The sequence below is a fragment of the Sorex fumeus genome, unplaced genomic scaffold (genome assembly GCF_029834395.1).
Source record: "Sorex fumeus unplaced genomic scaffold, SorFum_2.1 ptg000021l, whole genome shotgun sequence".
Classification (NCBI taxonomy): domain Eukaryota; kingdom Metazoa; phylum Chordata; class Mammalia; order Eulipotyphla; family Soricidae; genus Sorex; species Sorex fumeus.
The window spans coordinates 14,187,462-14,259,550 of NW_026606078.1; the positions used below are offsets into that span (position 1 = coordinate 14,187,462).

General features: G+C 39.1%; 1 pseudogene; it reads right to left on the reverse strand.

Moving 5' to 3' along the window:
* Positions 1–21,248: 21,248 nt before the first annotated feature.
* Positions 21,249–21,347, reverse strand: LOC130023009 (uncharacterized; annotated as a pseudogene).
* Between the last annotated feature and the right edge of the window lie 50,742 nt (positions 21,348–72,089).

Genomic DNA, 72,089 nt, shown 5'->3' on the forward strand with positions numbered 1-72,089 from the left:
AAGATCAGTCGATGAACTCCACATTGGGACCCATGGCCTGGAATGGAACGAACAGGGTGACAGACTGTCTGAATTCATCATGTCAACCAAAACCTTCCATGGTAACTCACAGTTCCAAAAGGCTGAATCTAAACTTTGGACATGGGAGTCTCCCAATGGACGGTTCCACAATGAAATAGACCACATCATATTCAATCGGCGATTTTGCCTAACCGACGTTGCTGTTGTCCCAAAATTCCAAGCGGGATCAGACCACCGTCTTCTTCGTGTAAAATTCTACCTCACAGAACGAGGAGAAAAGAACGCAAGGTTTAAGAAGAGGACTCCCAGAACAACCACCAACTGGGAGCTCTTTGGCTCTGTTGCGGGAACATGGGAAGATGCCGTCATTGACAACATTGATGAGGAATATGATCGAATGATTCAACACTTCCATGATTGTGCAAGGAATGCCAAGAGAGAGATAACCACAAAAACCCGCCTTGCTTCGAACACTCTTGAACTTATTCGCCAACATGGCTTGACCCATGCCTCAGGCAACCACAAGCGAACATCCGAACTGGCAAAACAGTGCAGAGAAGCCAACAAAGATGACCTCAAAAAACAGGAGAGCAGCAGTACTGGTAGATGCGGCAGAAGCTGGGAAAAGCATTTGTAATGCCCGCCTGTCCTTCAACAACTAGAAAACCAAGATGACTGCCCTCCAACATCATGATGGATCTATCACATCTTCCAGAAGGGCAATGGAGAAGATTACTCATGACTTCTAATCAGATCTCTTTAATAGCCACGTCCACTTGCCCACATACCACATACCACATGATGGATATGTCGTTCCCAATGTTCTCCCTTCCGAAATCCAACATGCCATCTCGTCAGTAAAGAAACAAAGAGCACCTGGCCCAGACAAGATCAGACCTGAACACCTGAAGAACTTACCATCAGTACTCATCAATACATTGGCTCGGCTCTTCACACGCTACCTGTCTGAATGCAAGGTTCCATCCCAATCGAAAACCAGCAGGACTGTACTACTATACAAGAAAGGAGACATCCACGACATTGGCAACTATCGCCCAATCTTCCTATTGTCTGTCATCTACAAACTATTCACTTGAGTCATCCTGAATAGGATTAGCAGAACACTAGATGAAGGACAACCATGTGAACAAGCTGGATTCCGAGAAGGATTCAGTACCATCGACCATATCCACATGATTACTAAGCTCATTGAGGTTTCTCAGGAGTTCAAGATGCCGCTCTGTCTAACGTTCATTGATTTAAAGAAGGCCTTTGATTCTGTTGAAACGGAAGCGGTCATGGAAGCCCTAGCCAATCAGGGCATACAAACTTAATACATCAGGATCCTTCGTGAGCTCTCTTGCGGATTCACTACCAAGATCTCACCATTCTACAAAGAAGTAATCATCCATATCAAGAGAGGGGTTTGGCAGGGTGATACCATTTCACCAAAACTCTTCAGTGCCACCCAACGACTGCTATGGGAAAGCATGGGAGTGAAGATAGATGGTCGCCAACTACACCACCTCCGCTTTGCTGATGACATCATTCAAATAACACCAAACATCAGCCAAACAGCACAAATGCTGAACGACTTTGACCGTGAATGTGGAAAGGTCGGACTACAGCTGAATCTTACGAAGACAATGTTTATGAGAAACAACCTTGTTCCTGACACTCCATTCGCTCTCAACGGAACCACCATCTCTGAATGCAACAGTTATATATACCTAGGTCAAGAAATCAACATGATGAATGACCTGGCAACTGGGTTGCGCAGGAGGAAGAGAGCGGCTTGGAATGCCTTCAAGAGCATTGAAGAAATAACTAAAAGGACAAAGAACCAGCAGCTACAAGCACATCTCTTTGATTCCCCTGTTCTTCCTGCATTAACATATGCCTCAGACACCTGGACCCTACGAAAACGGGATGAGAACGCTATTCAGGTCTCTCAAAGAGGAATTGAAAGAACAATGCTTGGAATATCACGATTCACTCAAATGAGAGATAGAATCCGGAGTTCTGTTCTTCGTCAACGCTCAAGAATCAGGGACGTTGTCTCATTTCCCAAGACATCAAAAATCAGATGGGCTGGACATGTAATGAGGTTTACAGACAACTGCTGGACTAGAGCCATTACTGATTGGATTCCACGGGACATCAAAAGATCACGTGGACGCCCACCTACAAGATGGTCAGACTTCTTCGTCAAGACCCTAAATGATCGGTTTGAGGCTCTGCATGTTCCTAGAACGAACAGATACCATTGGGCTACGCTAGCACGCAACCAGGATGAATGGAGATGTTACTGGCACCTGCTCGAATAAATCAATGAATAACGGGAATTAAGTGATTAAGTGATTAAGTGATATACAAGTATAATTTTTAAAATAATCAATTTCAGTTACTATAAAATGCTTATTGATATTTTACAATTGTAATGTTTTCCTGCTAAGATTACATGGATGTGAACATTTATGTCTATTTTTCTACATACCTAATTGTTTACTTTAATAACAATTCTTAAAAGCTAACTTACTTATGACCGGATATGTAGCTCGGGACAAAAGAACTTGTCTTGCATGTATGAAACTTTGGTTTCTATTCTTTACACTATAGAAGCAAAAGCAAAATCATTAACTGTGGTTGGAAATATGCCTCGGTGGTAAAATATTTGCCTCACATTTCTGAGGTTATGGGTTTGATCCCTGAATTTCCATCTACACACACAAAAGCTAACTTACAACAAAGTATCTCACTGGAGACCTAACTGGGCCCGCTCAAGAAAATCGATGAACAACGTGAGGACAGTGACAGTGACAGTGACTTAAAGAACATTCAACTGCTTTAAACTATATATTGCGTAAGTATTATAGAGATTTAACTCTCAATAAAATAACTTGAAAAGGTCTATTTTCTAGCATCTTTGCTAGGAAGAGATATTACCTGATTTTTAAATATTTGTATTTTTGGGGGAAATTTTAATTTCTCATTTTAATTTGCGCTCTTTGTCTACTAGTGAGCTTGAAAATTGATCTTGTGTGGGACTACATGGAAAATATTATGCTAAGCGAAATGAGTCAGAAAGAGAGGGACAGACATAGAAAGATTGCATTCATCTAGGTAACATAAAGTAACAATATAAGAGACTAACACCCAAGAACAGCTGTGATAAATACCAGGTTGTTCACTCCATGGCTTAGAGGCCAGCTCCACTGTCTGGGGGTAAAGGCAGCACAGATAGAGAAGGGAGCACCCAATAAAGGGTGCTGCGAAGATCTGCCCAGGATGGGAGATGCCTACTGAAAGTAGTCTATGGACCGAACAGGATTGCCACCCGATGTCTCTTCTGCAGACCACAGCACCCAAAGGGAGAGATAGAACAAAAAGGACTGCCCTACCAAAGAGGCGGTGTGGGATGGGGGATGGGGGGTGGGAAGGATACTGGGATAGGTGGGGGTGGAGATTGGGCACTGGTCATGGGATGGGTAATCGATCATTGTATAACTGAAACCCAAGCACAACAACTTGTAAGTCTACAACTGTACCTCATGGTGTTTCACTAATAAAAACAAAACAAAAATTAAAAAAAGGAAATTGCTCTTGTGTTTACTAGTCATTTACACTTCTTTCAATAGAGATTATGTGATCATGGTTTATGCTTATTTTTTCTATTCAATTGTAATAGCTCAATACTGATTTATTTCACAGCACTAATTTTTTTAAAACCATTCATCCTTGGCCTTGGAATAGGAATGAGGATTGGCCTCCTGCAAGGCAAATGCCCTACCCGCTGTGCTGCAAACGTTATCTAAAATATACTAGTAATACCGAATGTTGTTTCTTTAACAGTACAATATAAAATATTATTTCGTAATTTTCTTGATTTGTTAATGAAATATGTAAGCTCTTGAGTATAATGGGAGTATTTTTCTAAAACAGGAGTCTGACGAAGGTGAAACTGTTATAACCGTCTTGTAGGATTCCATCTTCCTAGCCTGCTTCATTCTACCCCACTATCTATCCAATCCAGTCTTCTTCTTGGGAATCTGAACTCCTGATTGGCTAGCCTCTACCTTTCAACTGCCTACTTTATGACATCATTCTCCCACCAAACGAGCCACCAACTTGTAGAATATTGGAGGCCCCATGCAGTTGTTTGTAAAAAAAATTGAATCATCCTGGCAAGTGACGAGTGACCAATGACAAATCAAGAGTGACCAGTCGTCTGTACTGAACACTTGTGGTCTTAAGCCGCTTCAGTGTTCAGACGCACTCTCATACCATCTCCTCTTCTCGTCTACCTTTCATTGGTATTTCCTCTTCTCTGACCATGTCAGGTAAGGAATAACACTTTTCAAAGCTTTTCATTAGATTTATCATCCCTAAACTTAGCATTCAAGGAAAAACAGCACGTAGTAATGAAAGAAAGTATGCAAGTAGAATTTTATAAGCCTCATTTGAGCTTGACTTTGACATTTGCTGTGTGATTTTAGACATTGGCTTACTTTCTCTCACATACAAAGTGTTTTTCCTCATTGATTACATTATATTATACATATTTAGGAGCTCAAATACACACACACACACACACACATATATATATATATATATATATATATATATATGAGGGTTGATTCTCTGCGTTTCTTTTTCTGTTTAATAGTGAATTTTACATGATATACATTGAAAACAAGTAAATCAGAGACAGTATTTTTACAGAAACAGAAAATATAGATGCTGTGGAAAACTGTTAATATGTACTAGCATGTGTTCTCTGTAATGGTCTCTCCACTTGTATTTATAATTCAGTATTTTAAATATAGTGATATTACAAAGTAATAATCATTAATCTTTGAGTTTTCTATTTAAACCGGTAATAAGAAAATATGGGGCATGGGGAAGGTGTGGAGTGCTGAGCGGTAGGGAGACAAGCCCTCAAAGGTAAGAAAGTTTGGGATAACTTTCATGAAATATTGAACAATCGAAACCAAGACAATATGAGGGAGAAAAAAATAGGAAAGAAAGAAAGAAAGAAGGAAAGAAAGAAAGAAAGAAAAAAAGACAGACAGACAGAAAGAGAGAGAGAGAGAAAGAAAGAAAGAAAGAAAGAAAGAAAGAAAGAAAGAAAGAAAGAAAGAAAGAATAGGGATGGCGATTATCAAGGAAGGGGAAAACATTTGGACAGAACGTTGAAGAGAACCAAAGACTTAAAATCAAAAAAGAAAGAATATATATTAACTATGCTGAGAAATTTATTTCAATAAATGCCAGGACTAGAAAGTATACTATGCCTTGAATAGGGTACCATAAGAAAAGTAGTTTATCAGAAAGCCATCCTTGCTGGCTTTTTTCCTTATTATCTCTTAGAACACAGTAGTTGGTACTTGACAATTTGAGTATAAACATGCTTCAGAAATGATGTTCCACATAAATAGCTAATGCTCATCTAGGGTGGTGGAAGACACAGAATCTTCAATGTTTTTATTACGTTCTGGTTTTTAAGTACATGTACGCGCTGCCTGTTAAAATAAAAAAAATGGTATATTCTAACTTGAATCAGGAGATTTGATTCATTTGTGTGGTAAGTTGGTTCCAGGTTAAAGCTGCTTGTCATCTTTACAAATATTATTTCATGTGATTTTTTCTTCCTAACATGAGAGTACTTTGATAATAGTCAACTTTTGTTTTTAGATCCTAAGAGGAAATAGAAAAATCAAGTCTCACATGACTAATTACAAATTTTTGTCATATTTGTGAATTCTGAGTTTTCCTACATTAAAGATATTTTATTGGATTTTGGTGCTCATTTATTAAATATTGAGAAGGAAGTTTTCCTGGTTGATAAAGATAATTCTAATCTAGGGGTTGAAAGTAAATTTGCAATATTTTGTGATCACTTTATAAATGGTCTTTTCTGTTTCTTGTGTGATCAAGTGAAATCCTCTGCTATGTTTTACACGTGTTGTTTGCTGGTTAATATTCAAAGGTACAGATGAGAATAATTTTTTTGTATTTTCAAAGTTTCTTTCTGTATTTTAATCATTTAAAACATTTCTTGTCTATGAAATACAATCATGTTTATTCCTATTTTCTTTTTTTTTTTAGGTTTATTTTCCTATTTACCATATAGTTACTGGTAAATCCTTTCTCTTTAATGGACTGGTTACGTGTGCACTCAAAAATCACCTTCTATTCCATTTTTTGGCTAGCAGTTTTTTCTACAATAGAATACCGTCTTCATATGGTTTACGTGGAACAATTTATTAATAACTTTATTGGAATGTTTTATTTGCTTTTTTTGGGGGACCTCATCTACTGTTATTCAAGGCTTACTCTTGGGTCTGTTCTCCATAACATACTGTACTATGCTGCTTTCTACAGAGCCCAGATTTCATTAATATCTATATACTTCTTTTTCAGTTCTGTGATACTTATTTTTCATGATGTTTTCTTTACACTTCCTCCTATGTAAATCACATGAGATAGAAAAATTATATTCGTGTATGCATTATTATTCTTATTGTTATGTGTACCTACATTGTTGATAAACAACTTAAGACACAGAATTTAAATAAAGTTTTCCTTCCAAAAATATTTCTTGGGAAAAACTCAAGTAGTCACTTTTGAAGTGGATCAAAAATCAGGGTAACCTTCAATGCATCAATAAGATTAAGTCGTATGTGAACCGTAAGTAACAGGTACTCATGGCACAAGTCAAATGGACACCTGATGATTACAGTGATAATAGTTGTAAAGACCCCAAATGCCTATATTAATGTAAGGTATCTTCCTTCTGGTTTCTGGCCTTGTAGTGATCATGCAGGGTCCTAGCCAAAATTCCACATGCTTTAGGTTGCTTAACCTGGAAATTCATATTGGACAGAGAGAGATAGTACTGGAGGGGATAAGGCACTTGCCTTGTACACAGCCAATTCAGTTGAATCTCTGTCACAGCATACACTCTCCTGAATGTTTTAAGGGGTCACTCCCAAGTATAAAGCCAGGAAAAGACTAGATCACTGTCAGTTATTGGTCCAAACTCTATACCACCCCACGCCCAATAAGAATTATTGGAATATATGAAATCTCTTTGCCTTCTCTGGGCCTTAGGTTTCTTTTTGTTGAGAAAATGTTACCCATACTCTTAGACTTCCTAGTTTGAAAAAGCTTCCATTCTAAGAAATAGCATATGAGTTAATAGGATAGCAAGATACAGGCATTACTAGTGTAAGGAGAAAGTATCTGTAAGCAAGAAATCCAGGTACAGACACCATCACCTGGTTCTTCTATAGTTCTCTGTACACTTTGGGATCACGATACCAAATAAACAAAGTGCCAACAGTTTCCAGGCTTTGAATCACCCCAAATTGTTGGAATTTTGGAAACTCAGGTGACTGTTGGTACTAGAAGCATCTCGATGGCTTAAATTTTAAGTTCATATTGTTCCTCTCAGCGTTGAAGGAGATTATTAGTCTCACAGATTTTGTTCATCACCCTCTTGTTCCTTACAGAAAATTTTCAAAATACATCTGTATTGGGAACTGCACATGCTCTGCAGCTTTCCCTTCCCGTGGTGAACGATGCAGCTTCCCTAACAGGAAGTGTCTGCAACTACTCCAGAGAATCTGCTCCAGCTGGTAGTTCTGCTTGGCTCCTGCCGTCAGCCTCTGGCACCTCTTTCCATCCACTGATGGGTAGTGCCTATCTTTACCAACATTTCAGCACAACAATGCTATCTGGACTGTTTCACCAGAGTCATATATCCACCTCAGCTGCTTCATACCCGAGTGTTTTGGAATGGGATATTGCAGGAAGTGCTGAAGAGAAGTCTTCCATGGGAGACTTTTCTGTGACTGTCCTTGCCCAAGACACCGCTGTCTCTTCCATGTCTATGGCAGCTCGCTATGAGAAAATCTTAGATACCAACAACACGGTGTCTGTGTACCCATCACTTTCTGCCAGTCTTGTTGAGAGAACACCATCTCAGGTTCCACATCAGAGTCAAAGCCTGTCACTTCCCTACCAGGAAGGAAGCCAGGTGTATTCCTATCATCAAGGAATTCTGGGAACTTTCCTTTCTGGCCTGCAGTCCTATGACTCCATGTCATACACAGGGTAAAAGGGCTCTGCCCCACAAACTTACAGCAACTCATCACGAGAAATGGTTATGTTTCTCAAGGAGGTCCAGCCCCCAAATAACCAACCACCAGCCTTCTCCTCTGGAATCGACTTCTCTCTGTCTGCTCAACCCATCACAGAATCGAGTTATCAAGTTGAGTACACTAAGAGAAGGGAAAGAAATTTCAACAATTGGGGTCAAAAGAGAGGAAAACTGTCCATAGTTAGGTGGTATTTAAATACACTGAGATTTTTATATTAAAAAAAAACTCAGTTCATGTTTACTCCCCTCACTCATTTTACAGCATGTTATTTTCACACTCAACATAAGAGCTCCTAATGGAGATTGGAAGGTATGATAGTATAATGGACATCTAGCTTTCAGATCATGAAACTTTAGGAGCACACAAAAGGATGCCACATTTTTCCCTAGTTGTTTCATTTATATTTTAATTTTTATTAGTTAAACATCATGAGGCACAGTTGTAGACTTACAAAACATTGTGCTTGGATTTCATTTATACAATGATGGAGTACCTATCCCTCCACCAGTTCCCATTCTCCACCACCACGGATCCCAGTATTCCTCAGACCACCAATACCCCCCATCCCACCCAGACTCTGTGGCAGAGAATGCCACATTTTCACTGTTCTATGTCAGCATTTCTCCAGAATTACCACACTAAAAGTAAAATACATGTCTTAAACTAGTATTTTTTTTATTTTTTACGAAGTTTCAGAACTCTTATTGTAATGGTACCACTTTAACTTTCCCTTCGATTAATGAACAGCAAGGTTCTGAATAAACTTGTGGTTCAGAGATTCTGTCTCAAATCATCAAACCTAGCATCTGTACTTCAGAACAAATATCATGCTGAAGTAAAGCTTCATTCATACTCTTATTCTATGATATTAACATCCTTTTATTTTTCCATGATAGTGAATAAATTGAGAGTAAAATACATTACAAAGTTAAGCTCTGTATGGCACTCATTAGTTTAAAAATCTCTAATATATTTTTTAGAAAAGCTTTTGTTTGGAGGAGGTTGAATCTGTGTCATAGCCCAAAGTGCTCAGGGATTACTCCTGGGTCTTTGCTAGGGATTACTGCTGATGATGCTAAGGAGATCATACGTGATATGAAAGATCAAACAGAGGTCAGCTATGCGCAGGGCCAGTGCCTTACCAAATGGACTATCCTTCTGTCCCATGTCTCTTAGTTTTAAATGCAGTTTACACAGAAACTCTTTCAAATACAAATAAAACCAAAACAGCAGCAACACATGACAAACAGGAAGAACTACAACATTTACCTCCAATCCTCGAGCACAGGGCCTTGTCCATTATCCGTAGAATACCCAGTAACAATGCCTTGCCTATTGCTGGTAGGTGCACAGTTGTTGCAAATATATGTTAACAGGAACATATATTTAATTAACTCTGCTTGGTACCAGTAACTACTTTGTTCTAAATGGGGGGAAAAGAACGCAGTTTCTGACTGACCTGAGTCTAACCAGTTAATAGATTTTCCCAGGAAAGGGTACTTGCCTGACTGGGAACAGAAAAACGTGAAAAGTGTTTTGCTACCTTTAATGTATGGCTGGAGGAAATTGATCCCAGTAATCTCTTAAAAATAACAAGCTTCAACTCTCGAAGGAATGCTGTATTCACTGAGGAAAGAATGTTGGGAGAAAAGTCAGAAATGATGGGAAAAGAGACAATAAGTGCAAAAGGAAGGGCTTGAAATTTGGGTACCTCTGAAAACAAAGCTTGAAACAACAAGCTCTGGTGGGAACATGATCTACTGCGAATGGTATCTGAGGAGGAAAAGAGTGATATCAGCGATGTGAACAAGGGAAATCCAAGTTAAGGAAGACTTGGCTACCTGACTACCCCATGGGCAACATGGTTCCATGATGACCAGAAATTACCAATTAATTTACTTTAATTTTCTTTCTTTTATATGGTCAATTACAACATGTATTCTGTGTCTTCTTCAAACAGAATTTGGAGTATTCATTTCATTCTCAATATTCTGTTCATTGTTGAAAGCATCTTTAACAACTGCTGGATAACAGAATTATTTGATCAGACTTATTTTTTACTTTAATGTTTAGTTGAGATTACTGAATATTAGGTCTAAAGTGAAGTTTGTTTTGATTGGTAGAATTAAAGTAGCGAGGAGTAGGGATGGAATTAGAGTTTATGGGGTACCACATTTAGTTCCTAATAAAACAAGTAAAGGACAGTGTCCCAAATAGACTATTGAAAAAGATATTCATCTCCATTTAACCTGTAAATTCAGCATTTTCTATATTTAATTAAAATGAAAGAATTTTCCTATATTTGGTCTTTGAAAGACATTCCAGATTGGTTAAGGAAACAAACACTGCATATGAAATCATAACAACGTAACCATAAAAACCTGATTACTACTTAAATTTCCAAGAATGTCAGTGCTAAGAATTATTTCCCTGGATCTCCTTAGTGTACATGATACTCATATGAATACACCTGTGTGGATATATCACTGGTATCTAATTTAGAGAATAGATAGATAGTGATTAGATCACATAGCTGAGTGTGATCTCAAATTTTCTACACACTCCCATGCCCTACACACCCAAAGACTTGTACTAATCCTTATAGATCCATGACTTTTCCTCCTACCCTCTCCCAGAGTCTTTTAAAATTTCTTTTCAAGTACTAATGTAATGTGCTTTAGAAAATATTGAGTTAAACTTAACTGTTGTCGTTTAGCTTTTAGATAGAGAACCAAGAAAATCTTATTAAAAGTGTATTTTTGTATTCTTTGAAAATGGTAATAAGAACATTATCCTTGAGTCCCTCAATAGACATTATATAAAGAATTTTGTGAGGAATTCCCTGTAAAAATCAATACTCGAAGAAATAAATGACTACTCTGAATGAGAATGAACTGGGACATTTCAAAGTATCAATTAGTGAATCAAAGATGAATAATAGCATCATATAGCTAAAAATGATCTTGATGTAATCTAGTGAACACCATTACATTTTTTTCTTATACCAGATTGTAGCACTTTTAATTTTTTAAATTATTATCCATTTATTTTTATCAGTGAAACACCATGAGGTACAGTTGTAGACTTACATACGTTTGTGCTTGGGTTTCAGTTATACAAGTATCAAGTACCCATCCCTCCACCAGTGCCCATTCTCCACCACCAAGGAACTCAGTGACCCTCCCACCCCCCAACTCCCCCACTCGGCCCCAACTCAGGGCGTACCCTTTTGATTTTCCTTTACTTTAGGGTGCTGTGGTTTGCAATGGAAGTCAATATCATTACATTTTCAAAGAAGAAAATAGACCCCTAGATGTTCAAGACACTGCTAGTCTCCTGGGCTTCTTCCCAGCATGTACCCTGCTCCACGCCCGCCCTTTGGAAATAAGCTGGGAAGGAAAACTGGATGTTCCTTTCCTCACACTGACCTGAAAGACTCTTGCTGATTCTCAGCCACATCAAATATTTCATTTGTTTCCTGATATCACCTCCTGTCTTTTATTTTTTTTAAAAATATTTGATTTGTTTCTGAAATAGAAAGAAAAAATAAATGGACTAATAAAACAAAAGCAAAATCAAACCTTTACACTCTGACATCAGTATAGTCCTTACAGGAGGGGAAGTAAATGACTGAAATGGGTCGGGGAGTGTTGCTAGTTGGTTGTGGACAGTAGCTGGATATTTGACAGTGCATGGAGCATGAAGACACAGTTGTGAGATGAGGAAGTCTGTACTTGAAGCGAATACACTTTGTAAACTAGTCATCACAATTATATGTCCATATGAAATTTATCTACATATGCTTTGTGCCTCCTTTGCAATTATGTGTTATGCATGATTTATCCTGGGCTCAGAAATGCATCTGAGGGCATTCGGAAAATTAGTTGAGGCCCATGTAGGGGGAGAGAATTAGTAAATAATTGGAGGAGGAAGAAATATGAGTTGGAGCTTATGAGATGTGTAAGAGGAATATATAGATATGTATGTGTGTGTAAATACACATATATATGCATAAATATATATATGGGCGGGAGTGATAGCATAGTGGGAAAGTTTGCCTTGCACGCTCAACCTGGGTTTGATTCCTAGGCTCCTCTCAGAGAGCCCGGCAAGCTACTGAGAGTAACCCTCCCGCATGGCAAAGCCTGGCAAGCTACATGTGACGTATTTGATATGCTAAGAACAGTAACAACAAGTCTCACCATACAGACGTTTCTGGTGTCCCCTCAAGCAAATAGGTGAACAATGGGAGGACAGTGCTATAGTGCTATGGTTAAACGTTGTTTATGCAAAATATGAAAGAATTAAATAAATATTCTATAAAGCTGATTACACCTATTAAATTAATGTAACTTTAAATAGTGTTCAGAAATGAAGTTGAAGAATTTTAAGGCTATAGAAAGATATTGACAATATATTAAGAAACACATGGATGTTTGAGGAGCAAGAACACGAAGCTGTTGTCCTTCCTTTAGATAATTTTTTTTGCTTTTATAGAAGACGCTTTCCCTGAGTTTTTGTTAATAGCTTCCGTTTTTTAGAAAGCATCATAATAAATTATATTATTTAAAAATAAATAAGTTGGGTTTGTACGTGGATTCTGTATGTTTGGAACCTGGGATGTATTTTCCTATGTAAGCTACATTAAACATGATATTTATAACAGAAATACCATCTGCAGTACTATTCACAATAGCCAGAAGAAACTATGGTATGCCTACACAATTGAATACTATGCAGTTGGCAGGAAACTGACATCATGAAATTTGCTTATAAATGGATGTACAGGCAAGAATATCATGCCCAATGAAATCAGTCACAAGGAAAGGGGTATAGTGATAGGACTAACCCTTTTTGGATATAATAAACCAGAATATGAGACTAAAACCCAAGAATAGCAGAAACACAGGCCAGGAGACTTGGTCAATCTTTGGACACTTGCCACGAGTGCTGAAGGCGGGCATTTTGGAATAAAGAAGGGACCGTTATGACAATGATAGTTGGAAGTGATTACTCTGGGTGAGAACTGAGTGCTGAAAGTAGGTAAAGGAATAAACGTGAGAACCTCTCAATATATGTATTACAATCCATAATGCCCAAAGGATGAGAGAGAGAGAGAGATAAAGAGAGAGAAATAGGTGCCTGCCACAGTGTAGAGACAGCAGGCTGTCGGGGGGGAGGGGTTTGAGGTTGGGAGAGGGAGTGGTGGGAGAGAAACTGGGGACATTAATAATATAACTGTGTATAGTGGAGGTTGGGTGTTGAAATATCCTATGAATGAAACTGAATCATGAAAAGCTTTGTAATGTGTGTCTCCTGCAGATACAATACAAAAACATGATATTTAGTTTCTACCACCATGCCTAACCTATGAGTTTGCTGAAATTTATTTTTATCACCTTGGCTGGTCTCATTACATGGGTGCCTGTGTGGTAATTTTTTTTTTATTTTATATAGACTGAAGATACAAAACTAATAGGGTTGGGACTTATGGTGGAAGGGGAGAAGAGCACAAAAACCCTGTTGACCACAGCTCAGCAGGGTCAGCTAGCTTTCGTGATGACAGAACTCCTTCACGGATTTCCTCTTTTTAATGTGGAAAACTGAAAAGACTTTGCAGGCTGTCAGGGGGTTGTCCCGTCCAGTTCACACTATTTTCTTTTCGATCAGAATTGTTTAAAGATTATTTGAAAAATTTGGAGCTTAATGATTTGTTCTCATATATTTCCACTACATGGTGTCAGTGGGCATTGATCCAGGAAGGCCAGCATGAAAAAGTTGAGTTGTATGTCTTAACCACCAATGCCAACACTACTGCAAGTATGGAACCCAAAGTACAATAGTTAAACTTCAAAATGTGTTTGTCAAGGAAATAGGTGGGAATACAGGGTGAAATGGGTCATTTGATGGAGGAGGGTTGCAGACACTGGTGGTGTAATTAGAATTGGAATATTGTATGAGAAAACTCCATTATAAATGACTTTGAAAATCAAAATTGCCTAAATTTAAAAAAAGAGAAGTCAACTTATGTCTATATTTCAAGAAAGCTTGTCTTGGCAAATTTTGGCAGGAAGACCATAGTTGGTAGAGAGAGGGAGAAAGAAAGGGACAGTTGACAGTTGGGAAGGGAAGCCTGGATATCATGGAAGAGATGAAAGCTGATCTTAGAAGATTTGGAGCCATCAGAGTTTCGAGAGTTAAATGGTGAGAACATTGCAGTTTAGATAGTTAAATAGAGAGATTCCTTTAAGTCATCAGCAGTGTATACATAGAGAGAGTTCAAAGACCTCACAGATATTCAGGCTATATTAACTAACAGGGGAAGCATTTTTTCCTGAAGCACTACGTAAGGGTAATATTTTGCCAGGAAGAATGATAAGAAGTTGGTTCTCTTTCACAGATTAATACATTAGAGATGGAAACTTTTATACAAAGGAATCTATCATCTTGTCCTGTTGCTCTGTTTTCTTGTCATCATTCCATTCTCCCCCACAAACCTACCTAATCAGGGCTCTCGACATTTCTCAGGAGTGTCACCACATAGCCCCAGAACATGTGTTAACTGCTGGTAGCTCACAGCCCTCATGTTTGCCCCCCATCCAAGCCAGAGCCATCCTTCTGAAACCAAGGATATTTGCTGAAAGCCCGTTCTTCCTTGAAGTGGCATTCATGGTTTACCTCTTCTTAATCATTTTGTTTGCAAATTTAGATGAATGTCACTATAATAGTGACAGCGATTTTCCAAACTAAGAAAAGCATAAACATTTCCTTTCCCCGAAGAAATTTGGGCTAGTTATTTTCTATCCACTGCTAATAATATGTGATAATTAGGAAACACAACTGAAGTAAAAACAGGTACATTTGTCAATTTGGTGCCATGAGTAGTCAGTCTGAGTATAAGTATATATTTCTAGAAAAAAAAAAGCAGAAGAAAAGGAGTTGGTTGCTAGCAAAGATTGCCAAATCTCTGCCAAGAACTCCTTTGAAAATAAGAAATGTGACTATGGACGGAACATAATTGCCACTCAATGACTCTTTTATAGACCACAACACCCAAAAGGAGAGAGAGAACAAAAGGGAATGCCCTGCCACAGTGGCAGGGTGGGAATGGGGGGATCGGTGTGGGAGGAATACTGGAATCCATGGTGGTGGAAAATGGGCACTGGTGGAGGAATGGGCATTTGATCAATGTATAATCGAAACCCAAAAAACAAAAATTTGTAAATGTAGAACTGTACTTCATGGTGTTTCTCTAATAAAAATTTAAAAAAAATAAAATAAAATAAAAATTGTTTTGTCTGCCAGAGATCAGCAGATGGGAACCTGAGTGAAGGTAAAAGATTAAATTAAGATTAAATTGTTGACTTTTATTTTTTCTTGAGTACATTGATTTGATTTTGGAGTCAATTTATATGACAGTTCATCAAGACACAGAAATTTTAACACTTCTCTTGTTTAAAAGTATAGTGATACACCATATCTGTATCTCACATTATTTTTATTTCTGATAGTTTGACACAAAAGATACGTCAAAATCATAGATAAATGTAAATTATTTAAATACTTTTTGATTATTTAAAATTACTTTATAGAATTACATTATAGAATTTCATAAATTTTCCGATTATGCAGAGTCAACGTGCATGTATCATATTACACTCACTACTGAAAGGCCTACTCTGTCATTCACCATTGTTCACTTTTTCCACTTTGATTACACCTTTCCATCTGGAAACTAAATATCTCATAGTTCTAAAGTTTGTTTTTTTTGCTTTGAAAAAACAGAATTATGCAATTTTCAACATTGGATGCAACTAGAGGATATCATGCATGTAAAGTTAGCCTTAAGGAAAGGAACAGATACAGAGAGATTTTTCTCATACGTGGATTTTAAAGACACACAGCAAGGTAGCAACAAAGGTTCAAGAGCAATGTAAGGGGAGAACTGATCCACACAATTGAGTCAGGGGATTGGGAGTGAGGGATTCTGGGGTTTTGGGGGGAGAGGGAGGGTTTATTCTTTGAGAGAATGAGGAGTGTCATGTTGGAATTATGTGTATTAGAAACCATTATTAATTGAATTATACATCATAGAATATAAATAATGTTTTAGACTTTTGTCTGTCTCATTTTATTCTATTAATTAGATTTCTCAATATGCCACATATGCATGAACTTGTCGGATACCTATCTTTCTCTGCCTGGTTTATGTCACTAAGCATAATATCCTCATGATATCCATTTTTATACAAATAATAAGAAGATTTCACTTCATACAACTGAGTAGTATTCCATTGCTTTACCACCTTTCATTTTCAAAATTTGTGGTTTAAAATATACAAATATTGGTTTTAATAATGCTCTGGTGTTTTAAAATTTTTAGTTTAGGGAAGCAAAATAGATTTTACTGAACAACACTTAGAAACTTGTGAAACAGGTGTAGGGTGGAATGGAATATATGTTCAAGGAGAACACTTGTTTAACAAAGCAAGCAAAGAGAGACATAGAGAAAGGAAGCACGGTATTTCTTCAAAGGAGAACACAAGCTTGAGGAACAAGCCCACTCTGGTAGTTTAGAAATAAGAACTTGGAGTGGTATGAACTTAACTTGTGCACTTTAGGGGAGAACCTGAGTGAAACTATTAGAAGTACGTTCAGGAGCATGATAAACTGGAGTCTGCACTTGGAGGGAGGAGGGTAGAGATTTCTTTGGGGAGATCCGGACTATGGAGAACAGTAATATTATAACATTAATGATAGTATCGTACTGTGGGATTCCAATAAAATCTTTAACAGTGGCGTCAGATATGATAACATTCTTAGGTATTTGGATTTCCTGTGGAAACAACGGGAAAGCTGAGTTTATGCACTGGATGCCTCAACCTGAAACAAGGTCAACAAGTCATGAATGAAAAATTTCAAGTTAGATGGATCAAGGATTCTGATCCCAGTGGAAGGCTAGCTTTCGGGTGGACAATTTCTACTGATGGCCTGATGTAGATTCTGATCCTGGGACATGTAACAGAAAGGAGGTAGTGACAGGTATCGTCAGAAGTGAAGTCTCTGAGACAGAATTCATTCATGCCAACTTATGGGTTATCAATGTTTGCTCATGGCTGCTACCCTTATAACATGTCATTCAATGGTTTTGTGGTTTCAATTTACTGTGTAAATGTAAAGATGAAGTTTCTAAATGGAAGGTAAAAATCTGAGGCCCTCAAGATGATGAATTATGGGGATGCGGGGGGTGGGGGAGCTGGAGCTATACAGCATGTAAGGCATTTACCTTGCACACGGCCTACCCAGGTTAGATTGCCAGCATCCTGTATGGTCCCCCCAAGCACCGTGAGGTGTAATTCCTGAGTGCAGAACCAGGAGTAAACCCTATGCATCGCCAGGTGTGACCCAAAAACACACACAAAAAAAGATGATGACTTGCCTTTAGATATTTTGAAGTCAAGTAGAAACAGCCAGAAATCTTCCCAGAAAAGAGTTCTCCTGGGTCGAAAACATCATCACCTCTAGCGTGAGAAGATACAGAAAATAAGGTTTCCATTTTATGCCAAGTTAAAGCAAGCCAGACATGATCTTGGAAAGTTTGTCAAAGGAAAGCATGGCTATAGGAAGGATAAGGTGACAACCTAGGCATAGAGGTAAAATATACAAGAGAAGCAAAGGTCAAGAAGTAGGCGGTACAGTGGCGACCAGGTATACTAAGAAGAGCATTTTTTAAAAAATAAAATGCAATGACACATCAAATAAGACCTTTATAAATGTTTCAGAACAGGGATATAACTCAGTGATAGAGCATTTGCCTTCCATTGTATGATGATCTGGGATTGATACTTAGCATTGCAAACAGCATTATTTTATAATTTTTAATTTCTTTCTTGCTTGCTTCCTTGCTTGCTTGCTTTTTTTGTTTTTTGGGTCGCACCTGGCTATGTATAGGGGTTATTTATTATTTTTAAAAAAACTTATAATTTTTCCTTTTTACCTGTGGTTTAAAAGTAAATCTAAAATATTTTAGAGTAAATATATGTGAGGAAGAATAAAATTCACAGGAACTACTTAGTGTTATTAATGATACAGGAATCAGAATTTAGAGGTTAATTGTATGGGTATTGCATAAATAATTTTTCCCCATTACGTGGGCTCTCTTTTTATCATGGGCACCATTTATTCTAAGTTGCAGAAACTTCTTAGTTTAATGTAGTCTCATTTGTTTATCTTCACTTCCTCTTCCTTGGTCAGTGGTGTTTCATTCTAGAAGTTTCCATTAGCTTGAATGTCATGAAGGGATCTTCCCACATTTTTCTCCATATATCTTAAGAATTCAGGTATGATATTGAGGTCTTTAATACATTGGATCTGACTTTGTGCCTGGCACTATAAAGAGGTCTGAGTTCATTTTTTTTTTTTGCATGTTGCTGTCCAGTTTTCCCAGCACCAGTTGCTGAAGAGACTTCCTAGCTCAACTTCATATTTCTTGAGCCTTTAAGAAAGAGTAGGTAATAATAATCTGAGGGCCAACGTCAGGATATTTGACTATATTCCATTGTTCGGAGGCCTTTCTTTATCTATATGTCATGATATTTTGATTACTACAACTTTGTAGTAGGGTTTGAAGTTGGGGAAGGTGTTCCCTTCTTCTTTTTACCAAATATTGCTTTAGCTCTTCATGGGAGTATATGGTTGTGTATGAGTTTCAAGAGTGTTTAATCAAGTTCTTTGAAAATTATTATGGGTATCCTTATAGAATGTGCATTAAATCGTTATAGAGCTTTGGGGTGTATTGCCATTTTGACAATACTAAATCTCTCAATCCATGAGCATGGGATGTGATTCCATTTCCTCATATACTCTCTTATTTCGTGAAGTAGTGTTTTGTAGGTTTTTTTTTGGTATAGTTCCTTAGCCTTTATAGTTGATTCTAATATACTCTATTTTCTGAGGTATTATTGTGAATGGGATTGTTTTTCTCTATCTCTTTTTTCTCTTTCATTATTAATATATGGGAAAGCCAAGGAGTACCAGATATTGCTTTTGTAATATGCTACTTTACTAAACAAATCTATTGTTCCCAGGTGCTTTTTTGTAGATTCTTTGGGATTTTCTAAGTATAGTATCATGTCTTCTCCAAATAGTAAAAGCTTGAGTTCTTCCTTTTTTATCTGGATGCCCTTGATATCTTTTTTTTTTTAACAAAATCATATGGCAAGTACTTCAAGTACCATGTTGAATAGGAGTGGTGAGAGTGGGTAACTTGTTTTGTGCCTGATTGTATTCTGGGATTCTAGCTCATTGATTTCTGCTCCAAGCTTTTAGTTTTTCCCCCTTGAGAATAATGCTTGCTTTGGGTTTGTGGTAATTTGCTTTGTCTATATTGAGGAAAGTACTTTCAACTCCCATTTTGTTGAGAGTTTTTCATCATGAATAGGTGCTGGATGTCATCAAATGCTTTATCTACATATATTGATATGATCATATGACTATCTTTATTTTATTGAGATGGTGTATTCTGTTGATTGACTAGAGAATGTTAAGCCATCCTTGCATCCCCAAGATAAAACTACTTGGTCATAGTGTGTGATCTTTTGTTGAGTTTCTGGATTCTCTTTGCTGATATTTTCTTGAGAATCTGTGTATCTGAACTCATCAAGGAAATAGGTCTGTAATTTTCTTTTATTGTGGTGTCTCTGTCTGATTTGAGTATTACGGTGATCTTTGCCTCATAGAAACTATTTGAGAGTATTTATGATTCTTCAATTTCCTGGAAAATCTTGAAAAATGTTGGCAGCATTTCCTCTTTAAAGGTTTGAAATATTTCACTATTGAATCCATCTGGGCCAGGGATTCTGTTTGGGGGGATACTTTTGACCATCATTTCAATTTCCTTGGTAGAGATAGGTTCAAGTATTCCAAATCGTCTTGGTTCAGCCTTGGGAGGCAATTGGAATCCAAAAATTTATCAATTTATTCAATATTCTCTCATTTCCTGCTGCAAAGTTTCTCAATATAATCTCTGGTGATCCTATGGATTTCGGTAGTTTCTATTAGGATATGCCCATTTGCATTTCTGATTTGATTTATTAGAATTCTTTCTCTTTGTTAATTTGAGAGGCTTCTCGTGGTTTATTGATCTTATTTATTTTCTCAAAGAACCAGCTTTTGCTCTTATTGGTCTTTTGGATTGTATTTTGGGATTCTAGCTCATTGATGTCTGGTACAAGTTTTATTATTTCCTTCCTCCAGCCTAGTTTGGACTACTTTTGTTGGTCATTTTCCAAAATCTTGAGCTCTAATTTATTCATGTAGGCCCTCTCTTTCTTCCTGATGAATTCTGGCAGAGCTATACTCTTTCCTCTTAACACTGCTTTTGCTGTGTCCCACAAGTTATGGTAGCTAGTATACTCATTCTCATTTGTTTCTGGAAACTTTTTATTTCCTCTTTGATTTCTTCTCTAAGCCAACAGTTGTTCATTACTTCCCTTAAAGAAAATATTTCCTTGCTGAGCTTTAGTCTGTTTGATCTATTGAGAAGTGACAAAGTAGTGTTGAAATCTCCAACTAGTATTGTGTTGCTGTCAATGTATTTCTATAAGTCAATTAGAAGTTGTTTTTAAGTATTTTGCTGGTCTGTCATGAGGAGAATCTACATTGAGGAGGGTGAGTTTTTTCTGATGTACAGATCCCATGATCATGAAGAAATGACCTTCACTGTCTCTTATAACCTATAGCCTGAAGTCCATGTGGTCTGATACTAGTGTGTCCACTCCAGCTTTGGGGAGGTGTTCTTTTCTTTCTTGAAGAATTGTTTTCCAGCCTTTGACTTTGAGCCCATGGTTGCTTTGATTGTTCAGAAGTGTTTCTTCAGGCAGCAGAATGTTGGGTTCAGTTTTATAATTCATCCTCCAATTTTGTGCCTCTGAATTGGCACATTTAGTCCATTGACATTGAGAGAGATTGTTGTGATGGGGATTTGTGCTATCTTTATGTAGAATTTTTGTACTTGTGGGGATTGTCTTAGCTTAAAGTCGCCCTGTTAATTCTTCTTGCAACAACAATATGGAACACTTTACAAGTTTGCTTGTCATCTCTGCGCAAGGACTATGCTAATCTATGTATCATTTCAATTTTAGTATATATGTCATCAAATATAGTATGAGTTAATTTTTCCATATTTTTTTCTACTTATTAATTTGAGGGTTGTCCTTACTCACTCCTATGGCAGACAGTGATTCCAAATCAAGGAATGTATTTCAAAGCAGCTTGAATAGATAGATTTAGAACTTTAATGTGCCAGAAAGAAAAATATGGTTTTTACCATATTATGTTTTACCATAATCAAGGCATCAGTCTTACAAATTAATTCTTTTGGAAGATGGTATATGAGTCTTCTTTAATGCCCTTCCCTGAAACCTTCATTAAGACCATTAAACTAGAGCCTTTTGCTGTTCTCATCTCAGTCCCTTGTACATCTCCAGGAAAAGTTGGATGGTGTTGTCTGCAATTTGACCACCTTGAATGTAAGTAGGGTTTTTCTCCTGAAGGAAGAGGTGAGGAGCATATTGATGATTTCATTCCACCTTATTACAAGTTCAACTTGAACGGAAGGTGAGACTCATGAGGCTCCTGTAAAGGACAGAAAAAGGGTCTCAGTGAAGTTTAATGGCCAACACATATTAGCAACACAGATGACTCAAAGTAGCCTGTGTGCATCTTTGTGTATAGTGAGTTTCATATCTACTGATAGTGATTCTCAGTCATGACACACAGGCAAAACAGACCTGTAATTAAAAATCTAGTTCTCTGAGCAGAGTGGGGTCTCTGAGGTAATTGAATAAGTGTATAGTAATTTATTACTAAGCACATAATTAGTTTGAATGATGTATACTTTTCGATCTAAAATCAATTCCAAATATGTCTAAAATGACAGTCTCCTGACCCCGCACCTGGCTTTCCTCACCTGGGCACCTTGGAGGGGGCGGGGTGAGTTTCCCTCACCTCCTGATTAGAGCCCCGGTAGCTGATGAACTCTGCTACCAGTTATAGCTACGCTTAAGACCACTCTCCCCAAGCTTGAAGGAGCCTCATGCATGAAGGAACTGGAAGCAGAACCTGTGTAAACACAAAAAAAATAAAAGGCCGTTGGTCTGGCCATTTCCCCACTCCACGAAAGTCAATGGCGATGGTCAGGAGATAGAAAGAAACGGGGGGGGCAGGCTGGTTATTCTTAGCAGCAGGTTATTACATGGAAGAGATGTTTGTCATGGAGGCCTCAGGAATCCTCAAGCACGTGCGCGCACTGAGAGCCTGGAAGATCCCATTATATAGATCATAGAACCTCTAAAAGGCGCATTACAGTGAATTAATAAAAGGAGTTACAGAAAGAACATTGAGGCAGCAAACCATACATTGTTTTTTTAGATCCACATTGTTTCCTTACATCAGCAGGCCCATAATACTGGCCTCCAGAAAGAAGATACAAAGCCAGACTGAAACCTTTCACAAGCACTTTCACAAGCTGCAAGCACCTTGATTTGCATCCCAAAGACCAGCCTGGCTAGATATGGGAATCTATATCCCAAAGATCAGTCCTGACTAGCACCTGGGATCTGCAGATCTAAGACCAGCTAGGTTTCTGAGAGAAAAGGCAAACTGTCTCAATATACTGAAATCATTTACTGAAGGCAGTTTGAAGGGGAGAAACAGTCTCATCCAAGCTAGTCAGGACACACAGGAAAACAGCTTCTAGGAGGTGTTTCTCCTCTCCTTGTCCAACCAACATATAAGCATATATAATATTAATCATTTTGTATGAACACAGTAAGAAATGCAATGAGCTTATAGAATTGCTCTTCTAGGGCCATCTCAATCTCAGACTGCAGTGCTCAGGCCAGATATCTTTCCTATTCCTAGCAGCAGGGCCCTTAATGTCGTCGTTACTTTTGGATCATGACATCATTTGCCTATGATCCATCTCTTAACTTATAGTTAAGAATCGTGGCACCTTGGCCTGGCCCATCGCGATGCCAGGGTAGCACATAACTTACCGGCTTGCCCTTGTTCCATCCAGTCCCATGTCGGGACCCTGCCCTTGGGGTACTAGGAAGCGAGGGCAACTGAGGCTTAAGTTGAGAAGGCAGATGCAAAGGAGTGAATAATATTCAAAGCCAATCAATTCCTAAGTTACAAAGCATATTAAGTAATTGTCTTCCTGTATCCATACAAAAGGACATTGCATTAAGGTAAACTGCTCAAAAGACATAAGGAGAGGAGGAAGGCAATATTAACTTACAGTATAGCTTCAGTGTCTAAGACGGAGGAGACGTTACAAATTGGTTGGGGAATAGAGCATAGAAGTGGTTACAGACAGACAAAGTAATGGGAGTGTCTCGGGAGCACTGTGATGGGTGCAATTTGATAAACCTAAGCTCCGTATACTCCAACAGAACCCAGGTGTGTGGGAACGGGGGATGAGATCTCCAAAGCTGCTCAGATCAAGACTGGGCCCCCTCCATCAAGACCCACCATCTTCTAGTAGCTAAATGTTACAACCACGAACTGCCCCTGGAGCCATGTCATCCCATCAATGGCCAAGATCCAGAGACTGGATATTGTTGATAAGATAACATCTCATATTTTCCAGCTCTCACTCTCAGAGAACCTGGTAGGCTTCTGCGAGTATCTTGCCTGCATGGCAGAGTCTGTGTTTCTGGTCACTGTTTCTTTTGAGGTACAGAAGCTGCTTAATTTAAGATAGTCCCCTTTGTTTATCTCTCTTTCCAGTTTCTTGGCAAGTGGCATGTTATCTTTGAAGATACCTTTAACTTCAATTTCGTGGAGGGATATGCTGACCTTGTATTCAATGTACATGAGGGATTCTGGTCTGATTTTGAGGACTTTGACCCATTTTTATCTGACTTTTGTGCACGGTGTTAGGTAGAGGTCTGAGCCATTTTTTTTCCATGTAGCTGTCCAGTTTTTTCTGCACAGTTTGTTGAAGAGGACTCTCTTGCTCCACTTCATTTTTCTTGCTCCCTTATCAAAGATTAGATGATTATATATTTGTGGTTGTGTGTCAATATATTCAATCCATTTCCAATGGTCTGCGGCTCTGCCTTTGTTCCAGTACCATGCTGTTCTCATTATTATCACTTCATAGTAGAGTTTGAGTTTGGGGAAGGTGATGCATCCATCGTTTTTTCCCCAAGAATTGCTTTAGCTATTAGTGGGTGTTTGTTGTTCCATTTGAATTTCAGGAGTGCTTGATCAAGTTCTTTGAAGAATGTCATGGGTATCTTTATAGGGATCACATTGAATTTGTGCAATGCTTTGGGGAGTATTGCCATTTTGACAATGTTAATTCTCCCATTCCATAAGCAGGAGATATGTTTCCATTTCCTCGTGTCCTTTGTTATTTCCTGTTGAATAGGTGCTTTACCTCCTTAGGTTAGTACATACCAAGGTTCTTGATTTTTCGGAGGCACGATTGTGAATGGAATTGTTTTTTCATGTCACTTTCTTCTCTCTCATTATTTGCATATAAAAAAGCCATAGACTTTTGAGTATTGGTTTTATAGCCTGCAATTTTACTATGAAAGTCTATTGTTTCTAGGAACTTTTTTGGTAGAGGTTTTAGTATTCTTTAAATAGAGTATCATATCTGCTGTGAATAGTGAGAGCTTATTTCTACCTTTCGTACATGAAAAACCCTTAATATCTTTTTCTTACCTTATTTCTATTGCAAGTACTTACAGTACCACCTTGAACAGAAGTGCCACAACGAACTTTTACTTAGCACTTTTTGTCTGTAAATTTCTATGCTAAGAACAGTGGAATAAACAGTGATAACTTAGTAAATTTACAAGTAAATTATGAAGACAGATAATATAAAATAATTTCTTTGTACAAATTTCCAAAATGTGTAGCTTTTATGAAATACATTACGAATAAATCGTATATCTTGATTATACCCTGAAGATTATTTTCTTGTTAGAAGTTACCTTTCTAAAATGCAATACAGTGACACATTTTGAAAATGTTGATTATTCGCTCATTAATTCAATGAATCTTTGTTATTCTGGTGGTGCATTGCCTCCAGGAACTCAACCTGTACCCTCAGGTGAGTGCATCAACAGTCTGATGGTGTCTTCATGCTTCCTGATAACCTCAAATGGCCACGGTGCCTCTGGCTGGATCCCAACACCTCAGGACTAAGTTTCCCGAGAAATTAAACTCCCGAAAGATATGTGGGAGACATGTTCACAAACCACCCCTGACTCAGTTATACAAGCTAATGGATTGGTCTTGTTTCAGAGACCCATAAACAAATCTTGAAAGAGATCAAAAGCCACAGTTAACCTTGGACCTGCAAAAGGATGAACACACTAGGGTAAATTGGAGGGAGGCAGGTTCGTTTGGTGCCCACCCAACCAGAACCCAGTGCAGCCACTTGCTCCCACAATCCGAAATCGCCACTATGCCCTCCTCTGGTTTCCATCGTCTCAGGATGGCTCTCACTGAAATATAACAGCTGAAAATTTGGATATGCGGGTTTTGTGACGGAAATCTCCAGGCTTTCTCTGGGTCACAATGGGCATCCCATCCCCACTGCCCTGTACTTATGGAAGCCTCAGCAGTCATTTCCATACCTCAAAGCTACTCCAGCCTTAGCTTCCTGATAAAAACACTAAATTCCTTGAACAAACATGATGAACAAACACGAGACCCATGATGCACAAAATAAAAAGGAGACAGAGAGAAACACTTAAAGAGCCTGCCATAGAGACAAGGATAGGGTGTGGGTAGGGTGTTGGGGGATGGTTTTACGGAACCAGGAACATTGTTGGTGGGAAATGTACAATAGTGGAGGGATCGATGTTGGATCGTTGTATGACTGGAAGAAAATTATGAATAGATTTGTAATAGTCTATCTCACAGGTATTGAATAAAACATTAAAAATATATATCCTTCATTTGTACCTCAGACCACTGATAGAACATTAAAACCCAGCATATCTATTTTTGTGTTCTCTGTAGGAAAAAACATGTTACTCACCTGTGTGCCAATAGCTTGAAGAATGCTATACCCTAAGATACATCCATGACTGTCAATAACATGAATAAAGTAATTGCAGCTGTGTTATGTTTTAGAATCAGTTCATGTACAAGAAATCAAGATTAGGAAGTGGAAAAGAGCCTCAGTTTTGAATGGATAATGTTTACAATGTTTCAGGAGCATGCAAGGGAGACTAAAGATTTGGCATGAGAAGAGGGAAGAAACAGAAGAGTGAAGTACTAATAAGTATCATGAGAAAAATGCAAGGGAGGACATTTCCTGGGAAGTGTCACACTTTGTTGAGATTTTGGTGAGGATAACTATTAGAAAGTATCTTTCCCATTTAGTGGTAAAAAGGTAACTTTGATGGGTGCATTTAAAAATTACTTTAAAATTAGAATCACCAAGAGATACACAGTTACAAAGTTGCTCATAATTGAGTTTCAGTCATGTAATGTTCTAGCACCCTTCCAGTATAATGGGGGCATTTTTGAAGGAATATCCCTGGTGAGAAGACTAGGGCATCTGAATCTTAATATATTTCACCAAATATATGATCTCTTCTCACATGATATACCCTTTCTACCCTGCTTCTTTGATTTATGTTTTCATACAATATTTCCTTGTGAACCTCACCTCAAGTGAGGGTCCCTATTTAAGACAAGTACATGTTTCTGGGGCATTACATATTTTTCGGTTGCTGGAAGAGTCTCAATAGCAATTCTCAGGAGGTGTGGGGGCCCCACAGACAATTCTCAGAAAACGTGGTCATGGTGCTTGGGGTCCTCCTATGCTATACAGCCTTTGATACTCTGGCAATCAGGTGGTGCTGGGAGTCAAATTATGTGCATGTGCGGCAAGTTCCATAACCACTACACTATCTCCTGCGGCCCTGGGTATTAGATTGATGTCAGCATTCGAGGTCCTCCCTTTTGTCAGAAAGCAGAAACTGGTGTAGGAGAAAGTGGAAGAGACCTTAGGGTATAGCTAGGTTGACTGAGTACATGGTGGTACCATTAAGATTGGAACATAAAGTAAAAATAAAACAAGAGAAATATCTAACAATAGCAAAGAGGGCTATAGTACTCAAAAAAAATTAGAAACAGGCACATTGGCAATTAGTTTTAAAAAGCATCAAGGAGAGTATATAGTATTGTGAGTGAACAAATCTACTCTAAGGATTTATCTCATCCTTGAAATGGAAAAGGACAATGTGTTACAGTTACAAATTTACAAATAAGATATATACCATCTATTTCTGCTGTGTTCGTGTGCTTTACGAAGTTTTATTCTAATTTTATATTTAATTTAATGATTAAAACAGTATTTGCTAACTTTAAACTTTTAATGGAATGTTTTATTAAAAATGTTTTTTAAAATTTTTTTAAATGTTTTATTAAAATATTATTTAAAGGTATTTTCAAAGATGTCACGCCACTGGCCGAGCAAGTGAAAACAGAGATAGATAAATGGGACTATCTTAAACTAAGAAGTTTCTGCACCTCCAAAGAAAAAAAAATATAAAGACAGTCTACAGAATGGGAAAGGATATTCACCGAATACACATCTGACAAGGGGTTGATATCAAGGATATACAAAATACTGGTTGAACTCCACAAGAAGAAAACATCCAACCTCATCAAAAAATGGGGCAATGAAATGAACAGAAACTCTCTCAAAGAAGAAATCCGAATGGCAAAAAAGCACAAGAGAAAATGTTCTACATCATTAATCATCAGGGAGATGCAGATCAAAACCACAATGAGATACCATCTCACACCTCAGAGACTGGACCACATTCAAAAGAACAAAAGCAACCAATGCTGACGCAGATGTGGCAAGAAAGGGACACTCCTTCACTGTTGGTGGGAATGTCGACTGGTTCAGCCCTTTTGGAAAACAGTATGGACGTTTCTCAAAAAATTAGAAATTGAGCTCCCATTTGACCCAGCGACACCACTCCTGGGAATATATCCCAGAGAGGTATAAATGTGTAGTCGAAGTGACATCTGTACTTATTTGTTCATTGCAGCACTCTTTACAATAGCCAGAAACTGGAAGAAACCTGAGTGCCCAAGAACAGATGACTGGTTAAAGAAACTTTGGTACATCTCCACAATGGAGTACTATGTAGCTCTTAGAAAAGATGAAGTCATGAAATTTACATACAAGTGGTACAATATGGAATGTATCATTCTAAGCGAAATGAGTCAGAAAGAGAGGGATAGACATAGAAAGATTGCATTCATCTGGGGCATATAAAGTAACAAAATTTGATATTAATACCCAAGAATAGCTGAGATCAACACCAGGAGGATTACTCCATAGCTTAGAGGCCAGCCGGGTATTCTAGGGGAAAGGGCAGTTCAGGTAGAGAAAGGAGCACCAAATGAAGGGTGTTTGGAGGATCCTCCCAGGAGGGGAGATGCATGTTAAAAGTAGAGTATGGACTGAACATGTTTGCCACTCAATGACTCTTTTGCAGACCACAACATCCAAAAGAAGAGAGAGAAAAAAGGGAATGCCCTGCCAAAGAGGCAGTGTGGGGGGGGTGGGGGGGATATTATCCATGGTGGTGGAAAATGGGTACTGGTGGAGGGATGGGTATTTGATCATTGTATGACCAAAATCCAAGCACAAAGATTCGTAAATCTACAACTGTACATCATGGTGCTTCACTATTAAAAATTTTTTTAAAAAGTTATTAAAAAAGAAACATATGGGGCAAAGAGCTAGTGCAGTGTGTAGAGGGTGTTTACATTGTATGCAGCTAATCTGAGTTAAATCCCCAGAACCCTGAGCCTGCCAGAAGTAATTCTGGATAGAAAATCAAAAGTGAGCCCGGAGCACATCTAGGTGCACTCCCCTCCCCACAAAAAAGGAAGAAAAGAAAAGAAAACATATAACTGATTCTTGAGTAAAATAGAGATTAAGGGTGCTAACTACTATATAACGTTTGAAAACCCCCAAATTTAATAGCGAGTCTGCTATTGACCAACAAGTTGGTTTTTTAATAGTATTTACTTACATTGTCTGCTAGTGGTGCTATATGTGGTCTGTAAATCTGTAAATTTGATACATTTAAAAAATTTATAATGGATTTTATAATAGACTTTATAATACATTGGTATTTTGTGTTTAATAAGTGATAAATTATATCTCTACTTTGTGGGTTATTTGGGCCATAGTATGTGGTGCTTGGGATTTCTGACTCTGTGCTCAATGGTCATTTCTGGTGGAGCCAGCCATTAATTTGGGTTGACTGTGTGCATGGTACATGCTTTAACCCCTATACTAAGTCTGGGGTCCAATCAAATCAATTATCTGCATATATTTTATACATGCATGCCATACTTTTCTTAGATTTTTGATTATTCTAGGATATACTGATCATCTTTAATTATTCCACATCAATACCAATGTCCAAAAATGTTTCAAAATATAATTATTGAAAAAAAATCACATAGAAGTTCAAATTTGTGTTGTTCGTGAGATAACTATATTAAGAAGAAATAGAACTACAAGAAACATACAAGTAAAATGAAGGTACATTTCTTTGGAGTCTTTAAATTATGTATTTATATTAGTATATATACAAGTATAATTTTTAAAAAATAAATTTCAGTTACAATAAAATTTTTGAGTTTTTAATAATTGTAATGTTGTACTGCTAAGTCTATATTTATGTGAGCATTTATATATATATTTGTCTATTTTTCTGATTGTTTACTTAAGATCTGTAGTTAAAAGCTAACTTACTGATGACAGGGTATGTGGCTCAGGGCTAAAGCACTTGGCTTGCATGTATAAAACTTTGGGTTGGCCTCCTGCAAGGCAAATGCCCTACCCACTGTGCTGTAAACGTTATATAAAATATACTAATAATAAGACCTAATGATGTTGGTGAACAGTGCAATATAAATGATTACTTAGTAATTTTCTTGATTTATTAATGAAATATGTAAGCTCTTGAGTATAATGGGAGTATTTTTCTAACGTAAGAGTCTGAGGAAGGTGAAACTGTTATAACTGTACTGTAGGATTCCATCTCCCTAGCCTGCTTCATTCTACCTCTCTCTCTATCCAATCCGGTATTCTTCTTGGAAATCTGACCTCCAGATTGGCTAGCCTCTACCTTTCAACTGCCTATTTTATGACATCATTCTCTCATTAAACCAACCAACAACTGGTAGAATCTTGGGGTTCCCATGCAAGTGTTTGTAAACAAATTTGAATCATCATGTCAAGTGACCAGTTACCAATAGCTGGAATGGTGGGTTCCACTTTAGGTACCAGATGGTTACCTTAGACAAACACTGAAATGTCATACAAATTTTATTTATTCTAATATATTTTTAACAAATTGAAGAGATGCATCATAGTTAATTGGTTGTTAATAAAAGTTATGAAGTTTGAGATGCTGTGGTTGTTTGGGGAGAGGCCGGGGGTTGAAGGATGGCATGGGAAAGAATAGGAAGTTATAGAGAGGACAAAGGGGGAATACACAAGACTCTAAGAAAGATAAACTTGGTCCAGGGTTATAAAGCCCATAAGAAATTGCATGGGCCTGATGAAGAGTGGGGTAGAGTCAGAGGAATAGCATTGCTGACAGGGCATTTGCTCTGCAAGCAAGAAGGACCCAGTTCAATTCTTGCAATCCTTTAGGGTCCCCAGAGACCCACCAGATGTGAAACTTGAGCGCAGAGCCAGGAGTAAGACCAGAGCACAGTCAAGTATGCCCCATCCCTGGTGTCCTCCAAAAAAAAATGGGAGAAATGACACAGTCTTGGGATTAGGATTAAAAGAAAAAAATTGGAATAGGCTAAAGAAGGCAGATAAGTCAAAGGTGACCAGAAATAAAGTTAAAATTCTTTCATGGAGGCTGTGTTTATGCCTCAGGGCCACTTTTGGAAAATAATGAAATTTGAGACACATCTCTAAAAGGTTTGGGTGTTCTAATCATAAATGATGGCTGGGGGTTGTGAACACATATACTGGGGAATGAACCTTCCAGATGACTGGTAAACGCCCTCAGAGTCATTCAAGGATGACTCTTAACAGGGACCAAGCCAAGAGAACAGTTGCAGCATGAAGCCTGACGATGAGCTCCTGGGAGATGCAAAGATAAGTCACCATGTCCTCTGGCCCTCTGTTCAGGACCCCTACCTGCACCATTTCCCTTATTCCCAACAATATTCAGAGTCGCTATCACGGTGACACTTTACTAGCTAGTTTCAACAATGAGGTCAATTGCCTCTGTAAGTCTTTGGATTTGTAAACTCCCCACGGTGGCGGTGGCCAAGCCTGCTTTCAGGCAACGACATCTGGACATTTCTGGCGGTGGGAGCTCAAATTATATTACCTTGAGGGGCTGGTCTTTGGTCTTCCATGGTCCGTGGTGCCTGTAGCCTTCTCTAAACATCGCTGTTAACTGCAGCTCACACAAGAACCAACGTTATCAGTGTCGTTGGGGCTGCGTTGCGGGATGTACCGGACTAAGACATGTGCACTGGGTCACCACTCCCAAAGCAGTTGGTACCGCTTAACCTTGAACCTGGAAGGTGGTGGTGGAAAGAGATGGTCCTAGGAGAGTTAATGGGGTGATGGATGGATGGCAAGTAAACCGTGAAGGGTAGGGAACTGGACAGCTGGTGATCATCATAGGAGAGTTGGTAGATGTGTTTTAATTACGTTAATATGTTTTTCGAAAAAGATAAGCAAAACAAAAATATGAAAACATGATAGGTTCCAAAGAACAGGTTACATATAAGACCGAGAGAGCTGAAAGGGCTGTCATTCCTTTTGGAGCTTTCAATCATAACATTTACGAAAGTTTGTATTTTCACGTTACTTAGCTGTGGAGAGGAATAATGAGAAACAGAATGCCACCAGAAAAGCAAACTGAATGACCACCTTTCATAAAAGCCAGATGAAAGGTGTTCACATGGATCCCAAATGCAAGTGGGTTAACAGGAACATATATTTAATTAAGTCTGCTTGGTACCAGTAACTACTTTTGTGGAAATGGAGGAAAACGAATGCAGTTTCTGACACACTGAGAATAAACTGCAAACAAATTTTCCCAGGAAAGGGTAGTTGACTGGCTGGGAACAGAACAACTTGAATAGTGTTTTGCTACCTTTCATGTATGGCTAGAGGAAAATGATCCCAGTAAACTCTCGAAACTAACAAACTTCAACTCCCTTGAAGGAAAGTTTTATTCAGTGAGGAAAAAATGCTGAGAGAAAAGTCTGAAATGATGGAAAAAGAGACAATAAGTGCAAAAGGAAGGACTTGACATTTGGGTTCCTCTGAAAACAAAGCTTGAAACAAAAGATCTGGTGAGCACTTGATTTACTGAGAATGGGATCTGAGAGGAAAAGAGTGATATCAGGGATGTGAACAAGGAACATCCAAATTAAGGAAGACTTTGCTAGCTGATTACCCCATGGGCAACATGGTTCCAAGACTACCAGAACTTACCAAGGAATTTACTTTAATTTTCTTTCTTTCATATGGTCAATTACAACATGTATTTTTTGCATAATTCAATGACACTTTGGAGTGTCCATTTCTTTCTCAATATTCTTTTCACTTGTGTATGCATCTTAAACAGCTGCTGGATAACAGAATTATTTGATCAGACTTATTTTTTTACTATAAGTTTAGTTGAGATTCCGGAAAACTAGATCTAAAGTGAAGTTTGTTTTGATTAGTAGAAGTAGAATAGCGAGGACTAGGGATGGAATTAGAGATTATAGTATACCATATTCAGTTCCTAATAAAACAAGTCAAGGACAGTGTCCCAAATAGACTATTGAAAAAGATATCCATCTCTATTTAACATGGAAATTCAGCATATTTTATATTAAATTAAAAATGAATTAATATTCCTGTATTTGGACTTTTAAAAACCTTCAAGGTTGGTTAAGGAATCAAACACTGCCGATGAAATCATAACAACTTAATCATAAAATCCTGATTACTACTTAAGTGTCCAAGAATGTCAGTGCTAAGAATTATTTCCATTGATCTCACTAGTGCATGTGATAGGCATATGAATACATCTGTGTGAATAAATAATTGGTATCTAATTTAGAGTCTCACCATACATGGTTGTGGGTATTGTGAAATAGTTATATATATTTTCATAATTTTGCAATAAGATCTCTGGGTGTGAATCCTTGAATCATAAATACCTTTTCGTATGTTCCAGCACTACCTCCTCCCACGTTAATTACTATATATATGACCTCCTAAGGAGTCATTGCTTTTTTCACTTTGTTTTATTCTTTCTCTCTCTATTTTCAAATGTGAGTTATCTGCATCAAATCAAGGTGCATGTATTTGGTGTGGCAGTTTTAATCTTTATGAGTTATTATTATTTTATTCATTTATTTTTTAATTGAATAACCATAAGATGGGCCATTACAAAGCTATTTTATGCAATTTAATTTTTAATCCTTTCAGTGAAGCCAGGGAAAATCTCTTACTCGGGAAATTCAGAATTTCCATATTTCAAGTGAAGCAAAACTGATTGTTTTTGTATTTTTTTAATTTTTTTATTATTTTTTTGATAGAAACGAGACCACCAAATAATGGGTGTTGGGAGCATCCTCCCAGGATGGGAGATGCATGCTGAAATTAGAATCTAGACCGATCATGATTGCCACTCAATGCCTCTTTTGGTATTTTTTAGATAATTGTTCCCCTCTTCTGTTTGCTTAGGTCCGGGACTTGGCCTCTTCCCTTGCTGTTCTTTCAAGAAGCCAGAGAGATGTCTTTAGGCAGGAAGAGCAGCTCAGCGGCAGGGTCTCTTGGATGAGTTTGGTGCCATCTTCTTTCAGAAATTGATTTAGTGTTTCTTAGCAATCTGAAAATGGCTTGGGATTTAAAATGAAGGTCACATATGGAACTGAGTGTTGAAAGGAAGTAAAGGATAAGCATGATAACCTTTCAGTACCTGTATTGCAAACCATCATGTGCAAAAGGAAAGAATGGGGGAGGGCAGGAGAAAGAGACAGACAGCGAGATAGACAGACACAGAGACAGAGAGAGACAGACAGAAAGACAGACAGACAGAGTCAGAGAGAGAAGAAAAGTGTCTGCCATAGAGCACAGAGGCTGGCGGGGGGTGGGTGGCAAGAGGGAAAATGGGGACATTGGTGGTTGGAAATGTACACTGTCATGAAGGAATGGGTGTTGGAACACTATGATGGAAACTCAATCACAACTTTGTAGCTGTGTATCTGTGTAATTGTGCATTTAATTTAAAAATTTTAAAGAAAAAATAAGATTTCAAATGAAAAATTTGAGAGATTTCTGACGAAACAGGCATTCTGGCAAAAACCTCACTGCTTGAGCATCAATACTTTCAGACAGGGCAATTTCAAAATTTCAAATATTCCCATATTAAAGCAGTCAGAAGCAAAACCCCTGTTGTGTCCCCATCCATAAGAGTGAGCTGCACACACTCTTTACCATAGCCAGAATCTGGGAAAAACCTGAGTGCCCCAGAATAGAGGACTGGTTAAAGAAACATTGGTACCTTGCCACAATGGAGTACTATGTCGGGGTTAGAAAAGATGAAGTCATGAAATTTACATACAAGTGGTACTACATGGAGAGTATCATGTTAAGCGAAACGAGTCAGAAAGAGAGGAACAGACAGGGCAAGATTGCATTCACCAGGAGAACATAAAATAACAAAAATAGGAGACCAACTCCAAGAGTGGCCGAGGTTAATGTCAGGAATTTTTCTTCATAGCTTGGAGACCAACCACACTCGCTAGCAGAAAAGGCAGCTCAGATAGACAATGGAGCACCAAATTAGGGTGTTGGGAGAATCCTCCCAGGATGGGATAGCATGCTGAACATAGACTATAGACCAAACATGATTGTCACTCAATGCCTCTTTTGCAAACCAGAACAACTAAGAGGAGAGAGAGAACCAAGGGGAATGGCCTGCCACAGAATCAGGGTGGGATGAGGGAATGGGAGATGGGAGGGAGACTGTGGCCCATTGGTGGTTGGAAATGGGCACTGGTGATGGGATGAGTATTTGATCATTGTATCATTGAAACCCAAGCACAAAAATTTGTAAGTCTACAACTGTACCTCATGGTGTCTCAGTAATAAAAATTTAGAAATTAAAAATTAAAAAATTGGAACTTAATCACTTAATCACTTAATCACTTAACTTTCCTTTAGTCGTCGATTTGCATGAGCGGATGCCAGTAACGTCTCCATTTGTCCCTGTCGCGTTCTAGTGTAGCCCAATGGCCTCTGTTCGCTCCAGGAACATGAATCGTTCATGATCTTGACGAAGAAGTCTGACTATCTGGAAGGTGGGCTGCCACGTGGTCTTTTTACATCCCATGGAATCCAGTCGGTAACAGCTCTAGTCCAGCGGTCGTCTTTAAATCTCATTATGTGACCAGCCCATCTGATTTTCGACACCTTGGCAAATGAGACAGTGTCCCTGATTCTTGATCGTCGACAGATGTCAGAACTTCAGATTCTTTCTCTCATTTGAGTGAAACGTGATATTCCAAGCATAGCTCTTTCTATTCCTCTTTGGGAGACCTGAATAGCGTTCTCATCTTGTTTGCGTAGGGTCCAGGTCTCTGAGGCATATGTTAATGCAGGAAGAACAGTGGAATCAAAGAGATGTGCCCGGAGCCGGAAGTTCTTCTTCCTCTTAGCTATTTCTTCGACGTTCTTGAAGGCGTTCCAAGCCGCTCTCTTCCTCCTGCGCAACTCGTGTGCCAGGTCATTTGTCATGTTGACCTCTTGACCTAGGTACACATAGCTGTTGCATTCCGAGATGGTCGTTCCATTGAGAGCGAATGGGGCATCAGGAACAAGGCTGTTTCTCATAAACATTGTCTTCGTAAGATTCAGCTGTAGTCCTACCTTTCCACACTCACGGTCAAAGTCGGCCAGCATTTGTGCAGCTTGGCTGATGTTTGGTGTTATTAAAACAATGTCATCAGCAAAGCGGAGGTGGTGTAGTTGCCTACCATCTATCTTCACTCCCATTCCTTCCCATTCCAGTTGTCACATGATGTTCTCGAGGGTGTCACTGAAGAGTTTCGGTGAAATCTTATCACCCTGCCGCACCCCTCTCTTGACATCAAAGATCACTTCTTTGTAGAATGGTGAGATCCTGCTAGTGAATCCGCAATACAGCTCACGGAAGATCCTGATGTATTGGGCTTGAATGCCCTGATTGGCTAGGGCTTCAATGACCGCTTCCGTCTCAACAGAATCAAAGGCCTTCTTTAAATCAATGAACGTTAAACAGAGCGGCATCTTGAACTCCCGAGAAACCTCAATGAGCTTGGTTATTGTGTGGATATGGTCGATGGTGCTGAATCCTTTGCGGAACCCGGCTTGCTCGGATGGTTGTTCTTCATCTAGTGTTCTGCCAATCCTATTTAGGATGACTGGAGTGAACAACTTGTAGATGACACACAATAGGCAGATCAGGCGATAGTTGCCAATGTCATGGATGTCTCCCTTCTTGAACAGTAGTATGGCCCTGCTGGTTTTCCACTGGGATGGAACCTTGCATTCAGACAGGTAGCGAGTGAAGAGCCGAGCCAGTGTATTGAGGAGTACTGACGGCAGGTTCTTCAGGTGTTCAGGTCTGACCTTATCTGGGCCGGGTGCTGTTTGTTTCTTTACCAACGAAATGGCGTGTCGGATTTCGGAAGGGAGAACGTTGGGAAAGACATATCCATCCTGTGGAATTTGGTATGTCGGCAAGTGGACATGGTTATCGAAGAGATTTGAGTAGAAGTCATGGATAATCTTCTCCATTGCCGTTCTGGAGGATGTGATGGATCCATCAGGACGTCGGAGTGCAGTCATCTTGGTCTAATAGTTGGTGAAGGACAGGCAGGCATTACTAATACTTTTCCCAGCTTCTGCCGCATCTACCAGTACTTCTGCTCTTCTCTCTTTGAGGTCTTCCTTGATCGCATCTCTGCACTGCTTTGCGAGCTTGGACGTTAGCTTTTGGTTGCCTGAGGCATGCGCCAAACCACTCTGGCAAATTAGCTCAAGAGTTTTCGAAGATAGGCGATTTTTTGTGGCTATCTCTCTCTTGGCATTCCTCGCACATTCATGGAGGTGCTGAACCAGTCGATCGTATTCCTCGTCAATGTTGTCTACAATGGCATCTTCCCATGTTGTTGCAATAGTACCAAAGAGTTCCCAGTTGGTCGTCATTCTGGGAGTTCTCTTTTTGAACTTTGCAGCCCTTTCTCCCCGCTCTGTGAAGTAGAATTTTGCACGGAGGAGACGGTGGTCCGATCCCGTTCGAAATTTTGGGACAACAGCGACATCAGTCAGGCAAAACTGTCGATTGAATATGATGTGGTCTATTTCGTTGTGGAATCATCCACCGGGAGACTCCCATGTCCAACATTTTGATTCTGCCTTCTGGAAATGTGAGTTACCATGAATGGTCTTGGTCGACATGATGAACTCAGACAGTCTCTCACCCTGTTCGTTCCATTCTAGGCCATGGGTCCCGATGTGAAGTTCTTCAGCTGATCCTCTCGTTCCTATCTTGGCATTAAAATCACCCACAATGATCTTGTAGAAGGTGTGGTCTTCTTTATAGAACTTCTCTAGCTCCATGTAGAACTTCTCGATTTCTCTTTCATCATAATCAGATGTTGGTGCGTAGACAAAGAAGATAGAAACTGCAGGCAGTGAGTCACATCTATTTCAAATGTAAACGTCTGATACAGGTTGTTAGGCATTCAAATGAATCAATGCTCTTGGCCAAGTTTGTGTTGACAAGGACACCGACGCCTCCAACACCACTTTTTTCGCATGTTCCGAGCAACAATTCTTCCCAGAAACAATTCTTCTCCAGTGTCTAAAACGGCATGGTGAGATTCGTGCCTTCTTGTCTCGGTCAGACCAATGATGTCGTACTTGATCATTCACGCTTGTACCATCAGGTCCTCAATGGATGCATCTGATGCTAGCGTACGTGAATTGAAAGTGGTTGGAAATGGGCACTGGTGAAGGGATGGGTATTTGATCATTGTATCATTGTACATTGTATCATTGAAACCCAAGCACAAAAATTTGTAAGTCTACAACTGTACCTCATGGTGTCTCAGTAATAAAAATTTAGAAATTAAAAATAAAAAAATTGGAACATAATGTAAAAATAAAACAAAGAAAGATCTAATAGCAAAGAGGACTATAGTATTCAAAACTTTGAGAAACAGACACTTTGGCAAGTATTTTTAAATAAGCATCCAGGAGAGAATATAGCATTTTGAGTGAACAAATCTACTCTATGGATTCCTCTCATCCTTGAAATAGCAAAGGACAATGTGGTACAGTTACCAATTTGTAAATAAGATATATACCACCTACTGCTTGCTAGGTTTCTATGCTTTATCAAGTTTTATTCTAATTTTAAATTTACTTGAATAATTAAAACAGTATTTGCCTGCATGAAACTTTTTAATTACACTTTTTATTAGAAATGAGTTTTAATTATTAAAAATGCTTTATTCACATGTAATTTTCTAAAAGAAACATATAGGCCAAAGAGCTAGTGCAGCACGTAGAGGGTGTTTACCTTGTATGCAGCTAACCTGAGTTCAATTCCCGGAACCCTGAGCCAACCAGGGGTGAACTCTGGATACAGAGTCAGAAGTGAGCCCAGAGCTCATCTGGGTGCGCTCCCCTCCCCAAATAAAAGTAAGAATAGAAAAGAAATACATATAACTGATTCTTGAGTAACACAGATCTTAAGGGTGCTAACTCCTCTATAACGTTTGAAAACCTCCAAATTTAATAGATAGTCTGCTATTGACCAAGAAGATGGTTTTCTAATAGTATTTAATTCCATTGTCTGCAAGTAGTGATATGTGTGGCCTGTCAATCTGTGAATTTTGATAAATTTAAAAACTTATAATGAATTTTATAATAGACTTTATAATAAATTTGTATTTTATGGTAGTAAGTGATAATTTATAATTCTACTTTGGTGGGGTATGTGGGCCATAGTATGTGGTGCTTCGGACTTCAGACTCTGTGCTCAAGGGTCATTCCTGGTCGTGCCAGCCATGAACTTTGGTTGACTGTGTGCACGGTAAGTGCTTTAACCCCTATACTAAGTCTGGGGTGCAATCAAATAAACTATCTGCATATATTTTATACATGCATGGCATACTTTTTCTTAGATTTTTTTCATAATTTTAGGATATATTTATCATCTTTAATTATTTCTTTTTTTACTTTTGTAAGATAAATGATTTATTTATTTTCATTTTTAAAAATTTTTTCCCTTTATTTTATTTTTTTTTACAGTTGTAGATTTACAATTTTTTGTGCTTGGGTTTCGATTATACAATGATCAGATACCCATCCCTCCACCAGTGCCCATTTTCCACCACCATGGATAATATCCCCCCACCCCCAATCCCCCCATCCCCCCTGTCTCTGTGCAGGGCAATCCCCTGTGTTCTCTCTCTCCTTTTGGGTGTTGTGGTCTGCAAAAGAGGGATTGAGTGGCAAACATGTTCAGTCCATAGTCTACTTTCGACATGCATCTCCCCTCTTGGGAGGATCCTCCAAACATCCTTTATTCGGTGCTCCTTTCTCTATCTGAACTGCCCTTTCCTCTAGGATACCCGGCTAGCGTCTAAGTTATGGAGTAATCCTCCTGGTGCTGATATCAGCTATTCTTGGGTATTAATCTCATACTTTGTTACTTTATATCCCCCAGATGAATGCAATCTTTCTATGTCTATCCGTCTCTTTCTGACTCATTTCTCTTAGCATGATACTTTCCATATTGTACCACTTGTATGTAAATTTCATGACTTCATCTTTTCTAACAGCTGCATAGTACTCCATTGTGTAGATGTACCAAAGTTTCTTTAACCAGTCATCTGTTCGTGGGCATTCAGGTTTCTTCCAGTTTCTGGCTATTGTAAAGAGTGCTGCAATGAAAGAACAAGTGCAGATGTCACTTCGACTATACATTTTTGATCTCTGGGATATATTCCCAGGAGTGTTGTCGCTGGGTCAAATGGGAGCTCAATTTCTAATTTTTTGAGAATCGTCCATACTGTTTTCCAGAAGGGCTGAACCAGTCGACATTCCCACCAACAGTGAAGGAGTGTTCCTTTCTCGCCACATCCAGGCCAGCACCGGTTGCTTTTGTTCTTTTGAATGTGGGCCAGTCTCTGAGGTGTGAGATGGTATCTCATTGTGGTTTTGATCTGCATCTCCCCGATGATTAATGATGTAGTGCATTTTCTCATGTGCTTTTTTGCCATTTGGATTTCTTCTTTGAGAAAGTTTCTGTTCATTTCATTGCCCCATTTTTGGATGGGGTTGGATGTTTTCTTCTTGTGGAGTTTAACCAGTATTTTGTATATCCTGGATATCAACCCCTTGTCAGATGTGTATTCGGTGAATATCCTTTCCCATTCTGTAGACTGTCTTTGTATTTTGGTCACTGTTTCTTTGCAGGTGCAGAAGCTTCTTAGTTTAAGATATTCCCATTTATCTATCTCTGTTTTCACTTGCTCGGCCAGTGGCATGGCATCTTTGAAGATACCATTAGCTTCAATGTCATGGAGGGTTTTGCCAACTTTATCTTCAATGTACCTTATGGTTTCTGGTCTGATGTTGAGGTCTTTAATCCATTTTGATCTTACTTTTGTACATGGTTTTAGGCAGATTTCTAAACCTATTTTTTTGCATGTAGCCGTCCAGTGGTGCCAACACAATTTATTAAAGAGGCTTTCCTTACTCCACTTCACATTACTTGCACCTTTATCAAAGATTAGATGATCATATGATTGAGGGGAGATGTCAGTGTATTCAACCCTGTTCTATTGGTCTGCAGTTCTGCCTTTGTTTCAGTACCATGCTGTTTTAATTATTACTGCTTTGTAGTACAGTTTGAAGTTCGGGAGGTTGATTCCTCCCATTTTCTTTTTCATAAGAATTGTTTTAGCTATTCGTGGGGGCTTATTGTTCCATATAAATTTCAGGAGTGTTTGCTCCATTTCTTTGAAGAACGTCATGGGTATCCTTATAGGGATTGCATTGAATTTATGCAATGCTTTCAGTAATATTGCCATTTTGACAATGTTAATTCTCCCGACCCATGAGCAGGGGATATCTTTCCATTTCCTCATGTCCTCTTTTATTTCCTGAAGTAGCGTTTTGTAGTTTTCTTTGTACAGGTCCTTTACTTCCTTAGTTAAGCTGATTCCTAGGTACTTGATTTTCTGGGGCACAATTGTGAACGGGATTTTTTTTTCATGTTGCTTTCTTCTCTCTCACTGTTTGCGTATAGGAAAGTCGTAGATTTTGGGTATTGATTTTATAACCTGCAACTTTATTATACGAGTCTATTGTTTCTAGGAGTTTTTTGGGGGAGGTTATTGGGTTCTCTAAGTAGAGTATCATATCATCTGCGAATAGTGAGAGCTTGATTTCTTCCTTTCCTACCTGAATGCCCTTAATATCTTTTTCCTGCCTAATCGCTATTGCAAGTACTTCCAGTACTATATTGAACAGCAGTGGAGAGAGTGGGCATCCCTGTCTCGTCCCTGATCTTAGAGGGAAGGCTCTCAGTTTTTCCCCATTGAGGATGATGCTTGCTGTAGGCTTGTGGTAGATGGCTTTAAGTATGTTGAGGAAGGTCCCCTCTATACCCATTTTGGCTAGGGTTTTCATCATAAAGGGGTGCTGGATCTTATCAAATGCTTTCTCTGCATCTATTGATATGATCATATGATTTTTATCTTATTTTTGTCGATATGGTGGATTATGTTGATTGATTTCCGATTGTTAAACCATCCTTGCATCCCGGGGATGAATCCTACTTGGTCATGATGTATGATCCTTTTGATGAGTAGTTGGACTCTATTTGCTAGTAGTTTGTTGAGGATCTTTGCATCTGTGTTCTTCAGGGATATCGGCCTGTAATTTTCTTTCTTTGTGGTATCTCTCTCTGCTTTTGGTATCAGTGTGATATTTGCTTCGTAGAAACTGTTCGGAAGTGTTTTTGATATATCAATTTCGTGGAAAACTTTAAAGAGCATTGGGAGTAAGTCCTCTTTAAAGATTTGGAAGAATTCACTAGTGAATCCATCCGGGCCAGGACTTTTGTGCTTGGGGAGACTTTTTATTACCATTTCAATTTCCTTGATGGTGATAGGTCTGTTCAGGTATTCCAGGTCTTCTTGGTTCAGCCTTGGGAGTCTGTAGGAGTCTAGGAATTTATCCATTTCCTCGAGGTTTTGATGTTCCGTGGCATAAAGCTTTTCAAATTTCTCCCTGAGCATCCTCTGAATTTCTGTGGTTTCTGTTGTAATGACCCCCTTTTCATTTCTGATTCGGTTTATTAGGGTTTTCTCTCTCCCTTTCTTTGTGAGTTTTGCTAGAGGCTTATCGATCTTGTTAATTTTCTCAAAGAACCAGCTTTTGGTTTCATTGATCTTTCAGATTGTTTTTTGGGTTTCCATCTCGTTAATCTCTGCTCTGAGTTTTATTATTTCCTTTCTCCTGTTCGGGTTGTGCTCCTCTTTTTGGTCCTTCTCCAAGCTATTAAGCTGTGAGGTTAGGTTACTTATGAGTGCTCGCTTCTCCATCCTGAGGAATGCTTGTAGAGCTATAAACTTTCCTCTTAACACAGCCTTTGCTGTGCCCCATAAGTTTTGGTAACTCGTGTCCTCATTTTCATTCATTTCTAGGAATCTTTTGATTTCCTCTTTGATTTCCTGTCTAATCCACTCGTTGTTCAATAGTGCAATGTTTAATTTCCGGGTGTTTGATTTAGTTTTCTGTTTTTGTGTGTGATTTACTTCTAATTTCAGCGCATTATGGTCTGAGAAGATTGTTGATACAATCTCTACCTTCGTAATTTTATGGAGGCATGTTTTGTGGCTCAGCATGTGGTCTATCTTGGAGAAGGTTCCATGTACACTTGAGAAGAATGTGTGTTCAGCTTTTTGTGGATGAAGTGTCCTCTATATATCTACTAAGTCACTTTCTTCCATTGTTTCCCTCAAATGAAGTATGTCCTTGCTAAGCTTGAGTCTGGTTGATCTATCAAGAGGTGACAAAGCAGTGTTGAAGTCTCCCACTAGTATTGTGTTGCTATTGATGTCTTTTTCCAAATCTATGAGTAGTTGTTTTAAGTTCTTTGCTGGTCTTTCATTAGGTGCATATACATTTATTATTGTAAGTTCTTCCTGTTGTTCAGATCTTTGATCAATAAGAAATGGCCTTCACTGTCTCTAATGACCTTCCTCACTCTGAAATTGATGTGGTCTGATATAAGGATGGCTACCCCAGCTTTTTTATGGGAGCTGTTTGCTGTAGGATTGTTTTCTAGCCTTTGACTCTGAGTCTGTGTTTGCTTTGACTATTGAGATGCGTTTTTTGCAGGCAGCAGAATGTTGGATTCAATTTTCTAATCCATCCTGCCACTCTACGTCTTTTAATTGGTGCGTTTAGCCCATTGACATTGAGAGAGATTATTGTTATGGGATTGTGTCCCATTGTTCTGTTAAATTTTGGTGTATTTGAGGGGCCTTTCTTGCCTTAAAGTAGCCCATTTAGTTGTTCTTGTAACCATGGTTTTGAGTCTATGAAGTTCCTGAGCTGTTGTTTGTCTGTGAAACTGTGTGTTGTTCCTTATATTATGAATGAGAGTCTTGCTGGGAAAAGTATTTTTGGGAGGCATTTATTTCTTTGAGTTTTTTCACTATGTCCCACCACTGTTTTCGGGCCATAAGAGTTTCATCAGAAAAATCAGCTGTGAATTTTAAGGATGCTCCTTTGTAAGAGATTTCTTTCTTCGATCTTGCTGCTTTCAGAATTTTGTCTCTGTCTAAGTTTTTGGTCATTTTGATCAGAATGTGTCTTGGGGTAATTTTATTCGGATTTCTTCTAGCTGGTACCCTTCGGGCCTCCTGAATATGGTCACAAGTTTTCTTCAGCTCTGGAAACGTTGTAGCAATGATGTCTTTGACAGTTTCTTCTTCATCAAGGTTTTCTTCCTGTACCTCTGGGACTCCAATAATTCTTATGTTACCCCTCTTGGCTTCATCCCGATCTTCTCTTGCCATCTGTTCCCGAATTGTGAGTCTCTTTTCCATTTTCTGCTATTTTCTGGAGAGTCTCTGAACTTCATCTTCGAGCTCACTGATTCTGTTCTCAGCAGTTGTTACTCTGCTGCTGAAGCCTTCCCAGAGCTTTTGAATTCGCCTACGAGATTTTTCAGGTCTGACATTTCTGATTGCATTTTCCTCATTTCTGCCTTCAGAACCTCTTTTCTTCCATTGGCATTGCTTTCCATTGTTTCTTTTAATTCCCTAAGCATCCTAAGTAGCTCCCTTCTGAATTCCTTGTCAGAGAGGTTGTCAAACACTACAGTACTGTTGGTGTCATCTGGGCTAGACTCTTCAATATGAAAGTTTGGTGGGCTTTTGCGTTGCTTTACCATTGTGAGAGGTGTGGTTTAGTCCTTCACGTTCACTGTTACTATTCTGCTTGATATGCAGTGTGAGTTAAGATAGGCTTATGAGTTATTGGCTACTGTATTTCTAGTGGCTGAGCTAAAATAGAGAAGTTTCCACCTAAGAAGGTAGCTTATGGTTCCTATGGCATATGTAGTGGAAAAATATTTCGCGGCCGCTAATGTGGCCGCGGCTCCGGAAAGAGTCCCTGGCACTGAGCGAGGAATTGGGAACGTCTCCTGTTTGGAATTGGAGCCGTTCAGCTTTGTTGCTCAGAGCTGGGCCTCTGTGCCCGTCCCCCAGAGCTCAGGGGTTGAAAACCGGCTTTCTAGGGGCTGGATCTAGCTGCACATGCCCAGAGAGGGTCCCAGGTCCTTGGGGGTGGGCTGTACCTGTTTGGAATTGGAGCCGTTCAGCTTTGTTGCCCAGAGCTGGGCCTCTGTGCCCATCCCACGCAGATCAGGGGTTGAAAACCGGCTTTCTAGGTGCTGGTTCCAGCTGCGCATGCCCAGAGAGGGTCCCAGGCCCTTGGGGGCAGGCTGTACCTGTTGGAATTGGAGCCGTTCAGCTTTGTTGCCCAGAGCTGGGCCTCTGTGCCCGTCCCACGCAGCTCAGGGGTTGAAAACCGGCTTTCTAGGGGCTGGATCTATCTGCACATGCCTAGAGAGGGTCCCAGGCCCTTGGGGGCGGGCTGTACCTGTTTGGAATTGGAGCCATTCAGCTTTTTTGCCCAGAGCTGGGCCTCTGTGTCCATCCCACGCATCTCAGGGGTGGAAAACCGGCTTTCTAGGGGCTGGATCTTGCTGCGCATGCCCAGAGAGGGTCCCAGGCCCTTGGGGGCAGGCTGTACCTGTTTTGGAATTGGAGCCGTTCAGCTTTGTTGCCCAGAGCTGGGCTTCTGTGCCCGTCCCAGGCAGCTCAGGGGTTGAAACCCGGCTTTCTAGGGGCTGGTTCTAGCTGCGCATGCCCAGAGAGGGTCCCAGGCCCTTTGGGACGGTCTGTACCTGTTTGGAATTGGAGACATTCAGCTTTGTTGCCCAGAGCTGGGCCTCTTTGTCCGTCCCATGCAGCTCAGGGGTTGAAAACCGGCTTTCTATGGGCTGGATCTAGCTGCGCATGCCCAGAGAGGGTCCCAGGCCCTTGGGGGCGGGCTGTACCTGTTTGGAATTGGAGCCGTTCAGCTTTGTTGCCCAGAGCTGGGCCTCTGTGTCCGTCCCACGCAGCTCAGGGTTTGAAAACCGGCTTTCTAGGGGGATCTTTAATTATTTCACATCCATACCAATGTCTAAAAATTTTCAAAATATAAATATTGAAAAAAAATCTCGCATAAATCCAAATTTGTATTGTTCATGGGATAACTATATTAAGAAGAAAATAGAACCACAATAAACATATAAGGAAAGTGGAGGTATATTTTTTGGAGTCTTTCAATTATGTATTTATATTAGTCTATATATAAGTATGATTTTTAAATAATCAATTTCAGTTACTATAAAATGTTTATTGAGATTTTATAATTGTAATGTTTTACTGCGAAGATAACACTGATGTGAACTCTATATCTATTTGTCTACTTTTGTAATTGTTTGACTGTGTGCATGGTAAGTGCTTTAACCCCTTTATTAAGTCTGGGGTCCAATCAAATCAATTATCTGCATATATTTTATACATGCATGGCATACTTTTTCTTAGATTTTTTTATATTTCTAGGATATATTGATCATCTTTAATTATTTCACATCCATACCAATGTCCAAAAATTCTCAAAATATAATTATTGTAAAATATAATATAGAAGTCCAAATTTGTATTGCTAATGGGATAACTATATTAAGAGAAAATAGAACCACAATAAACATACAATTAAAATGGACATACATTTCTTTGGAGTCTTTCAATTATGCATTTATATTAGTCTATATACAAGTATGATTTTTAAATTAACAATTTCTGTTACTATAAAATGTTTATTGAGATTTTATAATTGTAATGTTTTCCAGCTAAGATGACTTTGATGTGAACATTTATATCTATTTGTCTAATTTTCTAGTTGTTTCTTTAATATCAATTCTTAAAAGCTAACTTACTTATGACCCGATATATAGCTCAGGACAAAAGAACTTGGCTTGCATGTATGAAATTTTGGTTTCTATTCTTCACACTATAGAAGCAAAAGCAAAATCATTAACTGTGGTTGGAAATATGCATCGGTGGTAAAATATTTGCCTCACATTTCTGAGGTTTGGGGTTTGATCCCTGAATTTCCATATACACACACAAAAGTTAACTTACAACAAAGTCTCACACTCGATACCTAATTGGACCCGCTCCAGAAATTCGATGAACAACGGGAGGACAGTGCCAGCGACAGTGACTTAATGAACATTCAACTGCTTTAAGCTATATATTGCCTAAATATTATATAGATTTAATTCTCAATAAAATAACTTGAAATGATCTATTTTCTAGCATCTTTGCTAGGGAAAATTAGCACCTGATTTTTCAATATTTGTAATTTGGGGGGAAATTTTAATTTCTCATTTTAATTTGTTCTCTTTGTCTACTAGTGAGCTTGAAAATTGCTCTTGTGTGGTACTACATGGAAAATATTATGCTATGGGACATGAGTCAGAAAGAGAGGGACAGACATATAAAGATTGCATTCATCTGGGTAACATAAAGGAACAAAATAAGAAACTAACACACAAGAACAGCTGTGATAAATACCAGGTTGTTCACTCCATGACTTAGAGGTCAGCTGCACTGTCTAGGGGTAAAGGCAGCGCAGATAGAGAAGGGAGCACCAAATAAAGGGTGCTGGGAAGATCTGCCCAGGATGGGAGATGCCTGCTGAAAGTAGTCTAAGGTCCGAACAGGATTGCCACCCAATGTCCCTTCTGCAGACCATAGCATCCAAAAGGAGAGATAGAACAAAAGCTAGTGCCCTACCAAAGAGGCAGGTGAGATGGGGGATGGGGAGTAGGAGGGATACTTAGATTGGTGGGAGTGGAGATTGGTCACTGGTGGTGGGATGGGTACTCGATCACTGTATAACTCAACCCAAGTGCAACAACTTGTAAGTCTACAACTGTACCTCATGGTGTTTCACTAATAAAACAAAAGAAAACAAAACAAAAATTCAAAAAAAAGAAAATTGCTCTTGTGTTTACTAGTCATTTACACTTCTTTCAATAGACATTATATGATCATGTTTTATGCTTATTTTTTCTATTCAAGTTTAATAGCAAAATACTGATTTATTTCACAGCACTAATTTTTTAAAACCTTTCATTCTTGGCCTATCATATTAATTGCCACTTTTTATTGGTGTTGCTTGTTTTTTGATCACTTAATTTGGTTTTTGTCCTTTTCTTTCAGATTGTAAAATTTTGGACAAATGAGCATATGTTTTTCTTTATCTTCTACAGTTTTAAAATGAGAACAACTGTTAGTTTTGTACAAATAAGATACCTGTGCATTTACTATTTCTTCTCATTTTATTTATTTTAACACATCTCGATTCATCTACAACTAATCCTAGTAAGTGTTGTCATATTGAAAGAAACCACAATTTTTTTCAATCACAGCACTGTAGCACTGTCCTCCCGCGGTTCATCCATTTGCTCGAGGGGGAAACAGTAACATCTTACACCAAATTGTGAGACTTGTTGTCACTGATTTTGGCCTATAGAATAGGTCATGGGGAGCTTGCCAGGATTTTGCTATGTGGATGAGATACACTGGGTAGTTTGCCGGGCAGAGGAATCGGAATCAGGGTTGGCCTCCTGCAAGGCAAATGCCCTACCTGCTGTGCTCTAAACGTTATCTAAAATATACTAGAAATACCAAATGTTGTTTCTTTAACAGTGCAATATAAACGATTATTTAGTAATGTTTTTGATTTGTTAATGAAATATGTAAGCTCTTGAGTATAATGAGAATACTTTTCTAACACAAGAGTTTGACAAAGGTGAAACTGTTATAACTGTCTTGTAGGATTCTATCTCCCTAGCCTGCTTCATTCTACCATGCTCTCTATCCAATCCGGTGGTCTTCTTGGGATTCTGACCTCCTGATTAGCTAGGCTCTACCTTTCAACTGCCTACTTTATGACATCATACTCCCACCAAACCAACCTCCAACTGGTAGAATCTTGGGGGTCCCATGTAGTAGTTTGTAAACAAATTTGAACCATCATCGCAAGTGACGAGTGACCAATGACCAATCACATGTGAGCACTCATTTGTACTGAACACTTGTGGTCTTAAGCCACTGCAGTGTTCAGACGTACTCTCGTACCATCTCCTCTTCTCGTCTACCTTTCATCGGTATTTCCTCTTCTCTGACCATTTCAGGTAAGGAATAACACTTTTCAAAGCTTTTCATTAGATTTATCATCCATAAACTTAGCAGTCAAGTAAAAACAGCACGGAGTAATGAAAGAAAGTATTCAAGTAGAATTTTATAAGCCTCATTTGAGCTTGACTTTGACATTTGCTGTGTGATTTTAGACATTGGCTTACTTTCTGTCACATACAAAGTGTTTTCCCTCATTGATTACATTATATTTTAGACATACTTAGGAGCTCAAATACACACACATACTTAAATACATATATATATATATATACATATATATATATGAGTGTTGATTCTCTGTGTTTCTTTTTCTGTTTAATAGTGAATTTTTCATGATTTCCATTGAAAATAAGTAAATCAGAGATAGTATTTTTACAGAAACCGAAAATATAGATGCTGTGGAAAACTGTTAATATATACTAGCATGTTTTATCTGTAATGGTCTCTCCACTTGTATTTATAATTCAGTATTTTAAATATAGTGATATTACAAAGTAATAATCATTGATCTTTGAGATTTGATTTTAGCCAGGTAATTAAAAAATATGGGGCATGAGTAAGGTGTGGAGTACTGAGGGTAGGGAGGCAAGCACTCAAAGTTAAGAAAGTTTGGGATCACTTTCATCAAACATTGACAAATCGAAACCTAGACGATATGAGGGAGAAATAAATAGGAAAGAAAGAACGAAAGAAAGAAAGAAAGACAGAAGAAAGAAAGAAAGAAAGAAAGAAAGAAAGAAAGAAAGAAAGAAAGAAAGAAAGCATAGGGATGTCGATTATCAAGGAAGGGAAAAACGTTTGTACAGAATGTTGAAGAGAACCAAAGATTTAAAATCAAAAAAGAAAGGTACCAGTAGGAAAAGCAGTTTATCAGAAAGCCATCCTAGCTGGCTTTTTTCCTTATTATCTCTTAGAACATAGTACTTGGTACTTGACAATTTGAGTATAAACACGCTTCAGAAATGATGCTCCCCATAAATAGCTAATAGTGCTGATCTAGAGGGTGGAAGACACAGAATCTTCAATGTTTTTATTACGTTCTGGTTTTTAAGTACATGTACGCACTGCCTGTTAAATAAAAAAATGGTATATTCTAACTTGAATCAGGAGATTTGATTCATTTGTGTGGTAAGTAGGTTCCTGGTTAAAGCTGCTTGTCATCCTTACAAATATTATTTCATGTGATTTTTTCTTCCTAACATGAGAGTATTTAGATAATAGTCAACTTCTGTTTTAAATCCTAAGAGGAAATAGAAAAATCAAGTCTCACAGGTCTAATTACACATTTTTGTCATATTTGTGAATTATGAGTTTTCCTACATAATAGATATTTTATTGGATTTCGGTGCTCATTTATGAAACATTGAGAAGAATGTTTTCCAGGTTGATAAACATAATTCTAATGTAGGGGTTGAAAGTAAGTTTGCAATATTTTATGATCACGTTTTAAATGGTCTTTTCTGTTTCTTGTGTGATCAAGTGAAATCCTCTGCTATGTTTAACACGTGTTGTTTGCTGGTTAATATTCAAATGTACTGATGAGAATAATTTTTTGTACTTTCGAAATTTCTTTCTGTATTTTACTCATTTAAAACATTTCTTGTCTATGAAATACAATCACATTTACTTCTATTTTCTTTTTGTTATGTAGTTACTGGTAAATCCTTTCTCTTTATTGGAGTGGTAAAGTGTGCACTCAAAAATCTCCTTCTATTCCATTTTTTGGCTAGCAGTTTTTTCTAAAATATAATACTGTCTTCATTTGTATATGTGGATCAATTTATTAATAAACTTATTGGATTGTTTTATTTGGTTTTGCTTGGGCTCACATCCACTATTATTCAAGGCCTACTCTTGCGTCTGCGCTCCATAATTTACTGTACTATGCTGCTTGCTACAGAGCCCAGATTTCATTAATATTTATATTCTCCTTTTTCAGTTCTGTGATACATGTTTTTCATGATGTTTTCTTTACACTTCCTCCTATGAAAATCACATGAAATAGAAAAATAATATTCATGTATGCATTATTTTTCTTAGAATTATTGGTAACTACATTGTAGATAAACAACTTAAGACACAGAGTTTAAATAAACTTTTCCTTCCAAAAACATTTCTTGGAAAAAACTCCAGTAGTCCTTTTTGAAGTGAATCAAAAATGAGGGTAAACTTCAATGCATCCACAAGATTAAGTCGTATGTGAACCGTAAGTAACAGGTACTCATCTCACAAGTCAAATGGAAACCTGATGATTACAATGGTAATAGTTGTAAAGAACCCAAATGCCTAATTAATGTAAGGTATCTTCCTTCTGGTTTCTGGCCTTGTAGTGATCATGCAGGATCCTGGCCAAAAAAACACATGCTTTAGTTTTTGTAACCTGGAAATTCTTAAGGGACAGAGAGAGATAGTACTGGAGGGGATAAGGCACTTGCCTTGTACACAGCCAATCCAGTTGAATCTCTGTCACCGCATACACTGTCCCGAATGTTCTAAGGGGTCACTCCAGAGTGTAGAGCCAGGAAGAACCCAAGATCCCTGTCAGTTGTTGGTCCAAACTCTACACCAACCCAAGCCCCGCCCAATAAAAATTATTGGAATATATGAAATCTCCTTGCCATCTCTGGGCCTCAGGTTTCTTCTTGTCCATTGAATGTTTCCCTTTCTCTTAGACTTTCTAGTTTGACAAAGCTTCCATTCTAGGAAACAGCATAGGACTCAATAGGAGGCAAGCTACAGGCATTTCTAGGGTAAGGAGAATTATCTGTAAGCATAAAATCCAGGTACAGACACCATCACCTCGCTCTTCGACAGTTCTGTGTTCACTTTGGGAGCACAATACCAAATGCACTAAGTGCCAAAAAGTTCCGGGCTTTGAATCACCCCAAATTGTTGGAATTTTGGAAACTCAATTGACTGTTGGTACTAGAAGCATCTCGATGGCTTAAATTTTAAGTTCATATTGTTCCTCTCAGCTTTGAAGGAGATTATTAGTCTCACTGATTTTGTTCATCACCCTCTTGTTCCTTACAGAAAATTTTCAAAATCCATCTGTATTGGGAACTGCACATACTCTGCAGCTTTCCCTTCCCGTGCTGAACGATGCAGCTTCCCTAACAGGAAGTCTGCAACTACTCCAGAGTATCTGCTCCAGCTGGTAGTTCTGCTTGATTCCTGCCCTCAGCCTCTGGCACATCTTCCCAACCACTGATGGGTAGTGCCTATATTTACAACATTTCAGCACAACAATGCTATCTGGAGTGTTTCACCAGAGTCATATATCTACCTCAGCTGCTTCCTACCCAAGTGTTTTGGAATGCGATATTGCAGGAAGTGCTGAAGTGATGTCTTCCATGGGAGACTTTTTTGTGACTATTCTTGACCAAGACACCGCTGTCTCTTCCATGTCTATGGCAGCTCGTTATGAGAAAACACTAGTTACCAACAAAACCGTGTCTGTGTACCCATCACTTTCTGCCAGTCTTGTTGAGAGAAGACCATCTCAGGTTCCACATCAGAGTCAAAGCCTGTCACTTCCCTACAAGGAAGGAAGCCAGGTGTATTACTATCATCAAGGCACTCTGGGAACTCTCCTTTCCGGCCTGCAGTCCTATGACTCCATGTCATACACAGGGCTAAATGGCTCTGCCCCCCAAGCTTACAGCAACTCATCGCGAGAAATGGTTAAGGTTCTCAAGGAGGTCCAGCCCCCAAATAACCAAATACCAGCCTCCTGGTCTGGATTCGACTTCTCTGTCTGCTCAACGCATCACAGAATCGAGTTATCAAGGTGTGTAAAACGGAGAGAAGGGAAAGAAAATTCAAAAATTGGGGTGAAAAAAGAGGAAAACTGTTCGTAGACAGGTAGTATTCAAATAGACTGAGATTTTTAAATAAAAAAAAACTCAGTTCATGTTTACTCCCCTCACTCATTTTACAACATGTTATTTTCACTCTCAATATATGAGCTCCTAATGGAGATTGGAAGTTATGATAGTAAAATGGACATCTAAGTTTCTTATAATGAAACGTCAGGAGCAGAGAAAAAATAGCGCATTTTTTACCTTATTATTTCATTTTTTTAATTTTTATTAGTTAAACGTCATGAGAGACAGTTGTAGACTAACAAATTGTTGTGATTCGATTTCATTTATACAATGATGGAGTACTTATCCCTCCACCAGTGCCCATTCTCCAGCACCACGGTTCCCAGTATTTCTCCCACCACCCATACCCCCATCCCACTCAGCCACTGTGGCAGGGAATGCCACATTTTTCACTGTTCTATTTCAGCAGTCCTCCAGAATTACCACACTAAAAGTAAAATACATGTCTTAAACTAGTATTTTGTTATTTTCTTAAGAAATTTCAGAACTCTAATTGTAATGGTACCACGTTTAGTTTCCCTTCTATAAATGAACAGCAAGGTTCTCAATACACTTGTGGTTCAGAGATTCTGACTCAAATCATGAAACCTAGAATCTGTACCTCAGCACAATATCATGATGAAGTAGTGCTTCATTCATACTCTTTTTCTATGATATTAACGCCCTTTTATTTTTCCATGAAAGTTAATAAATTGACAGTACAATACATTACAAAGCTAAACTCTGTATGGCACTTATTAGTTTGAAAATGTAAAATTATTTTTTAAAAAAATCTTTTGTTTGAATCTGTGTCATAGACCGAAGTGCTCAGGGATTGCTCCTGGTTCTGTGCTGGGGATCACTGCTGAAGATGCTTAGGAGATCATCCGTGATACGAAAGATCAAATTGAGGTCAGGTGTGCGCAGGGCCATTGCCTTAACAAATGTAATATTGCTCTTCCCAAGTCTCTTATTTTTCAAGTTAGTTTACAAAGAAATACTTTCAAATACAAAGAAAACCAAAAAACAAGAGCACCACATGACAAACAGTAAGAACTACAACATTTACCTCCAATCTTCGAGCACAGACTTGTCCCTTATCCGAAGAATACCCAGTAATAATCCATTGCCTATTGCTGGTAGGTGCACAGTTGTTGCACCACTAGATTTGTGGTCGAATATCTCATTTCGCAGGCACTGATTTCTTCCTTGGTTCCTTTTTAGTGATGAATTTCCTGGGGATGGAGACTTCCCTGGCATCACAACCTTCAGGTAAGACATTTGGTCTGACACAAATTTCCGAATTACCCACATCTTGCAGTAGCAGGATTCAAAGACCTGAGAGTAATTCACCACCTGAGCTTCGGGAAAGTTCCCATAATATCTCCAGCCAAAGTAACCTGGCGCTGACCCCAACTCCAACTCAGGAACAAAAAGTTAAGAATTTTGATCAGATGAAAACTGGGCTTTCAAAACGTCTGGAGACCTACCAGATCCCAGTAGACTTAGATCAATGCATAGATCTGCAGGTAATGAACACCACTGACACCATCACTCTGAAGCAGGTGCATGAAAATTCAAGTGGCACCAAGGGGACCTCCGATGCAAAATGGAAGAACAAAAAGGAGGCTTCTGAAATTCTGGAGGGAGAAGCCAAGGCCAAAATCCATCCAAAAGTCCGAGAATGCTTGCTAGGGTGAGGGGGGATTGTTCGTAATGCTGCAGTCAGTGATAGGTGTCCTGTGACCAAGGCCAAAACTAATAGCAAACCTCACAAAGCTGCCTCCAGCAGGATCAGCAAGAAAAAGAGGCATGGGAAGCAGAAGACAAAAAACACCCGAGTAAACTCTAAGAAAGCTAACGAGTGTAAGCAGCCAGGGAACAAGGTCAAGGCAGAAGAAAAGCCCACCATTGTAAAGATTAAATGCAAGAAAAGTCATTCTGAGTTTTTCCAAGAGACAGTTAAAAAGCCCCGCCGCTACCTAGGCATACACATGCTGGTTTCTTTCCAAGTGTTTCATGCTCTGGGGAAGAAGAGTGATCCAAAACCTGGAATCACTACCTCCCAGGTAGTGAGTAACTCAAAGAAGCCTAAAGATGTCAAGCCATCCTCAGCTGTCAAGCCATGGCTAGGTTCTACAGGGGATGGAAAAGGCCTTGAGAAAACTCAGGTCAAAGCACACAAACCAAGTAACAGTGCTGAAAAACGCTCATCTCCATCCCAGTCTGTGGAGCCACCTCCTGGGAAGGTCAAATTGGTACCTTTGCCTTTTCTTAACATGGAGAGTCCCCAAGCTCGACCTGTTCCTCAGAGACGACAATCTGTGGTCTCACATTGTCCTGCTGCAGCTTACCATGCCAAGCCTGGCTCTACCAATGCAGCTCAGCCAATTGTTGCCAATTCTTCCCGGTCAACCACTGCATTTTTGTTGGTTCTGACAAACTTGCTCAGTCCATTTCAACCAACCCATTTCGACCAGGTTTGCAGAACCCTAGTAGCCGGCCTATTCGTCACCCCACAGCTTCTAGACCTGCTCCCTACAACAGCAGCTGGCACTTCCCTCCAACTGGAACCTCCTCCTCTCTTTGTGGACAAGCGGCAGTCGCCAACCAAACGTCAGAGTCAGTTTCTCCTCCAAGACCTCCGTTTCCAACAGATTGCATGGAGAAAGTCCAGTGTTCCAGAGCCAGTCATGTCAAAGCCCATCACCAATGAGCAGAGACCAGAGCGTGAGACTATGAAAAGGAAGGCTCAGCAGGAGCTTGAGAACGCGGCCAAACACACCTCTTTGGGTGAAAGTGCAGAACTTTATTGAGAGGGAAAAAGAGATGGACATCTCTTTCTACTATGGCTACGTAATGGGAGTAGCTGGAATGGTAGGTTCCACTCGAGGTACCAGATGGTTTTCCTAGGCAAACACTGACATGCCATACACCTTTTATTTATTCTAATATACTTTTTCAAATTAAAGAGAAGCATCATAGTTAATTGGTTGTTAATAAAAGTTATGAATTTTGAGATGCTGTCAACTGTGGTTGTTTTTGGGAGTGGCTGGGTGTTGAAGGATGGGATGGGAAAGAATGGGAAGTTAGAGATAGTAAAAAGGGTGAATAGACAAGACTCTACAAAATACAAACTTGGTCCAGGGTTATAAAATCCATCAGATGAGAAATTGCATGGGCATGATGAAGAGTGTGGTAGTGTCAGAGGAAGAGTATAGCCTACAGGGCATTTGCTCTGCAAACAAGAAAGACTCAGTTCATTTCTTGCAGTCTTTTATGGTCCCCAGAGACCCACCAGATCTGATACTTGAGCACAGAGTCAGGAGTAAGACCAGAGCACAATCAAGTGTGCCCCATACCTGGTTTCCTCCACAAGAAATTGGGAGAAATGGCACGGTCTGCAGTTTTTGGTTAAACGAATAATTTTGGAATAGGCTGAGGAAGGCAGATGAGTGTAAGATGACCAGAAGAAAAGTAAAAATTCTTCCATGGAGGCTGTGTTTACGCCTCATGACCACTTTTCAAAAATAACCAAATTTGAGACACATCACTAAAAGGTTTTTGTGGTCTATCCATAAATGATGCCTGGGGGATCCGAACTCATACAATGGGGAATAAACCTACCAGATGAGTGATTAACGCCCTCAGAGTCATTCAAGGATGACTCTTAACAGGGACAAAACCAAGAGAACATTTGAAGCATGAAGCCTGAAAATCAGCTCGTGGGAGAAGCAAGGATAAGTCACCATGTCCTTGGGCCCTCTGTTCAGCACCCCTAGCTGCAACATTTCACATATTCCAAGCAATATTCAGAGTTGCTGTTACGGTGACACTTCACTAGCGTGTTTTCACAATGCGGTCCATTGCCTCTGTAAGTCTTTGGATTTGTAAACTCCCCAAGTAGCCAAGCCAGTTATCAGGAAATTTCTGGTTGGGGGAGCTCAAATTATATTAGCTTGAGGAGCTGGTCCTTGGTTTTCCATGGTCCCTGGTTCCTGTAGCCTGTTCTAAACATCGCTGTTAACTGCAGCTCACACAAGAAACAACGTTATAAATGGCTTTGGGGCTGCGTTGCCGGAGGTACCGGACTAAGACATGCGCACTAGGTCACCACTTCCAAAGCAGTAGGTACCGGTTCTCCTTCAGCCTGGAAGGTGGTGGTGGAAAGAGATGGCCCTAGGAGACTCAATGGAGTGATGGATGAATGGGAAGGAAACCGGGACCGGTAGAGAACTGGACAGCTGGTGATCATCATGGGATAGTTGGTGGATGTTTTTCAAATGAGTTAAAATATTATTTGTAAATAAGATTCAAAACAACAATACGGAAATAAGGTTCCAAAGAACGAGTTACATATAAGACCGAGAGAACTGAAAGGGCTGGCATTCGTTCTGGAGTTTTCAATCATTCCATTTACTAAATATGTTACTTTCACATCACTTAGCTGTGGAGAGGAATAGTGAGAAACAGAATGCCACCAGAAAAGCAAACTGGATGAACACCTTCAAAAAAAGTCAGGTGGAAGGTGTTCACATGGATCCGAAGTGCAAATATATGTTAAGAGGAACATATTTTTAACTAACTCTGTTTGGTACCAGTAACTACTTTGTTGAAAATGGGGGGAAATGAACTCAGTTTCCGACTGACCTGACACTAACCAGTCAATACATTTTCCCAGGAAAGGGTAGTTGACTGGCGGGGAACAGAAAAACGTGAAAAGTGTTTTGCTACCTTTAATGTATGGCCAGAGGGAAATGATCCCATTCAACTCTCAAAACTAACAAGCTTCAACTCCCTTGAAAGAAAGTTGTATTAACTGAGAAAAAATTCTGGGAGAAAAGTCTGAAATGATGAGAAAAGGGACAATAAGTGCAAAAGGAAGGACTTGAAATTTGGCGAAAACAAAGCTTGAAACAACAAGATCTGGTGGGAACATGATTTACTGGGAATGGGATCTGAGGAGGAGAAGAGTAATATCAGGGATGTGAACAAGGAAAATCCAAGTTAAGGAAGACTTAGCTAGGTGTCTACTCCATGGGCAACATGGTTCCAAGAATACCAGAACTTACCAAGGAATTTACTTTAATTTTCTTTCTTTTATATGGTCAATTACAACATGTATTCTTTGCCTTCTTAAAACACAATTTGGAGTGTTCATTTCTTTCTCAATATTCTGTTCATTTGTGTAAGCATCTTAAACAACTGCTGGATAACAGAAGTATTTAATCAGACTTATTTTATACTATAATGTTTAGTTGAGATTACTGAAAACTAGCCCTAAATTGAAGTTTGTCTTGATTGTTACAAGTAGAGAAGGGAGGATTAGGGATGGAATTAGAGATTATAGGGTACCACATTTAGTTCCTAATAAAACAAGTAAAGCACAGTGTCCCAAATAGACTATTGAAAAAGATATTCATGTCAATTTAACCTGTAAATTCAGCATTTTCTATATTAAATTAAAAATGAAAGAATGTTCCTATATTTGGTCTTTTAAAGACATTCCAGGTTGGTTAAGGAAAAAAACACTGCCTATGAAATCTTAGCAACATAACGATAAAAACCTAATTACTACTTAAATTTCCAAGAATGTCAGTGCTAAGAATTATTTCCCTGGATTTCCTTAGTGTAAATGATAGTCATATGAATACACCTGTGTGAATATATCGCTGGTATCTAATTTATAGCATAGATATATAGAGATTAGATCACATAGCTGAGTGTGATCTCAACTTTTCTACACACTCCCATACCCCACACACCCAAAGACATGTACTAATCCTTATAGATCCATGACTTTTCCTCCTCCCCTCTCCCAGAGTCTTTTAAAATTTCTTTTCTTTTTTTTTTTCACTTTATTTTATTTTATTTTTTTTAAAGTTGTAGATTTACAATTTTTTGTGCTTTGGTTTCAATTATACAATGATCAGATACCCATCCCTCCACCAGTGCCCATTTTCCACCACCATGGATAATATCCCTCCCACCCCCATCCGCCCATCCCCCCTGTCTCTGTGGCAGGGCAATCCCCTGTGTTCTCTCTCTCCTTTTGGGTGTTGTGGTCTGAAAAGAGGCATTGAGTGGCAAACATGGTCAGTCCATAGTCTACTTTCGACATGCATCTCCCCTCCTGGGAGGATCCTCCAAACATCCTTTATTTGGTGCTCCCTTCTCTATCTGAACTGCCCTTTCCTAAAGGATACCCGGCTGGCCTCTAAGTTATGGAGTAATCCTCCTGGTGCTGATCTCAGCTATTCTTGGGTATTAATCTCATACTTTGTTACTTTATATCCCCCAGATGAATGCAATCTTTCTATGTCTATCCCTCTCTTTCTGACTCATTTCGCTTAGCATGATACTTTCCATATTGTACCACTTGTATGTAAATTTCATGACTTCATCTTTTCTAAGAGCTACATAGTACTCCATTGTGTAGATGTACCAAAGTTTCTTTAACCAGTCACCTGTTCTTGGGCATTCAGGTTTCTTCCAGTTTCTGGCTATTGTAAAGAGTGCTGCAATGAACAAACAAGTGCAGATGTCACTTCGACTATACATTTTTGCCTCTCTGGGATATATTCCCAGGAGTGGTATTGCTGGGTCAAATGGGAGCTCAATTTCTAATTTTTTGAGAATCGTCCATACTGTTTTCCAGAAGGGCTGGACCAATGGACATTCCCACCAACAGTGAAGGAGTGTCCCTTTCTCGCCACATCCACGCCAGCATCGGTTGCTTTTGTTCTTTTGAATGTGGGCCAGTCTCTGAGGTGTGAGATGGTATCTCATTGTGGTTTTGATCTGCATCTCCCTGATGATTAATGATGTAGAGCATTTTCTCATGTGCTTTTTTGCCATTCGGATTTCTTCTTTGAGAAAGTTTCTGTTCATTTCATTGCCCCATTTTTGGATGGGGTTGGATGTTTTCTTCTTGTGGAGTTTAACCAGTATTTTGTATATCCTGGATATCAACTCCTTGTCAGATGTGTATTCGGTGAATATCCTTTCCCATTCTGTAGACTGTCTTTGTATTTTGGTCACTGTTTCTTTGGAGGTGCAGAAGCTTCTTAGTTTAAGATAGTCCCATTTATCTATCTCTGTTTTCACTTGCTCGGCCAGCGGCGTGGCATCTTTGAAGATACCATTAGCTTCAATGTCATGGAGGGTTTTGCCAACTTTATCTTCAATGTACCTTATGGTTTCTGGTCTGATGTTGAGGTCTTTAATCCATTTTGATCTTACTTTTGTACATGGTGTTAGGCAGAGTTCTGAGCCTATTTTTTTGCATGTAGCCGTCCAGTGATGCCAACACAATTTATTAAAGAGGCTTTCCTTACTCCACTTCACATTACTTGCACCTTTATCAAAGATTAGATGAGCATATGATTGAGGAGAGATGCCAGTGTATTCAACCCTGTTCCATTGGTCTGCAGTTCTGCCTTTGTTCCAGTACCATGCTGTTTTAATTATTACTGCTTTGTAGTACAGTTTGAAGTTCAGGAGGTTGATTCCTCCCATTTTATTTTTCCCAAGAATTGCTTTAGCTATTCGTGGGGGCTTATTGTTCCATATAAATTTCAAGAGTGTTTGCTCCATTTCTTTGAAGAATGTCATGGGTATCCTTATAGGGATTGCATTGAAATTATACAATGCTTTCGGTAGTATTGCCATTTTGACAATGTTAAGTCTCCCGATCCATGAGCAGGGGATATCTTTCCATTTCCTCATGTCCTCTTTTATTTCCTGAAGTAGCGTTTTGTAGTTTTCTTTGTACAGGTCCTTTACTTCCTTAGTTAAGCTGATTCCTAGGTACTTGATTTTCTGGGGCACAATTGTGAATGGGATTGTTTTTTTCATGTTGCTTTCTTCTCTCTCACTGTTTGCGTATAGGAAAGCCATGGACTTTTGGGTATTGATTTTATAACCTGCAACTTTACTATACGAGTCTATTGTTTCTAGGAGTTTTTTGGTGGAAGTTATTGGGTTCTCTAAGTAGAGTATAATATCATCTGCGAATAGTGAGAGCTTGATTTCTTCCTTTCCTACCTGAATGCCCTTAATATCTTTTTCCTGCCTAATCGCTATTGCAAGTACTTCCAGTACTATATTGAACAGCAGTGGAGAGAGTGGGCATCCCTGTCTCGTCCCTGATCTTAGAGGGAAGGCTCTCAGTTTTTCCCCGTTGAGGATGATGCTTGCTGTAGGCTTGTGGTAGATGGCTTTAATTATGTTGAGGAAGGTCCCCTCTATACCCATTTTGGCTAGGGTTTTCATCATAAAGGGGTGCTGGATCTTATCAAATGCTTTCTCTGCATCTATTGATATGATCATATGGTTTTTATCTTTTCTTTTGTTGATATGGTGGATTATGTTGATTGATTTCCGAATGTTAAACCATCCTTGCATCCCGGGGATGAATCCTACTTGGTCATGGTGTATGATCTTTTTGATGAGTAGTTGGATTCTATTTGCTAGTAGTTTGTTGAGGATCTTTGCATCTATGTTCATCAGGGATATCGGCATGTAATTCTCTTTCTTTGTGGTATCTCTGTCTGCTTTTGGTATCAGTGTGATATTTGCTTCGTAGAAACTGTTTGGAAGTGTTTTTGATATTTCAATTTCGTGGAAAAGCTTAAAGAGTATTGGGAGTAATTCCTCTTTAAAGATTTGGAAGAATTCACTAGTGAATCCATCCGGGCCAGGACTTTTGTGCTTGGGGAGACTTTTTATTACCATTTCAATTTCCTTGATGGTGATAGGTCTGTTCAGGTGTTCCAGGTCTTCTTGGTTCAGCCTTGGGAGTCTGTAGGAGTCTAGGAATTTATCCATTTCCTCGAGGTTTTGATGTTCCGTGGCATAAAGCTTCTCAAAGTACTCCCTGAGGATCCTCTGAATTTCTGTGGTTTCTGTTGTAATGACCCCCTTTTCATTTCTGATTCGGTTTATTAGGGTTTTCTCTCTCCCTTTCTTTGTGAGTTTTGCTAGAGGCTTATCGATCTTGTTAATTTTCTCGAAGAACCAGCTCTTGGTTTCATTGATCTTTCGGATTGTTTTTTGGGTTTCCATCTCGTTAATCTCTGCTCTGAGTTTTATTATTTCCTTTCTCCTGTTCGGGTTGTGCTCCTTTTTTTGTTCCTTCTCCAAGCTCTTAAGCTGTGAGGTTAGGTTACTTATGTGTGCTCGCTCCTCCTTCCTGAGGAATGCTTGTAGAGCTATAAACTTTCCTCTTAACACAGCCTTTGCTGTGTCCCATAAGTTTTGGTAACTCGTGTTCTCATTTTCATTCGTTTCTAGGAATCTTTTGATTTCCTCTTTGATTTCCTGTCTAATCCACTCGTTGTTCAATAGTGCACTGTTTAATTTCCAGGTGTTTGATTTAGTTTTCTGTTTTTGTGTGTGATTTACTTCTAATTTCAGCGCATTATGGTCTGAGAAGATTGTTGATACAATCTCTACCTTCGTAATTTTATGGAGGCATGTTTTGTGGCTCAGCATGTGGTCTATCTTGGAGAATGTTCCATGTACACTTGAGAAGAAGGTGTATTCAGCTTTTTGTGGATGAAGTGTCCTGTATATATCTACTAAGTCCCTTTCTTCCATTGTTTCCCTCAAATGAAGTATGTCCTTGCTAAGCTTGAGTCTGGTTGATCTATCAAGAGGTGACAAAGCAGTGTTGAAGTCTCCCACTAGTATTGTGTTGCTATTGATGTCTTTTTTTTTTCCCCCTTTATTTTATTTTATTTTTTTTAAAGTTGTAGATTTACAATTTTTTGTTCTTTGGTTTCAATTATACAATGATCAGATACCCATCCCTCCACCAGTGCCCATTTTCCACCACCATGGATAATATCCCTCCCACCCCCATCCCCCCATCCCCCCGTCTCTGTGGCAGGGCAATCCCCTGTGTTCTCTCTCTCCTTTTGGGTGTTGTGGTCTGCAAAAGAGGCATTGAGTGGCAAACATGTTCAGTCCATAGTCTACTTTCGACATGCATCTCCCCTCCTGGGAGGATCCTCCAAACATCCTTTATTTGGTGCTCCCTTCTCTATCTGAACTGCCCTTTCCTCTAGGATACCCGGCTGGCCTCTAAGTTATGGAGTAATCCTCCTGGTGCTGATCTCAGCTATTCTTGGGTATTAATCTCATACTTTGTTACTTTATATCCCCCAGATGAATGCAATCTTTCTATGTCTATCCCTCTCTTTCTGACTCATTTCTCTTAGCATGATACTTTCCATATTGTACCACTTGTATGTAAATTTCATGACTTCATCTTTTCTAAGAGCTACATAGTACTCCATTGTGTAGATGTACCAAAGTTTCTTTAACCAGTCATCTGTTCTTGGGCATTCAGGTTTCTTCCAGTTTCTGGCTATTGTAAAGAGGGCTGCAATGAACAAACAAGTGCAGATGTCACTTCGACTATACATTTTTGCCTCTCTGGGATATATTCCCAGGAGTGGTATTGCTGGGTCAAATGGGAGCTCAATTTCTAATTTTTTGAGAATCGTCCATACTGTTTTCCAGAAGGGCTGAACCAGTGGACATTCCCACCAACAGTGAAGGAGTGTCCCTTTCTCGCCACATCCACGCCAGCATCGGTTGCTTTTGTTCTTTTTGATGTGGGCCAGTCTCTGAGGTGTGAGATGGTATCTCATTGTGGTTTTGATCTGCATCTCCCTGATGATTAATGATGTAGAGCATTTTCTCATGTGCTTTTTTGCCATTCGGATTTCTTCTTTGAGAAAGTTTCTGTTCATTTCATTGCCCCATTTTTGGATGGGGTTGGATGTTTTCTTCTTGTGGAGTTTAACCAGTATTTTGTATATCCTGGATATCAACCCCTTGTCAGATGTGTATTCGGTGAATATCCTTTCCCATTCTGTAGACTGTCTTTGTATTTTGGTCACTGTTTCTTTGGAGGTGCAGAAGCTTCTTAGTTTAAGATAGTCCCGTTTATCTATCTCTGTTTTCACTTGCTCGGCCAGTGGCGTGGCATCTTTGAAGATACCATTAGCTTCAATGTCATGGAGGGTTTTGCCAACTTTATCTTCAATGTACCTTATGGTTTCTGGTCTGATGTTGAGGTCTTTAATCCATTTTGATCTTACTTTTGTACATGGTGTTAGGCAGAGTTCTGAGCCTATTTTTTTGCATGTAGCCGTCCAGTGATGCCAACACAATTTATTAAAGAGGCTTTCCTTACTCCACTTCACATTACTTGCACCTTTATCAAAGATTAGATGAGCATATGATTGAGGAGAGATGTCAGTGTATTCAACCCTGTTCCATTGGTCTGCAGTTCTGCCTTTTTTCCAGTACCATGCTGTTTTAATTATTACTGCTTTGTAGTACAGTTTGAAGTTCGGGAGGTTGATTCCTCCCATTTTCTTTTTCCCAAGAATTGCTTTAGCTATTCGTGGGGGCTTATTGTTCCATATAAATTTCAAGAGTGTTTGCTCCATTTCTTTGAAGAATGTCATGGGTATCCTTATAGGGATTGCATTGAATTTATACAATGCTTTCGGTAGTATTGCCATTTTGACAATGTTAAGTCTCCCGACCCATGAGCAGGGGATATCTTTCCATTTCCTCATGTCCAATTTTATTTCCTGAAGTAGCGTTTTGTAGTTTTCTTTGTACAGGTCCTTTACTTCCTTAGTTAAGCTGATTCCTAGGTACTTGATTTTCTGGGGCACAATTGTGAATGGGATTGTTTTTTTCATGTTGCTTTCTTCTCTCTCACTGTTTGCGTATAGGAAAGCCATGGATTTTTGGGTATTGATTTTATAACCTGCAACTTTACTATACGAGTCTATTGTTTCTAAGAGTTTTTTGGTGGAAGTTATTGGGTTCTCTAAGTAGAGTATCATATCATCTGCGAATAGTGAGAGCTTGATTTCTTCCTTTCCTACCTGAATGCCCTTAATATCTTTTTCCTGCCTAATCGCTATTGCAAGTACTTCCAGTACTATATTGAACAGCAGTGGAGAGAGTGGGCATCCCTGTCTCGTCCCTGATCTTAGAGGGAAGGCTCTCAGTTTTTCCCCATTGAGGATGATGCTTGCTGTAGGCTTGTGGTAGATGGCTTTAATTATGTTGAGGAAGGTCCCCTCTATACCCATTTTGGCTAGGGTTTTCATCATAAAGGGGTGCTGGATCTTATCAAATGATTTCTCTGCATCTATTGATATGATCATATGGTTTTTATCTTTTCTTTTGTTGATATGGTGGATTATGTTGATTGATTTCCGAATGTTGAACCATCCTTGCATCCCTGGGATGAATCCTACTTGGTCATGGTGTATGATCTTTTTGATGAGTAGTTGGATTCTATTTGCTAGTAGTTTGTTGAGGATCTTTGCATCTGTGTTCATCAGGGATATCGGCCTGTAATTCTCTTTCTTTGTGGTATCTCTGTCTGCTTTTGGTATCAGTGTGATATTTGCTTCGTAGAAACTGTTTGGAAGTGTTTTTGATATTTCAATTTCGTGGAAAAGCTTAAAGAGTATTGGGAGTAAGTCCTCTTTAAAGATTTGGAAGAATTCACTAGTGAATCCATCCGGGCCAGGACTTTTGTGCTTGGGGAGACTTTTTATTACCATTTCAATTTCCTTGATGGTGATAGGTCTGTTCAGGTATTCCAGGTCTTCTTGGTTCAGCCTTGGGAGTCTGTAGGAGTCTAGGAATTTATCCATTTCCTCGAGGTTTTGATGTTCCGTGGCATAAAGCTTCTCAAAGTACTCCCTGAGGATCCTCTGAATTTCTGTGGTTTCTGTTGTAATGACCCCCTTTTCATTTCTGATTCGGTTTATTAGGGTTTTCTCTCTCCCTTTCTTTGTGAGTTTTGCTAGAGGCTTATCGATCTTGTTAATTTTCTCAAAGAACCAGCTCTTGGTTTCATTGATCTTTCGGATTGTTTTTTGGGTTTCCATCTCGTTAATCTCTGCTCTGAGTTTTATTATTTCCTTTCTCCTGTTCGGGTTGTGCTCCTTTTTTTGGTCCTTCTCCAAGCTCTTAAGCTGTGAGGTTAGGTTACTTATGTGTGCTCGCTCCTCCTTCCTGAGGAATGCTTGTAGAGCTATAAACTTTCCTCTTAACACAGCCTTTGCTGTGTCCCATAAGTTTTGGTAACTCGTGTTCTCATTTTCATTTGTTTCTAGGAATCTTTTGATTTCCTCTTTGATTTCCTGTCTAATCCACTCGTTGTTCAATAGTGCACTGTTTAATTTCCAGGTGTTTGATTTAGTTTTCTGTTTTTGTGTGTGATTTACTTCTAATTTCAGCGCATTATGGTCTGAGAAGATTGTTGATACAATCTCTACCTTCTTAATTTTATGGAGGCATGTTTTGTGGCTCAGCATGTGGTCTATCTTGGAGAATGTTCCATGTACGCTTGAGAAGAATGTGTATTCAGCTTTTTGTGGATGAAGTGTCCTGTATATATCTACTAAGTCCCTTTCTTCCATTGTTTCCCTCAAATGAAGTATGTCCTTGCTAAGCTTGAGTCTGGTTGATCTATCAAGAGGTGACAAAGCAGTGTTGAAGTCTCCCACTAGTATTGTGTTGCTATTGATGTCTTTTTCCAAATCTATGAGTAGTTGTTTTAAGTACTTTGCTGGTCTCTCATTAGGTGCATATACATTTATTATTGTAAGTTCTTCCTGTTGTACAGATCCTCTGATCAATAAGAAATGGCCTTCACTGTCTCTTATGACCTTCCTCACTCTGAAATCAATGTGGTCTGATATAAGGATGGCTACCCCAGCTTTTTTATGGGAGCTGTTTGCCTGTAGGATTGTTTTCCAGCCTTTGACTCTGAGTCTGTGTTTGCTTTGACTATTGAGATGCGTTTCTTGCAGGCAGCAGAATGTTGGGTTCAATTTTCTAATCCATCCTGCCACTCTATGTCTTTTAATTGGTGCGTTTAGCCCATTGACATTGAGAGAGATTATTGTTATGGGATTTTTGTCCCATTGTTATGTTAAAATTGGGTGTATTTGAGGGGCCTTTCTTGCCTTAAAGTAGCCCATTTAGTTGTTCTTGTAACCATGGTTTTGAGTCTATGAAGTTCCTGAGCTGTTGTTTGTCTGTGAAACTGTGTGTTGTTCCTTCTATTATGAATGAGAGTCTTGCTGGGAAAAGTATTTTGGGGGAGGCATTTATTTCATTGAGTTTTTTTACTATGTCCCACCACTGTTTTCGGGCCATGAGGGTTTCATCAGAAAAATCAGCTGTGAATTTTAAGGATGCTCCTTTGTAAGAGATTAATTTCTTCGATCTTGCTCCTTTCAGAATTTTGTCTCTGTCTAAGGTTTTGGTCATTTTGATCAGAATGTGTCTTGGGGTATTTTTATTCGGATTTCTTCTAGCTGGTACCCTTCGGGCCTCCTGAATGTGGTCACAAGTTTTCTTCAGCTCTGGAAATGTTGTAGCAGTGATGTCTTTGACAGTTTCTTCTTCATCGAGGTTTTCTTCCTGTCCCTCTGGGACTCCAATAATTCTTATGTTACCCCTCTTGGCTTCATCCCGATCTTCTCTTGCCATCTGTTCCCGAATTGTGAGTCTCTTTTCCATTTTCTGCTATTTTCTGGAGAGTCTCTGAACTTCATCTTCGAGCTCACTGATTCTGTTCTCAGCAGTTGTTACTCTGCTGCTGAGGCCTTCCACTGAGCTTTTCAATTCGCCTACGAGATTTTTCAGGTCTGACATTTCTGATTGCATTTTCCTCATTTCTGCCTTCAGATCCTCTTGTCTTCTATTGGCATTGGTTTCCATTGTTTCTTTTAATTCCCTAAGCATCCTAAGTAGCTCCCTTCTGAATTCCTTGTCAGAGAGGTTGTCTAACACTACAGTACTGTTGGTGTCATCTGGGCTAGACTCTTCAATATGAATGTTTGGTGGGCTTTTGCGTTGCTTTACCATTGTGAGAGGTGTGGTTTAGTCCTTCACGTTCAGTGTTACTATTCTGCTTGATATGCAGTGTGAGTTAAGATAGGCTTATGAGTTATTGGCAACTGTGTTTCTAGTGGCTGAGCTAAAATAGAGAAGTTTCCATCTAAGAAGTTAGCTTATGGTTCCTATGGCATATGTAGTGGGAAAATATTTCGCGGCCGCTAATGTGGCCGCGGCTCCGGAAAGAGTCCCTGGCACTGGGCGAGGAGTTGGGAATGTCTCCTGTTTGGAATTGGAGCCGTTCAGCTTTGTTGCCCAGAGCTGGGCCTCTGTGCCCGTCCCACGCGGATCAGGGGTTGAAAACCGGCTGTCTAGGGGCTGTTTCTAGCTCTGGGCAACAAAGCTGAACGGCTCCAATTCCAACAGGTACAGCCCGCCCCCAAGGGCCTGGGTTCCTCTCTGGGCACACGCAGCTAGAAACAGCCCCTAGACAGCCGGTTTTCAACCCCTGATCCGCGTGAGATGGGCACAGAGGCCCAGCTCTGGGCAACAAAGCTGAACGGCTCCAATTCCAACAGGTACAGCCCGGCCCCAAGGGCCTGGGTTCCTCTCTGGGCACGCGCAGCTAGAAACAGCCCCTAGACAGCCGGTTTTCAACCCCTGATCCGCGTGGGACGGGCACAGAGGCCCAGCTCTGGGCAACAAAGCTGAACGGCTCCAATTCCAACAGGTACAGCCCGCCCCCAAGGGCCTGGGTTCCTCTCTGGGCACGCGCAGCTAAAATTTCTTTTCAAGTACTAATGTGATGCGCTTTAGAAAATGTTGAGTTAAACTTAATTGTTGTCATTTAGCTTTTAGATAGAGAACCAAGAAAATCTGATTAAAAGTGTATTTTTGTATTCTTTGAAAATGGTAATAAGAACATTATCCTTGAGTCCCTCAATAGACATTATATAAAGAATTTTGTGAGGAATTCCCTGTACAAGTCAGTACTCGAAGAAATAAATGACTTCTCTGAATGAGGATGAACTGGGACATTTCAAAGTATCAATCAGTAAATCAAAGCTGAATCATAGCATCCTATAGCTAAAAATGATCTTGATTTAATCTAGTCAACACCATTACATTTTTTTCTTATACCAGCTGATAGCACTTTTAATTTTTTAGTTTTTGTTTATTTATTTTTCTTAGTGAAACACCATGAGGTACAGCTGTAGACTTACATACATACATACTTACATACTTACATACATACTTACGTACTTGGGTTTCAGTTTGACAAGAATCAAGTACCCATCTCTCCACCAGTGCCCATTCTCCACCACCAAGGAATCCAGTGACCCTCACACCCCCCATCTCCCCCAATTTGCCCCAAGTCAGGGCATTCACTTTTGCTTTTTCTTTGTTTTAGGGTGTTGTGGTTTACAATGGAGGGCAATACCATTACATTTTCAAAGACGAACATAGGCCCCTAGATGTTCAAGACACTACTACTGTCCTGCGGTCCTACCCACCATGTACCCTGCTCCAAGAGATCCCTTTGGAAATATGCTGGGAAGGACAACTGGATGTTCCTTTCCTCAAACTGACCTGGAAGACTCTTGCTGATTCTCAACCACATCAACTATTTCATTTGTTGCCTGATATCACCTCCTGTCCTTAATTTTTTAAAAAAAATATTTGATTTGTTTCTGGAATATAAAGAAAAAATTAAATGGACTAATAAATAAAAGCAAAATCAAACCTTTACACTCTGACATCAAAATCATCCTTATAGGAGGGGAAGTAAATGAATGAAAAGGGTAGGAGAATGTTGTTAGTTGGTTGTGGATAGTAGCTGGATATTTGACAGTGCATGGAGTATGAATACACAGTTCCAGAGATCAGGAACTCTGTACTTGAAGCGAATACAGTTTGTAAACTAGGCATCACAATTATATGTCCATATGAAATTTATCTACATATGCTTTGTGCCTTCCTTGCATGTATGTGTTATGCATTACTTTATCATGGCCTCAGAAATGCATCTGAGGGGACTCGGAAAATTAGTTGAGCCCCAAGTATGGGGAGAGAAGTAGTAAAGAATTGGAGGAAGAAGAAATATGAGTTGGAGCTTAAGAGCCATGTAAGAGGAATATATAGATATGTATGTGTGTGTAAATACATATATATATGTATAAATATATATATGGGCTGGAGCCATAGCACAGTGGGTAAGACGTTTGCCTTGCACGTGGCCAACCTGGGTTCTATTGCTCTCCTCCTCTCAGAGAGCCTGGCAAGCTACTGAGAGTAATCCTCCCTCATGGCAAAGCCTGGCAAGCTACCTGTGAAGTATTCGACATGCCAAGAACAGTAACAACAAGTCTCACCATAGGAACGTTTCTGGTGCCAGCTCGAGCAAATCAGTGAAAAATGGGAGGACAGTGCTACAGTGCTATGGTTAATTCAAACGTTGTTTATGTAAAATATGAAAGAATCAAATATTCTATAAAGCTGATTACACCTATTAAATTAATATAACTTTAAATTGTGTTTAGAAATTAAGTTGAAGAATTTTAAGGCTATAGAAAGATATTGACAATATATCAAGAAACACATGGATTTTTGAGGAGCAAGAACACATAGCTGTTGTCCTTTCTTAAGGTTATTATTTTTGGAATTTATAGAATATGCTATACCTGAGTTTTTGTTAATAGCTTCCGTTTTTTAGAAAGCATCATAATAAATTATATTTTTAAAAAAAATAGAAAAAAGATGTGTTAGTGAGTGGATTCTGTATTTTTGGAACCTGGGAAGTATTTTCCTATGTAAGTTACATTAAACATGATATATATAACAGAAATACCATCTGCAGTACTATTCACAATAGCCAGAAGAAACTATGGTATACCTACACAATTGAATACTACGTAGTTGGCAGGAAACTGACATCATGAAATTTGCTTATAAATGGATGTACAGGGAAGAATATCATGCTCAATGAAATCAGTCAGAAGGAAATGGGTATACTGATTGGACTACCCCATTTTTTGGATATAAAAAACCAGAATATGAGACTACTACCCAAGGATAGCAGAAACACAGGCCAGGAGAATTGGTCAATGGTTGGATGCTTGCCACAAGTGCTGAAGGCGAGCATTTGGAATAAAGAAGGGACCGCTATGACAATGATAGTTGGAAGTGATTACTCTGGGTGAGAACTGAGTCCTGAAAGTAGGTAAAGGAATAAACGTGAGAAACTCTCCCTCTCTGTATTACAATCCATAATGGCCAAAGAATGTGAGAGAGAGAGAGAGAGAGAGAGAGAGAGAGAGAGAGAGAGAGAAAGAGAGAGAGAGAGAGAGAGAGGTGCGTGCCATAGTTTAGAGACAGCAGGTGGGGTTTGGGGTTGGGAGAGGGAGTGGTGGGAGAGAAACTGGGGACATTAGCAATGGAACTGTATACTAGTGTATGTTAAGTGTTAAAATATCCTATGATTGAAACTGAATCATGAAAAGGTTTGTAATATGTGTCTCCTGCAGATTCAATACAAAAACATGATATTTAGATTCTACCACCATGACTAAACTATGAATTTGCTGAAATTTATTTTTATCACCTTGGCTGGGCTCATTGCATAGGTGCCTGTGTGGTAAAAATTTTCATTTTATGCGGACTGAAGAGACAAAAATAATAGGGTTGGGACTTCTGGTGGAAGGAGAGAAGAGCACAAAACACCCTGTTGACCACACCTCAGCAGGGTCACCTAACTTGTGTGATGACAGAACTCTTTCACTGATTTCTTCTTTTGTAATGTGGAAAAATGAAAGGACTTTGCAGGCTGACAAGGGGTTGTCTCCTCCAGTTCTCACTATTTTCTTTTCGATCAGAATTGTTTAAAGATTATTTGAAAAATTTGGAGCTTAATGATTTGTTCTCATATATTTCCCCTACATGGTGTCAGTGGGCATTGATCCAGGAAGGCCAGCATGAAAAAGTTGAGGTGTATGTCTTAACCACCAATGCCAACACTACTGTAAGTATGGAACCCAAAGTACAATAGTAAAAATTCAAAATGTGTTTGTCAAGGAAGTCGGTGGGAATGCAGGGAGAAATGGGTCATTTGTTGGTAAAGGGATGCAGACACTGGTAGTGTGATTAGAATTGGAATATTGTTTGACAAATCTCCAATATAAATGACTTTGAAAATCAA